Consider the following 72,089-nt stretch of genomic DNA (forward strand, 5'->3'; position numbering starts at 1 on the left):
GACAGACAGATCATAGAATCATAGAATCATAGAATCATAGAATCATAGAATCATAGAATCATAGAGTTGGAAGAGACCACAAGGGCCATCGAGTCCAACCCCCTGCCAAGCAGGAAACACCATCAGAGCACTCCTGACATATGGTTGTCAAGCCTCTGCTTAAAGACCTCCAAAGAAGGAGACTCCACCACACTCCTTGGCAGCAAATTCCACTGTCGAACAGCTCTTACTGTCAGGAAGTTCTTCCTAATGTTTAGGTGGAATCTTCTTTCTTGTAGTTTGGATCCATTGCTCCGTGTCCGCTTCTCTGGAGCAGCAGAAAACAACCTTTCTCCCTCCTCTATGTGACATCCTTTTATATATTTGAACATGGCTATCATATCACCCCTTAACCTCCTCTTCTCCAGGCTAAACATGCCCAGCTCCCTTAGCCGTTCCTCATAAGGCATCGTTTCCAGGCCTTTGACCATTTTGGTTGCCCTCCTCTGGACACGTTCCAGTTTGTCAGTGTCCTTCTTGAACTGTGGTGCCCAGAACTGGACACAGTACTCCAGGTGAGGTCTGACCAGAGTAGAATACAGTGGCACTATTACTTCCCTTGATCTAGATGCTATACTCCTATTGATGCAGCCCAGAATTGCATTGGCTTTTTTAGCTGCCGTGTCACACTGTTGGCTCATGTCAAGTTTGTGGTCAACCAAGACTCCTAGATCCTTTTCACATGTACTGCTCTCAAGCCAGGTGTCACCCATCTTGTATTTGTGCCTCTCACTTTTTTTGCCCAAGTGCAATACTTTACATTTCTCCCTGTTAAAATTCATCTTGTTTGTTTTGGCCCAGTTCTCTAATCTGTCAAGGTCGTTTTGAAGTGTGATCCTGTCCTCTGGGGTGTTAGCCACCCCTCCCAGTTTGGTGTCATCTGCAAATTTGATCAGGATGCCCTTGAGTCCATCATCCAAGTCGTTGATAAAGATGTTGAATAAGACCGGGCCCAAGACAGAACCCTGTGGCACCCCACTTTTCACTCTTCTCCAGGATGAAGAGGAACCATTGATGAGCACCCTTTGGGTTCGGTCAGTCAGCCAGTTACAAATCCACTGACTGGTAGCATAGTCAAGACCACATTTTACCAGCTTCTTTACAAGAATATCATGGGGCACCTTGTCAAATGCCTTGCTGAAATCAAGGTAGGCTACATCCACTGCGTTCCCTTCATCTACCAGGCTTGTAATTCTGTCAAAAAACGAGATCAGGTTAGTCTGACATGACTTATTTTTCAGAAATCCATGCTGACTATTGGTGATCACAGCATTCCTTTCTAGGTGCTCACAGACTGTTTGCTTAATGATCTGCTCCAGAATCTTCCCTGGTATAGATGTCAGACTGACTGGGCAGTAATTATTTGGGTCCTCTCTTTTCTCCTTTTTGAAAATAGGGACAACATTTGCCCTCCTCCAGTCTGCCGGGACTTCGCCTGTTCTCCAGGAATTCTCAAAGATGACTGCCAGTGGTTCTGAGATCACATCTGCCAGTTCTTTTAATACTCTTGGATGCAGTTCATCTGGCCCTGGAGACTTGAATACATCTAAACTAGCCAAGTATTCTTGTACTATCTCCTTAGTTATTCTGGGCTGTGTTTCCTTTGCTGAATCATTTGCTCCAAATTCTTCAGGTCGGGCATTGTTTTCTTTATCGGAGAAGACTGAGGCAAAGAAGGCATTGAGGAGTTCAGCCCTTTCTGTGTCCCCTGTTTGCATTTCACCATCTTCTCCTCTGAGTGACTCCACTGTTTCTTTGTTCTTCCTTTTGCTACGAACATACCCATAAAAGCCTTTTTTGTTGCTTTTAACCTCTCTTATTCATTCTGAGTTCATTCTGTGCTTTAGCTTTTCTGACTTTGTGTCTACACGTGCTGGCTATTTGTTTGAATTCCTCTTTGGTGGTTTCCCCCCTTTTCCATTTTTTGTACACATCCTTTTTTAATCTTAACTCAGTTAAAAGTTCTTTAGATAGCCACCCTGGCTTCTTTAGGCACCTTCCATGTTTCCGTCTCATTGGTATTGCCTGACGTTGTGCTTTTACTATCTCCCTCTTAACAAACTCCCAGCCATCATGAACTCCCTTTCCTTTTAGTATTACTGTCCATGGGATCTCACCCAGCACTTCCCTAAGTTTTATGAAGTCGGCTTTCTTAAAGTCAAGAAATTGAGTCCTAGTATGCTTGGCTGCTCCTTTCCGCTGTATAGTAAACTTCAGAAGAGCATGATCACTCGCGCCTAATGATCCTTCCACTTCTACCCCACTAACCAGGTCATCAACATTGGTTAGGACCAGATCTAAAATGGCTGTTCCTCTTGTTGTTTCTCCCACTTTCTGGACAATGAAGTTGTCTGCAAGGCCAGTGAGGAATCTGTTTGACCTTATGCTCTTGGCTGAGTTTGACATCCAACAAATATCCGGGTAATTGAAGTCCCCCATTACTACTATCTCCCTTCTTTTTGCATGCTTGGCCATCTATTCCAGGAAGGCATCATCTATGTCCTCCGTTTGGTTTGGGGATCTATAGTAAACTCCCACAATGAGGTCACTCTTATTCTTCTCTCCCTTAATTTTGACCCAAATGCTCTCACTTTGGCTTTGAGGTTCTAAATCTTGGATCTCTTCACAGGTATACACATCTCTGACATATAACGCCACTCCTCCTCCTTTCTTGTCTGGTCTGTTTCTCTGAAATAGATTGCATCCCCCCATTATTACATTCCAATCGTGGGACTTATCCCACCAGGTTTCAGTGATGCCTATTATGTCATATTTAGTTTGCTGTACCAAGAGCTCAAGCTCATCTTGTTTATTTCCCATGCTTTGCGCATTAGTGTACAGACATTGAAGTCCATTAATCATTCCCCCGTGTCTCTTATTTAAGGATTTTTTCCTCCCACCACTAGGTCTGCGTGTGAGAATGAGGAGAGATGGGTCAGAGCAGTCCCGGCCCCATGGCCACAGAGGAAGTCATTGGTGAAGTGAGAAAGGTGGCGAAAAGCAAACTTTTTTGAGATTCTGGTCCATGGACTCTTCCAGCTTTGGTGGTGCTTAATGGAGGCAGTGAGAGATTTTACTTTCTTGGGCTCCATGATCACTGCAGATGGTGACAGCAGTCACGAAATTAAAAGACGCCTGCTCCTTGGGAGAAAGGCGATGGCAAACCTAGACAGCATCTTAAAAAGCAGAGACATCACCTTGCCAACAAAGGTCCGTATAGTTAAAGCCATGGTTTTCCCAGTAGCGATGTATACAAGTGAGAGCTGGACCATAAAGAAGGCTGATCGCCGAAGAATTGATGTTTTGAATTATGGTGCTGGAGGAGACTCTTGAGAGTCTTATGGACTGCAAGAAGTTCAAACCTATCCATTCTTAAGGAAATCAGCCCTGAGTGCTCACTGGAAGGACAGATTGTGAAGCTGAGGCTCCAATACTTTGGCCACCTCATGAGAAGAGAAGACTCCCTGGAAAAGACCCTGATGTTGGGAAAGATTGAGGGCACAAGAAGAAGGGGACGACAGAGGACGAGATGGTTGGACAGTGTTCTCGAAGCTACAAACATGAGTTTGACCAAAGTGCGGGAGGCAGTGGAAGACAGGAGTGCCTGGCGTGCTCTGGTCCATGGGGTCACAAAGAGTCGGACACGACTAAACGACTAAACAACAACAACAACATACCTTGCCAGGGATGCAAAGGATGAGACAGGGCCACTGATCTATCTCCTTGCCAAGGGCGCAAGGGAGCCTTGGTATGCCTCTGGTCCTGCTTGTGGGTTTTCCACAGGCATCTGATTGGTTCCTGTGAGAACAAGATGCTGGACCAGATGGGCTGCTGGCCTGATCCAGGAGGCTCTTCTTGTGTTCTTATGTTACTGGACTACAGTGCCCATCACCCCTGGCCTTTGACCATGCTAGCTGGCACTGAGGAGTGCTGTAGTCCAAAACCATCTGGAGGGCACCAAACTGGCTTTCCTTGCTATCAAAAGGTTTCTTAATGTATTTTGGAACATCTCCAAACACACACACACTCCCATGGCACTGAATTTGATTAAATACTACACATTCCTGCTCTTTGCCTACATCAAACATAGAATGTAAGCATTTGCTTGACCCTTTGTATTACAAGCATGATGATGATGAAGAAGAAATTGGCAGAGCTCACCTTTCCCTTACAACCCTTACCAACTATCTCAGGAGAGCTTAGTCCTCTAGTTTTACATACAATAAAGAAAAGAGACATCTGGTGGCTAAGCTGCGTAATAGCAAATAACTAACCATCCAGCCATCCCAATTGTTGGCATCTCTCTGGCAGGGTCAACAGAAGCAGAGATGAAGAATCAATGAGATGATATTATCTTCCCTCTGAAAATAAAAAAAAGAAGTAGCTCAGACTTAAAATAAAACAAGGAAACTTTCAGTAAGAAGAAGCGATTCACTCAAATAAAAATGATGGAAAATTCCACAGAGAATAGGACTGGGAGGGGGGCTGTTGTGGTGGTGTGTATTTGGCCATTTCTTCTTCCTATCATCTACCGTTGCAAAGCTTGCTGTGCTGGCCCAAAATCTAGTCAGCTTTACAAGTAGATTAATGCCTTTCCTCCATTGTGTTGCATAGGCATCCTTCCAGCTCTACAGTGTGAGAACCAGAAAGACGTCAACACTTTTGGCCATGGAGAAACCTAATTAAGCAGTTATTCCTGCTCTTTGTCTAAACCAAACTGAGCATGTAAGTGCTTTCACTCCACCTTTTGTACTATGAACACTGGGTTTTTTGTCTGAAGAAGCAGTCTATGGAGCCTGAAAGCTCACATAATGTCCTTAAACTACTGGTTGGTCCAAGCATCCCGTTGATTCTATGCCTGGCTTGTTTGTCTTTGGCAGGAGGCAAATTGCTACTTACACAAAGTGTCCTTATTATTTACATAGCACCATCAATGTCCATGATACTTCACAGAGTACAAAAAGACACACTATCCTGTTTTTGGAGTTTAGGGCATTTTTATTTTATTTTTACACTATTGTCCAAGGAGAGGCAAGGACATAAGAAAGAGTTATGCCCTCTTCTTCATTCTTGGAAGAAGAAAATAGCCACCCTTGAATCTGTTTTATTAGCAGGCAATTTTTATAAATCATCCAAAGTGTTACAACAATGTTTGGGAGGTTTGCAACAGTAAATTTTGTATTTATTATGCCATATAAAAGCAAAATGACAAAAATGTCATGGGTTTGGCACATGACATATTCATTTTTCTTTTAAAAACTCCTTTTCACAATCGAGTTTCGGGTGTCTATGCTGTCAAAGAACGTGATTTTTTCCAAATTTTAAATTGTATTTTCATTGCTTCTTTTGTTTTATTGTATTTTATTGCATTATAACTTGAATTTTATGGAATGCAAATTGTAATGCAATACAATACAATAAAAGAAATAAAGGAAACAATTAAAATACAATTAAAAACCATATAGCAGCTTACAATTCCCACAATGGGCAAAAAATATATATCATCAAGTGGTCTGCCAAGACTGTCAGCAATTTTCAAGGGATCAGGGAGGGGGGAGAGTTTGGGAACCACTGATTTAGAGAAATATTCATTAAAATGCTGAAGAATTTTCATGAGGACTTTAAAATAAGTAAATAAAACATGCTGATGTGGAATGGAAATGTGATGATCTGAACCTAACAATGGGAAAATGAGGGAATCTGAAATTGACAGGTTCACACATTCCTGATTAATTTCCCCTTTTGCCAAAACACCCAAGCACAATCTTGTCAAAGTCAAGGACTTCTATTAGCACTTGCCCTTTGAAATCAGTGAGAATTAACTCCAGCTTATTGAACCTTTTAATGCTACATTAAGGAACTTCCTCTTGGCTGCACTTTCATGGCATCTGAATCTGCGTCTGGAGATGGCTGCCTTGTTCTTCCCAATGACCAGGCTGACCCTGCCTTTGTGACCTAAGCACAAATATTGGATGTTGTTAACTTGCTTCCCCAAGCTGAAAATAGATGCCAGGGAGACATTCAGTAACGTCTGAGCAAAGAAGCACTTCTCATTTTGCAGACACCTTCTTATTTTTACATGTTGCGCGATAGGTTTCTGAGAAGGCGCACAGACTTGTGAGCTGTGCACTCTGCGTCCTTTAAGGAGGGCCAAGTGAGCTGGCCAGTTAAACGTGAAGTGATGACTGCCGTCTTGACTTTGCAAAGTCCCCTTTGGTCTGTTTTTAGAAGGCCATTAAAGATAAGATATTAGCGAGCTGATTTCAAAAGATGCTGGGTTCGGGGGGATAATGCAACCGTGAAAGGGCAAGAAGGGAGATGTGGCTCTAGAGAAACATCTTCCTCAGATAGACAATCTTCTTCATAGCTGTTGTAGCCCAAGCTATGAGCTCAGCACTTCCAGCAGCATTAAAGTCATGCAGGAATGCATTTGTCTGCTCAGACTTATAAAACAATCATAAGAGGCATTGATGATGTTGGTGGCCTACCAGGGATGTTCTAATTACTGGCAATTCTATGCAACATTAATGGACAACCATCATTTGCATGGGCCAAGCTAAGACATTGCAGACATTCCCCGAAAGCTTCATTACAAGTCTGTTTGGCTTAGCCGGCATTGCTGCAACAGCTGCTTGTGGTTGATGGCAGCAGTGTATCCTCCACCCTCACTCCTCGTTGTGTTCATGACCTCTAGGAACCTGCGAGTTTACAGCAAATCATTCACAACTCCCCCCACCCCGAAAAATAATTTGATCAAGTCAGGCACAAGCTAGCATCGTGAAGAGAGCTTGTCTGCAGACACCTTTGGGGGCTGCCTCTTCTACTTCCTGAGCATTAGAATCCTTCATTTCAGATTCCAAGCATGTTGCTGTCTCTGGGTGACTGCCATGACCTCATTTACAAATGTGTGCAGTTACATTGATTCATCTCCAGGAAACGTGGACTCATTTGCTGGGTCCATCTAGCGATATAAGAGCAGGGGTTGGCTCTGAAATATGAAAAAAACAAAACACCTAATCAGATATGTTCAGCCTCAGCAAAGGTTTGTTTTTCTTTTCAAATATTCTAAGCAGCACCTTTTCTTGTTGTTAATGCTACTACATAATAATGTATGGAGTATAACGTTGTTGTTGTAATTATGGCTGCTGATAATTCTATTTCTTTGTTCTGTTGACTTTGAGGGAATACAGTGATTAAAAAAAACACATGGCTTGAGCTCAATTGTGTTGTGGATTGTGTGAATTACGGCCAAATTCTTCGGCAGCTATTACAAGATTATAAATATACAGATGGGACATAAGAATGCAAATAAGATGATAAATTGCTGGCAAAAAGTTACAACGATGAAAGTGGGAGCGGGAGATGTGAGGAAGTCTAAAGAAAATGTGAAATTATGTTAAGACATATGTTATATTGTTTATTATATCTATTTCTATTCTAAACCCTAATAAATATTTTTTTTAAAAAAAACAAATTCTTCGGCAGCTAACTGTCAACTTTTGTGGGAAAGTAACATATAGACACCTGCAGGGCTGGCCAATGATATTTTTGCTGCCTGGAAATATGGAGCTTGCTTGCATTCTGTGCACAAGACAAGGCCCAACAGGACTCTGAGGTAACTCTTACTTCAGCATCCTACATTGCACCCAAGGAAAGTACACGAGCTGATGCTAAGGCAGGTCTCAGAGCACACAGAGCTCTGTCCAACAACTTTCCGCCAGTCCTCACCTCCTGGCATCTGCCACTTGGTGGGTTGCCTTGGGAAGGGCTATGAAACAATTTGTTCCTGTTTTCTTTCCAAGTTGTGATTTGGACACAGAGCACTTTGCAGCTATTTATGACAAAGCATACTTCCCTTTTTATCAGAAAAGCCATTCTTGAGCTTCCTAATGATCCAGCAATTTTTTTTAAAAAATTTTTTGCTGGTCATTCATCCCACCCTTGTGTTGGCTATTCACATCAACCTCATCTTGAGTTTGCAATCAACTTTTGATACAATAAGTGAATGGTAGACCTTGGATAAATTCTGCTGCAACAGCCGTAGATTCACCCACAAGGTAAATTTGGATACTGTAGAGCACACCAAATATGGAAATGGTTAATGGCAAAGTTGTTGTGACTTGATTTCATTTATAGCTTGCAATTTGCGTTCTGTTACATTCTAACATATCCCCACCCTTTCTCTTCCTTTGTTTATCTATGTGTAACATTCCTTTAGGGGTTGAATTTGGATAGAAAAACATCCACTTGGGATGGATGCCTAATTTATCATGTTTCTTTTCTTCTGTGTTTTATGAGACACTTGAAACATAGCTGGCTTTGGGTGGTGGTGGCAGTGGTAGCAGCAGCAGCAAAATGCACCATACCCTCTTTACGCTGGGTAATTTCAGGGCATTGACACTCTGTGATGGGTGTGTACAAAGCAAACTGAGAACACCACGAAAATGGAAAAGATGTTCCTGGCATCTGCTTTCTAAACAGAGCTCAGATTTATTTGAACTGCCTTTGATGTTTTAATTACAATATTGATTCATTCTCAAAGCAGTAGGTCTAGTTTATCTTGCTCATAATTCATGTACAATGTTTTTCCTGTTCTTTGGCACCTCCAATCTAGACTATACTTAGGTAAATTTCCTTTTTGGACAAAATCAAGCAAGGTGAACAGGGCATGATACTTCCTTGAAGCAGAAGGCATAGCATATTAATTGAAGGGGTCTGTGTGACTGGGGATGCCTCCAGACATCTCCCCAAACAGAATATGTACCAAATTCTGGGGTTCCAGTTGGAGAGGATTTGCTCCCCGGATCTGAACATGCACTTAGATCTTGTGGGTGGGTAAATAATGCAGTCCCAGTTCAGAGGCTCCACTGGGCCTTGCGACAAATGTGTGAGTACAGGGAAGGCACTGTATTCGTGTAGTGCTGTGATATCACCATGTCCCTCTGGAGCAGGGATGCAAAAAGAATGCAACGAGGTCATAAACAGAAAATCTGGAAGTCTATTGATTTGCCCATTGCAGCATGGAATACACATTTCCTACTTATCAATAAGATGTCTGCAAATGTAACATGAAGGCTGGCAACATTAACCTTGCCATGTGGGAAACCTTGCAGATGAACACAGTGCCTGGAGACAGACAACAGGTCATGTATCCACAGCAGTGACCAATACCACCTCCCTTGTTCTCTTACAATAGAAATAGCGCCTGCCTGAGAGGTGCCAGAACTGAGTTCCAGCGAATTGCAGCATGAAAAATGTCCTGATGGTGCACCTGTAGCAGCAAAACCAGATGCCTTCACCTGCCCCACCTGTAATAAAACACGTCTCTCCCATATTGGTCTCTACAGCTGCAGCAGGCGCTGTAACTCTCCAGTGGTTTGACTTCACTCCCAGTGGCGAATTCTTCCATTCTCTCTCAAGACAGATGAGTGCCAACATATGGCATTTTACAATTTTTGAATCAATAATCTGGGTTTGAACTGGAGCTAAATCTCATTTAGAAAGTGCCAGATTTTGTCAGTTTTAGTAACACACATTACTTTTCACCTGGAGTTTTCATTATTAAGAAGCATTCATAGTATATCAATGTGATTATTTCAAAATCCTAAAAAGTAACATCAGTTGATTTCTGACTTATCCCTTTGGGACACCATTCATACTGGTTATTCACACTTAAATGTGTTCCACAATGTTCTGCAGATTTCAGTGTTCTCTCTCTCTATAGATGTGCTTGACAATATACAATATTATGTGCATTTCTGTATTAAAGCACTTTTTACTTTTTTCTAAAACCAAACAAGAGAAGGAAAGTGGAATGCCACATCTGTGTACTTTTTCCTATAACACTTTATGGCTTACATTTTTGATTTTTTTTTGTTTTCTTTCTTTTTGTTTTGTTTGCAACTTTTTTTGTTAACAAATAAAAAAAATTATTTTGACTAAAGGCAATTAAAAAAGAAGGAAAGATTGATCATAGCATGGTCATGCTCATCATATCAGTCCATTCTCATTCCCATTTCTTGGAATAGCCCACTTGGATTACCATTGTTAAATTTAAGATTATTTCGTGCTCTCAGTTAGTTGCACATGCCTCATCAAGAATGGCAGCTTTAAATTCTGGGTGGGTGAGCTTGTCACCTTTTGACTTCGAAGTGATCTGAGTGGTTCCCCCCCAAAAACTGCAAATAATTGTTTTCTAAACCCATATGATCTTAACAAAGCACCTACCTCTGCTCACTTCCCTCTCAAAACAATTAACCCATCTGGGAATACCAGCGGTGTCATTTTTTATACCTTAACAAGAGTAGGAATAGGGTGTGTGGGGGGGGTGTATTTATTTCCCATGTAAAGGTAAATTTTCGTATTTTCACTTTCCAAAACATCTCAAGAACCAAAACAAAGCTATCTTTCAAAATCCACACTAATCTGAATTTTGTAGTTCTCTAGCCATGTAGTGTGTACAAAAAAACAAAAACCCAAACAAATGCATATACTAGTGAAAATGCATACATATTAGAACAAATTCACACTTACAATGCTGGTGAATTTTCACAAGGACTTCTTAAAAAATCAGCAAACTTCTGTGAAAATGTGGACAACTAAAATGAAGATAGAAACAATGAGAAACTGAAACTGACAGATCCACCTATCTCTAAGCAACCAGGAACAAGGACAATATCATCTCTCCTTCTTCCCCTTCCCTCACCTCTCGGATGTGTTTCTTACAAGTGCCAGGAGGAAAAGTCCTGCTTCACCCTTGGGAGATGTATTCGCAGCCACTGTACATTTGCACATGTGGGCTTAGTTTGTATTTCAGTCTTTGGTATTATGTCACTGCACTTCTCACTTTCTCTGAAAGCCAACAAGTACATTTGAAGACGCTGCTGCTCTTAGTTACAAGTTACAACATCATACTCCAGAAATATGCTAAGGCTGTATTCACTCAAATAAAGTATCAACAAACAGGAGAATTCGTTAAATGAGGCCAGCTTCCCAGCTTCCCATTATTTAAAAGCATTTCACCTTAAAAAACCTCAGAGAACTGACACACAAAGCAAACACACCCAGATATTTTAACATCTGGAACTCTTGAGTAATTTTTTCCAAGACTTATTCTTTAGACAAGGTTTTGGCATAATCCTTTATGATTCACACAGATAGTGACCTGGAGGCCCTTGTGGTATTGTCCTCATTCTGCCAAGTCTGTTAAGGGGATACAGAGACAACTCGCGGCATTATGGAATTGAATTACACGGCCGTCGTTTTTGTAGGATCCAATGGATCGCTTGCTCTCGGGCTGCTTTCCCAACGTACTGTGAAAGCATGACTTTCCAAAACAAAAGCCGTTCCCATCCTGCCGCCTTCACTGTTGGACGGGGAGGGAAGGCCTGAGCCAACACAGTAGTGTTTGTTTCGAGGCGAAACAGGATGTTAAAGCAGAGCTAAGCCAAATACTGTGTTCAGAAGAGAAGGTAGATATGCTTAAACTGTAGAAATTTCCCTGGCAAAATTCATTCTCAGATGGGCAAAGGCAGCTTATTTATTCAAGGAAGCAGATTTTGGACTCCAAAGCCACAGCTTTTATTATTATTGTTATTATCATGACCTCAGGGACATTGTTCGACTCCATTACCATCAAGCTTATCTGGAGACACTCTTTTCTCCCAGGAGATCTATTGAGGAGGGGAAAGAATGCATCCAGGGGAATTGTTGCAAATATCGCCTGGGAGATTATCAAATAACCTTGCTGAATAACCTTCCTTTGGTACCTCAGAGCATTGGAGGCGGCTGTGGAAATGTTCGCTGTGAAGATGAATTGACGAAGAAACATCTACAAAGCCTGAGACTGAATACTTGGAGCCAGTTTTCCTATCCAGGCAAGTTTAGGAAGAAGGAGCTGCAAGCAATTCCTGGATATCTTTCTGAGGAGAAAATAAGGAAGCGTGTGGAGATTTTTCTTCCTCCTTTGCAGGTAACCTGTTCATTTCCACCTTAATGCCAAATGTTGTTGTTATTGTTGTTATTATTATTATTACAGCTCTATCCTACCTTTCCTCCAAGGAGCTCAACGTACCATACATGGTTTTCTGTCTCCTGATTTTATCCTCACAGTTCAGTGAGGTTTGCTAGGCTGAGGGGAAAGTTCTGGCTGAAGGTCACCCACTGAGTGTCATAGCTGAGTGGAGATTAGAACCCTGGTCTCCCAGGTCCTAGTCTAACACTCTAAGCACTACACTGAACAGGCTCTTATTCTATGTCCAGCAGAAATTGGCCACTTTGAGTCAGTCCACTGGTCTGTTGGTCTTAGTATATAGGTGCTCTGACTGACAAGGCATCAGGAAGTCATAGCTGCTAGTCTTACTACCCGAGACTCTTTTAAACTGAAAATTAAAATTAAACCCAGGACCTTCTGCATGCAACACATTTGTTCCTCCACTGAGCTATAGCCCCTCCCCTTACTCCCAACCATCAGCTCCCCCTTATCACAGCAGAAGGATTTGAGCCGATGCCCTCAAGGGCACATCACGCAAGCATGAGTCTGAAAACACCAAACCACAATATCTTGCCATTTATTAAACATGCGGGAGGGAGAAACAGTTTTGGAACAAATGAGCACATCCATATTTCATCCCCAAAGATTCTTACGCTTTCAAAATTAGGATTTGTTTTAAAAACGTCCTCCAGATGATTCTCCTCCACCAAGAACATTGTAAAAATAAACTTTTTAGATATATAAATTGTTGCCACATTTCAGGGAAGCGGGTGACTCCGTTTCACACACACACCCAGCCGGGTGTTTTGACCTTTTTTCATTTGAACAGCAGCAGCTCGCTCCCCCAAGCCCCCACCCCACAGCCCCATGGATAGCAAAGCCCTTTGAAAAATATTAGGAGTGTTTTTTTTAAAAAAAGCAGTATGAAATATGGAATAGCGGAGGTCAAACGCAACTTAAGGGTTATTTTTATTAGACATTTGGAGCCCTCTGTACTGCAAAGAGGGTTACATTTATCTGAATAAAATAAAATAGAAAAGAGCAGATGTCGTATTTGGTATGTGCAGCCCTTTGGATCTGCTCAAAGAATGTGTCTGGATTGCAACCCTTCTCAATTACTTCAAGTTTGCCTCATTCGCAGCAGGCGCTGGTAAGCTGCTCATTGATCCCCAGGGCCTGTCGTTTCAAAGCTGCTGATGAAGGGACAGCAGGTAGCTGCCTGGCTTTTGCCGTTTTCTAGGGGCGTCAGGAGGGCAGAGTCATCGCTGACTACTTGATGAACAACCAGCCCCCCTGAGGCTGCTGAAGAGCAGCAAAGCAGACCAGGTTAATTAATGTAAGAGCAACAGGCACACTTTGCTAAGTCGCTTTGAGGAGCTTAGTTAGGCAGAAGGCAAGGAATGCATGTATTAAAACACCTACCTAGCTGATTGAATAGGTGCTTCCTTGCTTTGCTGCATGCACTATAAAAGTATATGAAATATAAGTTATTTGGTTTAATAAAAAAAGCACATCAAGGTAGGCACCGTCTACGAAGCAGCTCTGTGACTTGTAAAGTTAATAATAATACTTAACATGTGTATAGTGCTTTCAAGTGTCCAAAGGGCTTCCCATGCATTATTTAACTGTAATCTTTACAATAACATACCCCAGGATGTCCCCCCTAAAACGAGGCATCCCATTTTTTCCCATGAAAGCATGGAAGCCATTTTGGTTGCTGTGATATTCCATACCCTCCAACATTTCTCTAATGAAAATAGGGTCGTTGCATTCCACAAAGCGAAATTAAAGCCATTTTTTTGCAATAAAATAACAGTAGCATATGGCAATCAGTGATGCACTTAGATAAATAGGGCCACTCCTGCTAGACCCTGGAGCCCTGTGAAAATAAATAGTATTAAGCAGATGCCAAAGACATATAATATGGAGTACATCCAGATCTGTTGCATAAACATGGTGCCACCACTGAGAAATCCCTGCCTTCTGAACCACTGCACTTTATTTCCAGATCTCAGTTTCACCACTACTCGTGCTTTTGAACTGGATTCATCCAAAGCTGCTGCCTCAGTTTAATGTTAAATGAACTGATTGACCAGGTTTGGAGCTGGGCTGACTAGATTGGCATAGAAGCTAACATATCATAACAGTTCTGCGTGACTTTGCCAAAAATTGCATTTTGTATTATGCCAGTGTAATTCTAAAATGAAAATGCAGAGTTGGATTGAATTGGATTGGATACAGACTAGGTGGAATTCAGCATAGCACTATGGCAAGTTTTTTCCACTTGCCAGATGGCGCTCTCCCCCCCCCCAGCACACTGTTCTGGGGGTTCTCTCATGCACCCCTCCCCAAGGAAATTTCAAATCCCACAAGCAAAAGAGGTGAGGAAAACCCTTTTGCACTAGCAGAAGTCCATGTGCAGAAGTCCACTAGAGAGACTCCTGCCCTAAGACTGCAATCCTATACCTGGGGAAATAGACACCTCACTGAAGTCAATGCAACTTATTCTGTGCTCTAAGTCAGTTGCTCATGAATCCCATTGACATCAGTGGGAAAAGTCAGTCATCACTTAAGCCCCATGGATTTCAATGAGAACTAGATGCAAGTAGACCCAACTCATAGCCTTAGGTCCTAACTTTCCTTCTGCAAATGGAATCAAATTCAAGGATGTAGCATGGGGGCTTCTGCCTCCCCTTTCCCCTAGCAGCCCATTGCAACCATCAAAAACCTGGTCCTGGGGGTTGGGCAATCCTTGGGAATGGTGTGGAGAGTTGGGAAAAATTATGCCCCCTCCTTTTCTGACCAGAGGATCAACTTATGAACCAGGCCCAGATCACCCTAAAGGTAGCTATTACTACTGAAATGTTTAACAAAATGCCATTGAAGTCTCTGCAGTTAGGGAGACATGATGCTTTCATGTTTTTTTTTATTGTGAACGGTAAAAATAATTAAGCAATAATAAGCATCAAGATACCTAGTAAAAGAGAGAGAGAGAGAGAGAGAAGAAAAGTTTCTGGGGGGAAAGAAACAAATATTAATGTTTGCGGTCAATTCCTCTTCAAAGTGAACCAATTGCATTTTTAACTGAAATATATGACAGATAGCTGCGGCACTAATGTTTTTCACTGTTAATAAGGTCGATATGGAACAGAGCTCCTTTAGAATATATATGGCAAAATGGAAATGCATGCTTTGATGACTGCTATAAAGCAGGCCAAAGATATGTCATGTCCAATTAATGTCAATAAGGAACATCTGTATTTAGGCACCCAAGTTACTTAATGCAAACATTTCATAATTATATACTATAGCACACATGGAGCATTATGAGATGTGGTGTCCCAGTGTGAAAAATATTCACATTTTTCAGATCAGTCAGCAGTCTTGGTCTGGCTTTGGCTCAGCTTGCCGTCTCCCCATAAGAGTATTTCTTTATAATATTGAATTAAGTACAATCCACATTTTTTCTCTTATCTGTGAAATCTTGTGGTTGCAGCTTGACTATTTTCATAAAATGAAAGGTCCATGTGCACAGAACGTTGGGAAGGTTTTCCACCCCACCCCACCCCTTTCTTTTTAGTGAGACACATCTGTTTCTCTCCCCACCCCCACCCCTACCCCAAGCTAGGAAGCAACGGCTGAAGCATGAAGAATGCAATCGGCAAGACTCAAAACTTGCACTGTTGTGGTTTTGTTTTTTTTTACTCTATGGAACAATGTGATTGTACACAGAAGAACATTGTGTGCCCAGTCCAGTCCCTCCCCTGTATATGCCACTCTTGTGATTGTAGCTATTTGCGCACAAAAGGGTTGTAGGTGGCGAGAGGAGGTTGGTGGTAAAAATAGATCTTTGTGCATGATGGCAGCATCAATGCATGTATATAAGCTGTATATATATGAAGGGTCCATCAGAGATTTAACACAGCAGACAGAACTTTCATGCCATGGCAGGTGCAAAGATTTTCAGTGGGGCCAAATCACACGTTCTGCTACCATCAGGAGTAAAGTATAGAACAATCAAGGGTATACATGCATGTGTGAACTAGTTCTCAAAGGTATCCTGTCCTATCCATCGTCATTTGCTCTATTCTTATTGCTCAGGCTGTTAGCGCTAATGTAATCAAAATGGTGCCATGATGTAGCCATCATGGCACGATAATGTAGTCAAAACGGCACCTTAAGAAGTATCAGCAGGCTTGGGGAAAACCTAATTTTTGCCCAGACATGACACATGAGGTGGGGTACTGCTGAGGCACCACTCCTCCAGCTGTGGTGGTGCTGCTGCTTGCTCAGACCAGGATGGGGTAGGCAGGGCTGCGGTGAGGGAAGGCTCTGGATTTGCTGCAGAAATAATAATTAAAAAACCCCTCAATGGCGGGGGGGCCTCCAAAACATCCCAAAGGGTTCTAACCACACTTGGTGCCTGTGGAATGCTGACTGTAGGGCTGAGAGTGATTGGAATCCTGAATAACACTTGAAGCTGCAACATTTTGTTGCAGGTGCCACATATTTTGTTCTGTACCTAGAAGAAAATAAGATGGGACATAATAAGAGCAAATGAAACCACAAGTTACAAACAGTTTGGTGAGGCAAGGATACAACCAACAAGAGATTTTTCGATGTGGAGAGATGAATGCCATTCCTTTTGCAGTGGAATCAACATAAACATAAATGAAGCTGTAACTATGGATGTACTAATCCTGGTATGATTAATTGTCTATATTTTAAGCATGATATAATTAATTGTAAATCTTTGAATTTACATGTGTGTGGGATGTGAAAACTGACATCAAAGAAATAAATAAATAGAGAATAGCCTTGCGCTGCACAATTTAGAACCCTCCTATCTCACTCCTTGGCTGCGTTTAACTTAAGACGAGTGATTGTTCTCTACAGGAGAACACTTAGCTAGAAGAACATAAGGTTAGTCTTCTTTAGGAGGACTTCGTTTCAATCCCTATTTGGGCTGCATGTGAAGAAGGGCCAAAATTTAATAATGTTCACCTCCTTTCAAATGGTTGGCGCCGCTTGGGAGGAGACAATCGGCCCCAGTATGCGTGGCACATTTCTCCCACCGCCGCTTTTGCCAGCAGCCAGTTTGAGCAGGCACTCTGCAGCAACATGCAGATTGGAAAGCTCCCCATCTATTGAAGGTTGTCAAGAGAAGGGGTGTATTGCATTGTAGCAAGCCGCTTTGAAGGGGGCATTCACAATTTGAGGCACAACATGACCCCTCCCTTAACAAGCACTGTGGCAATATGTGCTGGCAGCCAGAGGCGGCAGGGGGAACAGATTGCAATCTCACAGTGAAAGGTGTTGGACTCTCCCCACCAAAGGGAGCACTATTCTTTTTTGGGGGGGCAACATAACCCTACTCTTATTTGCTTTGAACAACAGCCCTTTTTTTTTAAAAGAATTCTCTGTTCAATGACAGATCCTTGAGGGGCAGAGGTTTACTTTAATTACTAACCTTCCTTTTGTCTGGGATCTCACTTGTTTGATGACTTTGAGGTGTGTTTGTCAAATGTTTAATGAACTTCTTGTGGGGCGCAATCACCCTCCACTTATCTATGATGGTTGATTCAGTGCTTTGAAGTAATATCCAAGAGATCCTGTTGGAATTTGTCTTATATAGGAAATGGGTTTTGACACCTACATTGTTAACTGCATTTTAGCTCCTAAGAAATTTTATTCTATTTCCCACCTGGCCATTGGAATCGGGTCAGAATTGGCACATGAAGCCATACATTTTAAGGTCATCTACCATTCCCAAGCATCAAAGACTATGGTGAGGAATAGCTAAATGAAGCTGGAGGAGGAAGTTCTTGTCTTTTGGCGGTCTCTGCTGAGGCAGACATTTGGTTTCAAGATGTTGACTTGGGGATTCACAGGTCAGAGATGATTTTTGGTATGGATCTTGAAGCTACCCGTAACTTTTTCTAACAGATAACTGTTGAAATAATGAATTGATCTGCACATTTTTAGTTGTTCTCCATTCTGAAATGCCATGTAAATATGTGTGTGGATTTCAAAAATTAAGAAATGTTTTTTCTCTGAAATACTGCATGCTAGAAGAGTGCTCTTTAAATGGATGTTAGTTTGCCCCACATCTCCAAGTTTTCATGTACATCATCCAGATGTGCTTTATTTCAGGTCTGGCTTCTTCCTTGGTTAAATCGAAAGTGATAGCAACTCCACTGGAAGTTGAAAGCGATTGTGAGAAACTCTTCATACTAGTTTTGGAGTTGACTTTGTAACCCATCACATCCACTTGCTGAATCTGAACAGGAGGGTATACATTGCCAATACTGTTACCCCAGTTTATTACAGACCTTGCCCATTTACACTTGACCAGTGCCAAGTTTATGTATAAGCTAAACAAGCTATAGCTTAGGGCCCCACTCTCTTGGGGGCCCCAAAAAATTTAAAGGAAAAAAACCTGAATGTATATTTCCAAAATATAAGATAAAACACAAATTACTTGGATAAAATACATATTTTGTTATGTGCAAATGGCTTTAGATACCTATTAGGTCCATAAATTACCATATAGCAAAAATTCAGCATGAAAAACAGCGACAATTTGTTGTTGACAAAGGACAGCTGGACGTATAAAGGGCCTCATTACCTTCAGTAGCTTAGGGCCTCATCAAACCTAAATCCAGCCCTGCACTTGACAACATCATCTGAACACAGAAATGTTGTGAATGAGGCCCATCACATGGATCTTTCCCAACTAGTTGTCACTTGTGCGGAAAGAAACTTTGGAACATTAGCTGTTTAGATCAAGAGCTTTCAAGCTACAGCAGAAAGGATACGGCAAGCAAAACAGAGCACATTTAAACTTTGAAAATGCTTCTGGAGTCTGAGTTGTTGAAGAGGGAGGGAAGAAGGGAAGAAAACCACAGGCAATTTATCTCTCTAATTATATTTATATCCAGAAAGAATAAAGTATCAAGACAAGATCAGAGAAAAATCAGATAATTATGCATTTTTACTTTTATAATGAAGTATCACACTTTAACAGCCTTTTTGGCTTCAACATCATCTCTAAATAGAAGAGGCAGTAATTTTAATTGTTAATTTTGTATCAGCCGTATTTCCTTGTTTGCTGAGCAGAAATCGTGGTGCAATGCAATGAATGAACCACACGTACATTGCCTTGACTTCCTTGAAAGAGAACTATAAGTGTGTACACACACACACTAATAATAATAATAATAATAATAATAATAATAATAATAACAGCACCAACAGTGTGATTACGGCTGTTTCATTCTGAAACGGTCGGTAGGAAGCATGAGGTCAGACAGCTGAGCTGAGTAGCCAGTTGAAGTTTTGTGCACACTTTCTTGAAAATAAGCTCCATTGAATTCAACAGGATTTCCTTATGAGTAAACAAACACAGGGTTGCATTGCATATCAGTCAAATAAATTAAATGTCTTATTGCCAATAAACAAGGGAGAAGAAAAGGATGAGAAGGATAGATGTTCTTAAAGAGGCAAAACTGGAATCCAGACTTTGAACAATTTCATAAAATTTATGTGTATGTGTTAAATTTGTACCCCACATATCCATCAAATGTTGTCCAAGGTCCACTGCAAAATAAGAACCAAAGCTTAAAAACAAGGCAGGCAGAACAAATAAATAAAACCAACAAATGCAACAACCATTTAAGTGACAGCAACATAGTTACAATAGTTAAAATAAGACCAAAGTTCTGTCTAAATAAAAAATAAATTTGCTTTCTGGCAGAAGATCATTGGAAATATGGAAAGCCAGACCTCTCTCAGAAAAGAGTTCCAGAGACGTAGGTCAGTCACTGAGCAGGACCTCACTTAAGTACTTACTAAATGTGATAGTGAGACAGAAAGAAGGGTCTCGATCATGACCATTTTTTATTAAAACAGGACCTCTGTTTCTATAGCAAAGAAAGTCAATATTGGGCTAGAATAGGTACTCTAATAATCTGACTTGTTATCAAACTGATTCATATACAGTGGTACCTCGGGTTACATACGCTTCAGGTTACAGACTCCGCTAACCCAGAAATAGTGCTTCAGGTTAAGAACTTTGCTTCAGGATGAGAACAGAAATCGTGCTCCAGCAGCATGGCAGGAGCAGGAGGCCCCATTAGCTAAAGTGGTGCTTCAGGTTAAGAACAGTTTCAGGTTAAGTACTGACCTCCGGAACGAATTAAGTACTTAACCCGAGGTACCACTGTATTCTAAAATCTCAGTGGAGGAATCTTGTGTCTGAGGCAGGTTTAGAGTAGCGCCACCAGTTTGCCTGCATTGGGTGCACAGGTGAGGAAGGCACCTTCTAAAAACCCAATAAGCACTTGCCCACTTATTATACCCTGTTGTTCTTCCATCATGGAGCCCAGGGCAACATCCATGGGGTTTCTGAAGCTGTCTTCCATCTAGCACCAACTAGGCCCAGACCTGCTTAACTTCAGCAGGGTGGCTGAATCATGTCATATGTCCTCAGACCAAGCTTACCCCAAACAATGTAATAGTGAATGTGGAAGAGAAGAGAAGAGAAGAGAAGAGAGAAGAGAAGAGAAGAGAAGAGAAGAAGCCCTCAGAATGTCTGTGCATTTGAGTCATGAGCAAGGGGAAAATGCATAAGTAATACCTAATAAATCTGCTCTCGAGTCTTATTAACGACTAATGGGTTTTCTGTCTCTTCTACAACCACCTCCCATGAAATGCTTTGAACATGAAAAACTACAGAATTTGTTTGATTCCCACCCACCCACTGTTCCTTCCACCACTCCAATAAAACTCTGGAAATTAAACTTCAGTATATGTGTAAGTTCTAATTATAACATGACAGAAGAACATTGCACATTAAGCCTGGCTTGCTTCCAGGGAATAGAGTTGTATTTTTCAAACGATAAAAAGTCCCTTATTGTACAGTCATTTCCACCCCCACCCGACATGTTTGAGTGCCAGCATGATTTCATAAATATTGCAAGCGGGGGATTTCTACGAGGAAATGATAGATAAGTAGATCTGGGCTGATGTCAAGAAAAGTTGTGTTGTCAAGAGACACATTTTGAAAAATGCAGCTACTGATAAAGATCATTAACACACCAACCCTGCGCACACTTACATGGGAACAAGTCATATTGAACTTAATGGGAAGTAACTTCGAGTAGACATAGAAAGGCAGTAGAGGTTACTGGTTACTTCAAACCATAAAGGGAGTTATTAAACAAACAAACAAAAATAGCAACCGTTCCCTTGATATATAAAATTAGTACATTAAAATAATCCCAGCTGATACAAGGAAAAAAGGTTGCATGATATAATAGTACTGAAAAATAAATGAAATGAATTAAACCCAACCAACTTTGGGTTGGGTTTAACCCAAATATTTTCAGATTAGAATGCACTTGACACACCTGACTGCCTTGGGTAAAATTTAATGTTCAGTTGAGAGAATAGTTCTGAGGAAAATATTGTTAAATAATAATAAACATATTCTTTCTAAAACCTACACATTGCTTTTAGAACATGGCTCCAAAATGGAGCAAGTAAACTGTAAAAGGGTTTGATGGGCTCAAGGCATAGTAGATAACATTCGCATGCCAGCTGGGAGAGTTTGTGCGACAATGGATTGCATCCAACTTTGTTTTACTCAAAGTAGACCCACTGAAATGAATAAGCCTTAATTAATAATGTTTATTAAGGTCAATAGGTCTAATCTGAGTAGGACTAGCATTGGCTACAACCCAATGTACACAACTTTTCTTTGAATATGATTGTTATACTACATTTTCCCCTTCTCATATTGTGGGATTGTCCACGGTCTAAAACGGTTTGGGGAGAAATTAGAAGAGTATTAGTGAAGATCTTGAGGTCTTATATTCATTCCACTACAGCTACTATTCTTCTTTCTGACATATAAATGATAAAAGCCAACAAAATGACAGAATGTCTTTATAGGAAGCAATTGACTGGTTCAGATCCATACTGGTGTCGTAAAAGCACCTTTTTGAAGCACACGATGCTGGCATGTTCCGTGGTGTCATCTTTCAGGCAATAAATTATTGTTCATATTAACTTGGTTTAGACAAATCCTTGATATGTGCTGATGTTCATGCACTCTTAAATTATATTCCTGTGGTGTGGGGACTAATCGATGGACAGCAAAAATGGTCTTTGCGAGCTCTTGTGATGGGTAAGAGACTTCTATTACAAGGCTGGAAGGACAAACACCCACCAACTACTACTCTGGTTTGAAGATCTCATTGTCATTTCTGTTTATAGTAGTCAATCTCAAATAGAGACCTATTTGGATATATGGTCTGCATATATTAATCTATATATATTTAAATTAGGACTGATGAAATATTCTTATTTCCCATGTCTCCTGGCAAAAGTTTTTCCCTTTCTTTTTCGTTATATTTACAAATAATTCTTTTTAAGAATTTAACATCCTGTATGGTCACAGATACTAGGGTTCTTCATGTAAAATACTGGAGGCTTCCATAATACCACCTGGAAGGGAATGACTAGGAAAAAATGTGGAATCATGGCACACTCATAGCAAAATCGGTAAAACATATATGAAAAGATGGGAGGAAGAGAAAAAATGGAATATGTTTTGAAGGTACTGGACACCTTTGATTACCTTCTGAGAGATCGTTTCCTTGCAAATGTATGATTTTTTTTGTCAATGCTGTAATCAATCCTATCTTACATTTTTGTACTGATTATTTTTTTTAACAAATCTTAATTGTTTCAATCTATTTTGTACAATCACTGTTGCGGGTTTCTTCTTCCTTTTAATCTTTTCTTTTAACCCAGCCACAGCTCCTTATTTTTAATAGATGGTAGATCGATCGATCGATCGATAGACAGACAGACATTGGAGATGTGTTTTCTCCCCCCCCCCCCAGTTTTCTATGTTGAGAAAGTGTTTTGTAATGTGGGGAAACATTTTAAAAATGACCTTTCTCAACTTCTGATTGAAACGGTCAACTCCCAGAAGGAGCCTTTGACATGATTTTGCTGAACATGTAGAACAGAAAACACTGTATGTAGTGGAACAGAAAGCAAAGATGCTTGTGGAAAGAGAAAGGAGGGGAACAAAGAGAGAACGAGACAGAATCTTCTGCCAAGACAAGGGAGATAATGCATGCAGTGCTATCATCAAGAGTCAGCAGGAGGGGGCCTCTGTTGAGGGCCCCAACCTCAAAAAGGGCCCCAATGGCAAGACTCCCCTGCCGCTGTTGGATCATAAAGGGTCTGAAGATAAAAATAATTTTGGAGGTGGGGGCGAACGGTACAGGAATAAAAACTTCTGGGACTTCCTCGCTACATGGAGTTGGAGAACCCCAGATACCGAACCCCTACTAGGAGAGGCTTCTCAGCAGAAGAACAATAGTTGTTGTTCTATGTCCTTGTGAGACTGATTTAATGACACATACTAGCTCCTAAGGGGGTGTTGCTAATCAGAATTAATTAAAATGTCCTGGGGAAATTCTTACAAGCATGAAAGCTGGAACTGGGGAAAAAATAAAGGGATCTTCCAAATGTGTCAAAGCTTTCCCATCAACATGTAAGCTGCTGACATATTAATTCACTTCTACAAGCACCCGTTTTAAGATTTCTTGCCAGTACTGTTGCTTTTTTAAAAAGTCAAAACACCAGATGCTTTTAAACGTATCTCTCTGGAGATCTACCCTCCCTTCAGATTCATTCATCAGATTCTATAAAAAGGAGACAAATGCTTGTTTTATGTTTCCAAGATGACACAACATCAAAGGACTTGCATATTAAAAACCTTAATTACAGATGATTGGTTGATTTTTTATATATTATATCAAAAAAATCCCTTCTGAATTTGATTAAACAGGAATTGCTACTATATTCCTTGGGATACAGTCTGTAGCAATCAGTGCAGCCCTGAATATCAAATTATTACTTTTGGCATTCAAGGCTAACACTTTTCTCACTTATATAATTACAATGTACAACTTCAAATTGCTAGTTTCAAGACCAGTAGCCCCATAACTGCTCTGAAATTATGCCTCACGTCAATAACTTTAGCACCAACTCTTGCTTTTATTTCAGCAGTTGTAGTGGTTTCAACATACATTTTGGAATAATAATAATAATAATAATAATAATAATAATAATAATACCTTTATGGAGGATACAGCTATCATTGGCTGCTAGTGAGGATGGCTATAGGGTCAGAAGCACTGCCAGGCATCCTACTTCTGAGCACAAGTTGCTGGAGAACAGGGCTATTGGGCTCATGTCCTGTTTGTGGGTTTCCTGAAGGTACCGTATCTGGTTAACCACTGTGGGAAGAAGAATGATGACCCAGATAGACCTTTGGTGCCTTTCAGCAGGGTTCTTCTTATGTTCTCATGTTTTTAATACTACGCTCCATAGATTGCAACCTACTTGGCATTCTGCGGAATCAATGGAGCTATCCTCAAGGATATGAATAGACAGGCATTGGCTTGGACCTAGATGCTGTACTGGTTGGTCAATCAAAACCCTATATCATATGGAAACAAGTAGGGTGAACAGGATCATACAATCTTAGATTTAGCTTATGTTGTCCTTCAAGGAGAACTTTACTGGCTTATCAAGAACACCTGATCCACCTACTGGGGAAAGAGAACATGAAAGAGAACAACTGTGGAGTAGTTATTGGTGTCCATTTCCTAGTTGTGGCATGGCCAGATAAAAGAGGGGAAAGAAAATAAGATTTAACAGAAAAAGAAAAGGGAAGGAAGGCAGCAAACAACAGAAAGGGGGGAAGTCAGGACAATGAAAGAACAAGAAAAAAGAGGCGACTTGGGGGAACGAAGGAGGACTAGGGGGATGCCCCCAATTATTTGGGGGACTAAATTATCTTTCTTCCTTCACCTATAGTGGGGTACTGAAGACTCCCTTTCCCCACAAAGCCCTTACAACTTCAAAACAAATATCAACATGTTCAGCATACTGTGAGAGGACTATGGCACAGCTGTGTAATCTTTTGTTTGTTTTGTAGTGGCGTGTAATGGCTGCATACCTACACAAACTGTTTAATTGGAGTTCAATATGAGTCAATAAAGGCCTTTGGCTAGTCAGGTAGTCTCATAATGTACTATTAGTATGTGTTATGAATATTTGAAAGGAACCAGTACTCAACTTCAGTTTCTATTTATTTTGATCTTTCCTCATGCATTTCTTGTTCTTTTTGTTGTATTATTTGATTGTTTGATTATTTGATTGTTGTTAGCCGCCCTGAGCCCGGCTTCGGCTAGGGAGGGTGGGATATAAATAAAATGTATTATTATTATTCTTTTTAAGGAACTACCTAACTCCTTCTTATATCCCATGTGTCTAATTGCATAAAAACTTCTCACACTACACAGTCTTTTGACACTGTGTAAAATGTGTGCACTGTGCATGTTACAATAAATTTTAATGAGGGATCTCCTGCAGTGGTCTTTCATATCACCTGCTACCTAATGCTTTAACTGGAGAGGCAAGGGATGGAACATGCCATCTTCTGCAATCCAGAGCATGTGGTCTACCACTGAGTTATGGCTTCTTCTCAACCTTTCTCTTTGTTTGAGGAATCCAGACTATAAGTAGGGTTCTGTTGGCCAGAGTGGTTGTCCTGTGCTCCTCTTATGCAACACCACAGACTGTCATTATGGTCTTGTACACATTATAATAGAATGAGTTGTGCATCTCATTCTGGGCTATTGGCACACAAGTATGAAACATGTCACTGTATCATATGAATGAAGAAACGTTTTGAGGCTCGGAAAAATCCACCTAATTCTTCCCATCTTGATTTTGGCTGAAACCATAGGCAGAAAAGCCATCCTATTAAATGTCAAGATCTTCTTGTGATGTTTCCAACCATAGATGGAACAAGAAAATTGTTGACTATTCCACAAAAGAGTCTGTTCTCAGCCTGATAAATGTTTGGTAAAGCATTTCAAATGGGAAAAAAGAACCTTTTGATGTTGATCCATTACAGCCTCATATCAAATGTTAAAGCTGTCCTGGAGCTTCACTCTGTTTCCTGATTCTTCCTTCTGAACCTTAGTAGCAGAAGTAGCCCAGCCAGAAAACAATTATGAAAAATAACTTGCTTTGAACTTGCCAGTGATGAGGTCTGACTAATTTTAACCACATATGATGATAATTATTACCTAGAGCATTTAGCACTGAACTCAGAAATTACTGATGTTTATACAAAGAAGACAAGTTCAGAGTACCAATTTGATTTGGGGGCTTAACATGAAAGTGTAATTAGTAGCTAGCTGTTCAATACATGATTTCTGCTCCCTTTCAATCCTGAACAATGTTTGGGAGGATAATTAATCTGCAGGATCCAGTCCTCGGATACAGCAGCAGTTTGGGGTTCAGTGCTTTGCTACAATGTATGTAGGATGGATGATGATTGTGCAAGAAATCAGATGACTCTGGTAACTTAGAGCACAATCTAATGCATGTTTACTTTGCATTTTAGGTGCTGGAATGCAATTTCATCTTTGAGCCACTTGGAATAACACTGCTCGTTCCTCCAACACTGCCACTGACAGTGGCAAAGGAGGAGGAGGAGGAAGGAGCAGCCTGAAAGGGGCCCTCACTCAAGAATAAGCCAAGGGGGGCTTTTTCAGCATAAAAAATGTGCTGAAAAAGTCGGCTTATACATGAGTATATACGGTATGTGACTATTGCTTCCATACAACTGAATAGCAGACTGTGTTTAAATTGAACAGAGGTGGCCCACATGGCACCTTCCACTTGTTGCTGGACTATAATTCCCATCAGCCACCATAGCCAGTGGTCAAGGATGATAGAAGTTGTAGACTTCTAGCAGCAATTGGAGGGCACCATGCTGGCTGCTCCTGAAATTTGCCTTTAAAACTCTCATTCAGAGGCCCTTCAGTTATCTAAGCAAGCATTCTGCTTTGGAGGAACCTCTAGAACATGGGTAGGCAAACTAAGCCCAATCACCTTCTAAATCCAGCCCGTGAATTGTCCAGGAATCAGAGTGTTTTTACATGAGTAGAATGTGTGCTTTTATTTAAAATGCATCTCCGGGTTATTTGTGGGGCATAGGAATTCATTCTTTTTTCTTTTTCAAAATATAGTCCTGCCCCCCACTTAGTCTGAGGGACAGTGGACCGGCCCCCTGCTGAAAAAGTTTGCTGACCCCTGCTCTAGAATAATAACGGCATCCTATGACATATATTGAAATGCATTCATGCACCATTTCCCCTCATCTTGCTTGGAAATCCCTCCCAAGTCATGCTCCAAATGTATAAGAACATTCTGACCATAAATTAAGCAGTATTATTATTTATTACATTTTGTAATATTATTTTTTTAACTATACACAACATAGCTGCAATGTGACAGGTAGATGTAAATAAATAGACTTTCTTGCCTGCTCCAAGTTGTTTTATGTATTTATCACATTTTCAACACACCAAGGAGGTCCAGGAGACAAATAGCATATCCCCCTATGTGGCTGAGAGAGTGACCAGCGCACCGAGCTTCATTGCTGAATATCCAGGTTTGAACCCGAGTCTTCCTTATCCAGTAGTGGTGCATGTCCAGAGCTGCCCTCCTGACATTGGTGTCACTGATTCTTACCTGAGTGGGGATGGGGCAGGGTGGGTGGGTGGGAGGGAGATCAGGCCTATAGGTGTGCACTGATGAGACCAATCCTATTCTCCTATTGGTGCACAAATGGTCCTCCTCCTACCCCAGCAACCTGAATGGGCACATTGACTCATTATTGCAGATCTGCTACAATCCTGCTCAATTTCTCTCTCTCTCTTATTTTCAAAAAGCTTTGTTTATCAAAGTAGAAAATGACAAACAAGAGGTGTAATTACCACATTTTTCCGTCTATAACATGCCCACATGTATTTTGGGGGGCTCAAAATTTAGAAAATGGGGGGAGATTGCCTCTGTGTATAAGACTAACCCCCCTTGTTGAAATTATTTTTTAGTAAAAAAACCAAACCCTAGTCTTATACACGGAAAAGTACGGTAAATTAAAACAAACAAAGCAAAATGTCAGTGTGTGGCTATAGACGTGAAAGTAAGCACTTCGTGCAGTGTAGCAGATGCAATAAAATGCTCTCCAGGCAATCACCAGTGTTGTTTTGGAGTTTTCGTTGGGCTCAATATTTAATTTGGGGGATGCTTACTTTTTGCTGTGCTCAGTATTAATTTTTTGTATCTTTATAGTTAGACCTTAATATGGGGATTGTTGAAATATTTTCCTTGAAAACATTTACAAATAGCTGATAGACAAGGAATCAGAAGTTCTTTATTTTGCTTTCTTCTTTTTCTCCCATTATTCCTTCTCTTTTTCTTCTTCTTTCTCTTTTTCTCTTTTTCTCTCTTTCTCCTCTTTTCTCTATTTTCCTTTTTTCCTTTTCTGTTGTGGTTTGTGCTTTTATCTAGATTGACCTTTTAGTTTTGACAAAAAATGGTATTTGATAATAATGTCTGTTTTCCTTTTTCTAAATTCCAGAATATATATATTTATTTAAAAGAGATGCTTCCAGGTCTGAAGTCTTCCACTTTTGCACAATGGCCAGCTGTGCTGCAGTGATCAAGTACACCTGCAGGCCTTTAGATTTAACGCTTACACTATTACATTCAAACAGGAGCAGTTGAGGAGTACAGTCCACTCAACATGTCAAAATTGTTGACATTTCCCTTGTCACTTTAGACCTGTGTCCCCTTACTCTCACAATTTAGCCAGCAGTTCTGGAATCTTCCTGCAACCATGTGAGACAGCTGTACTGTGATTCTGAACTACTAATGTATAGTTTTTCCAGAGGTATGCTGAAGTTGACTTCTGTGGCATGGAATCCCAGATTTCACCCCACTTATGTTCACCTAAAACGATCCCCCACTGCATTCAAAAACATCCAGTGTCCCTGCAAAACATTGATTATCTTGCTGTATACATTGCACACCATATCCCCATGGTTGCATTCAAAATTTAGGATTAATTGTTCCCAAACTGTCAAAGGATGAGCGGTCTGATGCTAAGGGTTGTTAAAGCACATTACATGAAACAATTGCTGCTCTTGCAACCATGCTCCAATTCTGGCAATACCCTTAGCTTTTATGACAGTTTACATATAAACATTTCATAAATATTTGTGCATATTAACACAGAGACCAAACCGTTCCATTAACCAGAGCATCTTTGAAATTTATAAATTATAATTGCTATTATACAGTGGAATGTAAACTATGATTGGGAGCTCCCCAGAGAGAAGTAGTAGTAGTAGTAGTAGTAGTAGTAGTAGTAGTTGTCGTTGTTATTTTACAAAAGACATTTTACAGAAGACATTTTCACACTCTTGATGAAGGCCAGCTAGTTGCTTATCACTGTCAAACCACTGGTAATGATAATCCATACACTGAAAATCCTGGTGCATCTTAATTACATATTTTATTTTTTTTGGTAGTTTTGGCTTCTACATTATGTATCATTTATTTCCCATGTTCTATTAGATGTGTACATTGTTTAATGTTTACCGTACATTTATGTAGATAAGGTTCTGATATGGTTTACCTTGCCTCATTGATGGTTGTGCATCAAGTTCAACTAATACAATTTATATCTTGTTGATTGCTTTCTGAGCATGTGCCTCTTTTGCCTGTTGCACACATAATATCATAGATCATTCCAAAATCATAATCACAGTATTTTGGCTACTCAGGGCCATTAAAATACATGTAGTACTGCTCATTAGCAATATATGGTTACTGGGCATTATATTTCTGCATTTATAGTATAGTGTGTAGTATAATAACATAAACCGTGGGGTTTAATCCAGAGAAAATTAGGTGTGCTTAAGTCTCATTGAAATAACTGGAATTAAACTGCATAGTTAAAATGCTTTCGTGCCGTTGATTTCAACAGAATTTCAGCATGGCTAACTTTCATTAGATTGCAGCCACAGTCTTTGCCTTGAGGCACAAATGATCTAATTTCCAGAAATGACACAATAAATAAAGGCATGCTTCATGCATTGGAGATGCAGGGAGACCTAGAAAAAAGTCGAGAGCAGCCTGATCACAACAGCAACCTTTCTATGTAAGAAACATTCAAATGAAGTTGCTTCTTGGCTGTTGCTGGCAACATTGAACGATCTTATTGCAATGCAATCCACCTGGCTGTGCTGTTGGCTTGGAAGCCTCAACTTGCTTGCTTCTCTGGCAAACAAGAAGTGACTAATGCTTTTGCAATCTCCTGTGATTCAGCACATTCACAACATCCTGGCAATTACTGTGACACCCCCCCCTGCTTTAAGTAGCAAAAATGGAAGTTGTGAATTGAGAGGGGATGAACAGATTATGGCCATATTCTCCTGCTGATCATAACAGTAGAAGTTGAGGACACTGAGCAAGAAGTATAGGCAGGTGTTCCCTAAATCTGTGCTGCCTATCCCACCCCCACCCCCAGAAAGAGCAGCACATCATAGCAGATCTCCCCACACCACATTGCTCATATCAAGGAAGGCGCCTTAGCAGTAGTTGCTTGCTTAACTGTATGTTTATGTTTGACAAACAATCAATTACAGCTAAGCTGCAATTCAACATTTCCCCTGACATTCACTATGTATGAGTAAAAGAAAAGCCGTGCTGGATCAGACCAAAGGTTCATCCGTGCAGGACTGAGGATTTGGAGAGGTCCAGACTATGGTGAGCCCGGAAAAATTAATAATTACAATTTGGATTACAATTTGGTCTTTTTTATTTTTGTTTTTAATTAGATTATGATGTGGACATGTTGATTGGCTGTCTTCATTGGAAAGTCAATAAAAATGACTTTAAAACAACAAAGGTTCATCCGTGCAGGGTCCTGTTTCCCACAGTGACCAAGCAGATGCCACTGAGATGCCTGCAAGCAGGGCACAAAGTCTCCAGCCATTGGTTCTGGTCGCTCTCCAGCAAATCGTATTCACATACAAGCTGCCTCTAAATCTGAAGGTTTCATGCAGCCATCATGACATGAGGTTCAATCCACTGGATAGATTCCAATCCTTATTTTATTTTGTTTGAAGGGTGGCAACATGGGAGGGGGGACATTTGGGGCACTTTTTCAGAGAGGTTTGGAATTCAAGGGATGGGCATGATATTTGCTACAGAAAAGTACCTTAGGAACAGTATTATGTGATGGTGAAGATGTTTCACTTTGTTGAGATAGATTTCAGCAGGGAAGTGGCAGCCCCCTTATGAATGATACAACACCAACGGTGGGGAACCTGTGCCCAGCCAGATGTAGTTGGTCTTCAACTCCCATCAGTTCCAACCAGCTTGGCTGACAGTCAGCAATGATGGAAACTGCATTTCAACAATATCTGGAGCACCACAGATTTCCCATCCTTGTGCTAAGTCATCACATAGCATCAAAACTTGGGTTTGGGAAGGGAAGGGAATGGCTGCCTCATTTAGGAAAAATTCACACAAATGCTGGTGAATTTTCATGAGGACTTTAAAAAAATGCAAACTGATGAGGAAATCTGAAGAATAGGAATTAAACACTGCCCTATCCACAAATGAATCATCACAGTCCTGAATCAATTGATTAGACCAAGTATTTCCTGATTTTGGGGGTTGTGGTAGTGAGACAGCTCCACTGAATCCAAATCAATGCAATTGAAGCCTATGGGCATTTTACCCTTATTTCCTTTCTTCACCTATTCATTTTTAAGCTGTGTAGGCCGTCACACCTCATGACCTCACATTCAGGTTTTTCACAATGTGCCCATGTGATACACCCATGCTGGTGAGCTCTGTTCACACAATCCTTTCTGACATAACAAAATGTACTGTGCCCACAATGTGTGTTGAATTAGCAATGAGTCATTCACCTGGCCATGTCATCACGAGGAGAGCTTGTGAATCGCCACCCCACAGTGAGAATGCTGAAAGTGCTTCAGAGTGAGGGCATGCTGACCCACAATCTACATTTGCATCAGACCTGGCTCCTGCTGAGTTTGCAAGATTTACTGTAGCACAAAGGAGCAAGGAGTAGGTGTTCAAAACAAGGTAAAGCACTTTACATTTAAAAACAAACACACCTTTCTGAAAAGGACTGGACTCCATGGTTTGGTTGAACACCTTTCTGAAAAGTGATGCTGCTGTTTAAGCTTAAAGATAATAATTGTTGGGGGAGATTAAAAAAAATTGTTTGCATTGCACTATGAGTGGGGGTTGTTGATGTTTTCTTACTAAGTCTATTTTATACTTCAGCAGAGCAGCTTGTACAATTCTGAAGACTGAAAAAAAATGCTGTGGACCATACAAATGAATTCTGAATTGAACTGAAATGGAATTAGTTCCTTTGGGTGGCAGAAATCTGGAACTGGAACCAATTCCAATTTTGGAGGGTGTGAACCGGAACGAATTACTTTTTTAAAAAATAACTTTCCAAGCACTACTTAGGACACATGTGTATGTACATCAACTGATATTTCATAATGGCTCACAACCAAACCAAGGAGTCCAGTCCTTGAAAGTCACAGCTAGATTGGGAGCAAGTACCAGCTGACAAGGACTCATATGACCAGCTTGTCCTCATGGCTGTGAGCCTCGAAATGGTACAAAAATACTGTGAAATGAACCAACGTAAAAGAAGCTCGCAGTCTGTTCTTATAATGTGCAAAGCAGGGATGGGGGATCTGTGGCTCTCCATATTGCTTTGGACTCCCAACACCCATTGGCCTCAGCCAGCATAGCCAATGGTCAGAGATTATGGGAGCTGTAGTGTGACGTTTGGAGGGCCACAGGATCCCCATCCCTGGTATGCATAGGGAGCCACCATGGGAGAAATTTAAGACAAGCACATGGGCGTATGATTGTGTCAGTCCTCTCAGCCAAACTCAGAACATTTTAATACATGAAGCTTAAATCACTTCTGAGCATCTTCAGAATGTGGACGCCTAATTCACATTACTGAGGAAAAGTGGATATTTGTATGCTAATAGGCACCCTGGCCAATGGTTGCAAACCACTTGAGGCAACAGCAACTTTAAGCATCTATGGATTCTGAAATCCTTTTGCAGATCTTCAATATTCAAGACTCTGAGGTTATCGCCAACAATGTGAAAAGTGCCACAGGAACGTTAATGACTCTGTTGGGCCAGGAGCCCTGTTTTACATCTCATTTGGAAAATTGCATTCTAAAATTCCAAGGGATAAACAAATATATGTGGTAAAAGTAAATGAGATGTTTACATCCCTCCCCCTTGGTTTTTATGGTTTCTAGATCATTGTGGTTACACAGCTGAGAATTTATTTATCCATGTGATTTGTTACCTTGAAAATGTTTAATCTCAAACTTCATACTTGCTGTTAAAAAAAGTCAGGGGGAGAGAATACTTTTTTCCCACGACGAGTATGAAGTTAGCAACCATAATATGAGGGGGGAGGGAACTCAAGGGGGCCAAAGGGGTTCTTGCTAAGAATCTTGTAGCACTTTATGACAGCTATGACTAGAACATTGAAGTAGGGCTTAGGGGAGTCTGGTGGGCTGACTCTACACATATGATTTTAGTAGCTATGCAATAACTGCTTCCATCCCCCAGCAGGCTACAGAGCAGCTATGAGAAATCACGGGATCACTGTGGGCAACACAGTCTCCACACAGAAGGAAAAACAAGAAATATGATACCCTGTTTCCGCTCTTGGAAAAGTTTGGAGGACGACTCCTTTTTCCATTTGGTTGTCTGCAGACATACGCCCATCCCCTTTCTGGAATCAGAGGAATGTGCCTTAAACCAGTCCAGGCTATTTGTCTATCTAGTATTGTCTGTTTGACTGGTCTTGGCTCTTTGGGATCCCAGGAAGACATCTCTTATAACATTTGCTACCTGATCCTGTTAACTGAAGATGTCAGGGATTGAACTTGAGAGCTCCTACATACAAATGTGTGCTCTACCATTGAACCTCCCCTTTTCTGGGGACTCCATGCCTTGGAGGATACCTTGCAGGAAGTCATCACTGTGGGCTTCCACAGCTTCTGGAGGGATCATTAATGTTATATGCCACATATTGGTAGACATCTCCTGCATCAAAAAGGCTTAGGAACATAACCAGACCATTGGTCCACCTAACTCAAAACTGTTTGCCATGACTGGCAGCAATTCATCAGGATTTCAGACTGGGGAAATTCCTAGCCAGACTTCCAGAGATGATGGAGACTGAGCCTGGGACCTTCTGTAGCAAAGCAAATGCTCTACCATTGACCTATAGACTTGCCCCCAAAGGACAAGATGACAGGATGAAATAGTAGAATACTGCATGTGTGATGTAGCCTATAATGTCAGAGAAGCCTTTCAAACATTAAGTTAAGTCTGGTGTTTCAGTAAGTCTGGGGTTTAGTCTGGTTTTATTCCTCTATGGTTGGAGTCCCAAATCTCCTACTAATATTGCTTTAAGTGGAATTAAATGGCATCCTTAATTAGAACTAAGGGCAGAAGAAGAGATTAGCATTTCCAATTATGTATTTTCCTCAGATGACAAATGTGGAGGTAAGAAAAGCATTTGCAAGAAAGAATCAATGGGTGGAAGATAAATGATGAAGCTATTGATTCTCTGCAAATATTACCCTCTCAGTCATTTTTACTGGAAGTAAGCAAAGCTGAGTGGGAAATACGGAGCAACCAAAATTCTCCCCTTTAGCTTCAGGTTCCTATTCCATCTGCAGTGCTGTGTCACTGAGGGACTAATGCCAAATACTGAGCAAAGGTTTATTTGGGGCATCACGACTAGTTTCACTGCACTGGGTGCTGAGCCTAGGAGGCACAGGAGGGCATAGCAACTAGAAGCAGTGAACTGAGCAGAGCAGAAAGTAAGAGGCGGGGGCACCAAATTTTGGCCTCACACAAGGTGTCGCTGACATTCGAAAGACCAAAGTCTGCCTCTACACTGAGGGAGGAAACATCCTTCCCATCTCACTTCTTCCAGATCAAGAACAGAAGCCAAATACGTGGGTGGGAATGAGAGAAGGAAAGAAGGTTTGGTTTTGGAGGGTGACTGGAGGTTGAGACAATGGAAGATTTAAACATATCTCTGTTCTGTGTTAAAATCTAAGCTGGGGAAGAATTGGAAGGGGTCATAATGCTCACTCTGTATTTGAGGGCAACACTACAAGTGTCCAAAATATGTCTCTCCAAGCTATGAAATATGAGTCTCCATGACATCTGCAATGAAAGACTTTAGAAACAGAAATGGCAGCCCAGAAACAACAAAATATTAGTACTTAGAAAAATACTCCAGAAAGGAATGCTATGCTTGAAAATGCTTGGCAACATTTTTCTTTGAAGTGTTGTGAGGTATTTGCTGTTGTTGTTTTCAATATGCAAACTATATGTAGTGATACATAATAGATTACTTCCTTCTCTCTGCCACAATTCACATTGTGTTTCCTTTGCATTGAAATGAATGGTGTGGAATATCATAATGATTTGCTTTACTTACTTACTTATTTACTTACTTACTTAAATGTTATACCTCCCTTTATCCAATGATCACAGAGCAGATTACTGTATAAAAACACAAAATAAATAACTTAATAATAAACAAAACAATAATTCCCCAGAGCAGATAACTGAGACAACTAATGTAGTTTTTCTTGGAAGCTGAACTGCAGTGGAAATGAAATATCACTGCATGCATTGGATATAGGGTGGAACAATAATCAATGCATTTTTACATCCCTAGCCATAGCATTCAGTTTGTAGCTTGGGAAACATGGTGAAAGAAGTAATGCAGAACTGAAAAGAAGATGCTTGATCTGGCTTGAGTATCTGGCATAGAGGACTGCATTGTAGCAGAATATTACATTATTTGTGAGGGTCTTCTGCAGGAATGGTAGACCTTTGCTGATAGGGTTGCCCTCATCATATCATTATCATTAGAGATTCCATGTTAGGTCTCAGTTGTGATGTGAAGATGCTTGTTTATTCATATTTGTTCTTTAACAATGTATTCCTTCTGCCTATCTCCCCATTTTAAAAGCATCTACCGTAAGTGCATATATTTCAGATTGTAGAGTTCACAGCAATTGCTAGCTTCCATTTGCAATTGTGTCACTAATTCTTATGTGATCTTTGATTAGAGACTCTCTCATTTTGTACCTCAGTCTATCCACTCTGTGAAATGGAGATGTAAGCTTCTGGGGCCCCCCTTCTTCCTCCCACCAATCATTTTTATGAGAGACTCAACGTATGATTTAATACATGGCAATAGCAAAGTATTTATAGTGATAATCAAGTCACGCCTAGAATTCGCTAGAGCCAGAAACACAACATCACATGGTGTTTGCACAGTATTTCATCTGTTTAACTAATTACCTGGGGAAGACACCATAGAATCAACTGATCTCTTCAATGACCAATGTGTAAAAGGAGTGCATGTAAGTGCACAATTCATCTTAGACTCCTAATCATATATTGTTATCAGTTTGTGGGGAGGGGGGTAGGCTGTATACTGAGACCCTTCTAATTCTTGGAATAGCCAGCCTATCTTCCTGGTGAGATAATGGGTCGTTAAGGAAACAAAGGAAGTAGCTTTGTGCTAGAAGACAAAGGGGTCCCTCCCTCAGTTGTCTGGTAGTTAAAAAGACAAAAGTGAGAGTTGAGATAGCTGGAAGCTGGAAGCAAAGCTGCAGGCTGGGTAGCCAGAGGGAGTGCCATGCCTTATTTCTATTTAACTCCAAGGCTGCTGTTATGGGGGAAGCAAAACTCTCTTGGGGTGTTAATGGTGCAAGCCCCTCCGTCGAAGGTTCAGGTTGTATATATGTGTAAATAAACCATAAAGACGCCATAGTCTCCACTGTCCCTCATTCCAAAGGAAACTCAAACCCTAGGCAAGCGCCTGGAAACCCAGGAATCCTTCACCACTCAGAGACTGGGGTGGCATGCGACAATATAATACATGCTCGCACTCTGAGATACAATACATGATGCCTGCATTCTTCCTAGAAATACAAGGAATTATTTGTGCAAGCTAACTAGATTCCTCGAAAAATGCCAGATACATAGTTTCCCACCATTCTTCTGCTCTGGTTCTCCCCCCCCCCCCTTTGTCCCTTATTAATTTGTGCAGCAGCTAATTATGATCCCTGCAGGCTAAATAACTGTGCAGTTAAAGATATACTAGATGAGTGGGTACGGTACTGCAATAAGAGAGGTTTTTTTCTGTTTGCTTATTACATGTATTGTTTTAGGTAATTAACATCCACTTTGTAGTGGCAACAGAGACGCCTTGCTGTCTGTACAGCTTCTTGGCTCGCAGCCTTTAAAATGCTGCTGGTACACTCCTTGCAAAACCATGTTATATAATTCCCCAGGTTGAAAGGAATTGTGCCCATCCAGGTTCAACTGGAGTGTGTGCGCGCTGGCATATTTACATGTGTGTGTATATGTACACACTCATAGACCCACACATTTTAAAATATTTTTTAAAGTTTACATCATGTTCCTAGAGTCCTGCAGGCCGCATGGTGTTCAAGCACATTCCCTGCTACCACACCTACCTGCAGAGCAAATGTTATGAATCCCAGGCAGGTGCCACAGACCACACACAAAACGAGGGCAATGCTGTCGTTAAGAAGCCCTGCTTCATGTCAAAGAACTTTAGAAGCACAGGATCCCAGTAGATCTTTTAGTTCAACTCCCCGTATCTGAATGTGGGATATATTATATTTACCATATCCTAGTACCTTTGCTGAAGTTCATGACATTGGTAAGGGAATGGTCCTTCGTGAGTTGTGAGGCGTGCCTTAACTGTGAACAACCCCTGAGCTCTTCTCCAGCTTAAATTTTAATGAAACCCTATGGTTTCTAGGAGAGACGGAGGTCTTCCTCTCCCCACTTTCTCCTTCTTTTTCTTATCTCAGATTCCCAACAGCACCTGGAATATTATGATGGTAGCATTCTGGGTTCCAGTAGCTCATGGTTCCTGACATTGGTGTGGACATCAAAGGCAAGAGAAAAATACATTTGCTGGAACTCCTGGATTCTGGGATGTTACAATAACAGTAATTCAAACAAGAGAAAGAGAAGCCATGATATCCCAGTGTCAAGCATGGAGTTTCCTCTCCTTCCCCCATAGCCTCAGAGGCAAGAAGAATGAACAGTTTGTATTATATGGCTTTTTATTCAGTTATCTGGTTGCAAGACAAAAAAATCCATGTCTCCATGCATAGGAGACGTTGGCTACTCTGAATCCCTCCTCTTCTGTTGCCCACAACATCCTGGAAACCCTACGGGAGGTCACAGGAGTCACATTCCCTCCGCATACTCTGTTCTTGAATGCAGAGAGACCAATGAGCCCTTGGACTAGGAGGGTCTCCCAGGTCTCTGCTGTCTGCTCTCTAACTTCTCCCTCCTCCTCCTCTTCCACTAACTCGTAACTAGGCATTTCCTCATTCACCTGTAGATCATCCCTGTCTCCCTCTCCTCCTGAAACTGCTTAAGGTTGGGGAGGGGGGACTTCCCACGCCTCCTCTCTTCTTAGAGGAGCTGATCAGACTGAGGGCACATTTCCTATTCCTCCTGTTCAGTCCAGTCCCTGACACACAGTGGCCTCAGCAGATGGCAGATGCATGGAGAAAGAAGGGTAGAGAGATCCCTCTTCCACCACTGTCAGCAGTGTCCAGTATGGAGGGTGGGGATCATAGGAGGGCAGAAAGTGTGGGTGAATTTAGAACACTTCCCCAGCCTCCTTTACTTTCTTTTTCAATTGCCCGTCTCTTTCCAAATGAGGGAAGTCCACAAAGCACTACTAAGGATGTCCCCACTAGTTGCCACCACACTGGATACTGGTCAGCCATTTCCCAGTACTTGTTGGGTAAGGTTCTCAAGTGTGTAGTGTGGCCTCAGTGGCCTCAGCAGATGGCAGATGCATGGAGAAAGAAGGGTAGAGAGATCCCTCTTCCACCACTGTCAGCAGTGTCCAGTATGGAGGGTGGGGATCATAGGAGGGCAGAAAGTTCAACTGGAGTGTGTGCGCGCTGGCATATTTACATGTGTGTGTATATGTACACACTCATAGACCCACACATTTTAAAATATTTTTTAAAGTTTACATCATGTTCCTAGAGTCCTGCAGGCCGCATGGTGTTCAAGCACATTCCCTGCTACCACACCTACCTGCAGAGCAAATGTTATGAATCCCAGGCAGGTGCCACAGACCACACACAAAACGAGGGCAATGCTGTCGTTAAGAAGCCCTGCTTCTTAACTTAACTTCTAAAAGAACTTTAGAAGCACAGGATCCCAGTAGATCTTTTAGTTCAACTCCCCGTATCTGAATGTGGGATATATTATATTTACCATATCCTAGTACCTTTGCTGAAGTTCATGACATTGGTAAGGGAATGGTCCTTCGTGAGTTGTGAGGCGTGCCTTAACTGTGAACAACCCCTGAGCTCTTCTCCAGCTTAAATTTTAATGAAACCCTATGGTTTCTAGGAGAGACGGAGGTCTTCCTCTCCCCACTTTCTCCTTCTTTTTCTTATCTCAGATTCCCAACAGCACCTGGAATATTATGATGGTAGCATTCTGGGTTCCAGTAGCTCATGGTTCCTGACATTGGTGTGGACATCAAAGGCAAGAGAAAAATACATTTGCTGGAACTCCTGGATTCTGGGATGTTACAATAACAGTAATTCAAACAAGAGAAAGAGAAGCCATGATATCCCAGTGTCAAGCATGGAGTTTCCTCTCCTTCCCCCATAGCCTCAGAGGCAAGAAGAATGAACAGTTTGTATTATATGGCTTTTTATTCAGTCATCTGGTTGCAAGACAAAAAAATCCATGTCTCCATGCATAGGAGACGTTGGCTACTCTGAATCCCTCCTCTTCTGTTGCCCACAACATCCTGGAAACCCTACGGGAGGTCACAGGAGTCACATTCCCTCCGCATACTCTGTTCTTGAATGCAGAGAGACCAATGAGCCCTTGGACTAGGAGGGTCTCCCAGGTCTCTGCTGTCTGCTCTCTAACTTCTCCCTCCTCCTCCTCTTCCACTAACTCGTAACTAGGCATTTCCTCATTCACCTGTAGATCATCCCTGTCTCCCTCTCCTCCTGAAACTGCTGAAGATGGGGGAGGGGGGACTTCCCACGCCTCCTCTCTTCTTAGAGGAGCTGATCAGACTGAGGACACATTTCCTATTCCTCCTGTTCAGTCCAGTCCCTGACACACAGTGGCCTCAGCAGATGGCAGATGCATGGAGAAAGAAGGGTAGAGAGATCCCTCTTCCACCACTGTCAGCAGTGTCCAGTATGGAGGGTGGGGATCATAGGAGGGCAGAAAGTGTGGGTGAATTTAGAACACTTCCCCAGCCTCCTTTACTTTCTTTTTCAATTGCCCGTCTCTTTCCAAATGAGGGAAGTCCACAAAGCACTACTAAGGATGTCCCCACTAGTTGCCACCACACTGGATACTGGTCAGCCATTTCCCAGTACTTGTTGGGTAAGGTTCTCAAGTGTGTAGTGTTAGAATTCCTGTTCCATGATTGCCGTCATGGGATTTTTGTCTATCACATGATGGTATATGTTTTGACTCCACAGAGTGGGAAGTGACGGAGACAGGATGTTTGTGTTATTGTGTTCCGTGAAGTGTGACTATTGTCCTTTGTTCTTTTTCTCTGTCTGATGCTAGAGAGAGAGGGAGCCATGTTGCAGTGCTCCGTGTGTGTTTATATGTAAATAAAGTAGATTAGCCAAAATGCTGAGTTGCTGAGGTCTGTTACACAAGCTGAGAAGACTCTGCGGATCCCTAAGTATGCCGATGTCTGTTGGCATCGGTCTCTGTGATGTTCGGGCAGAAGAAAACTTTTGAAGCTCCCGAACAATAGACCAGGAGGGAGAGAACATGCCAGTCGGGCATGTGTCTCTGTCAGCGTCCTACTTGAGTGTAGGATGGGCTCCTGACATCTGTAGGATACACACAGAGCCCATGCATGACAATTTCACGTCTTCTTTCTTTAATGACTACTTCCTATACTTCTAGTTTGTCACCAATATAGATAGAGATGTGTATGAAAAAGATTGCTAATTAAGCCACAAGAACACAGAGGTTTCCTTCTTTTAGCCCAACTTTGTTCAGATAACTTACTAAAGCAGGAATTAGGAGCATAGGAAACTTGCCATGTGGATGAGAGATCAAAAAAATTGGAGCATGTTGAACTGGGTGCAAATTAGAACATTTGGCACCAGTTTCCACTTTAGTTTGGCCTTGAGAAATAAGTTCATGCCTAGCTCTTGACACTGCATTTCTATAACTCTTCCTTTAATTGGACCCATCAGTTTCCCAGCTCAGCCTACATGAGAAATGTAGGAGGAAATGAATGTCCCCTTCGCTACTATTATTAGATCAGGAACTCGTCTGCTATCTGAGAGTAAATATATATCTGCAGTTGTAAATCATCTTGCCATGTCTTTGGTTTGCTGCAGCATAAATCTAAACATAAGAAAATTGAGCAAAAGTAATCAAGTATGATAAAAACATAAAGCAGGGAATACAGTGCCACAGAACTGCACATTATCAGAGACATGGTGCCTATTTCCAAATTCTCCGATGACTCCATATAGAAAAACTGGGACACCTTCTTCTTAGGCTGCGCTTCTGCACACGTCATATGACCCACACAAGATCGTGGGCATCTTTTGCCCTTTCAAAGCTAAGATTATTGTGTTTGGAGCCTCATTTTGGTCAATTTCATTCCTGTCCATGATTTCAATGTCTCTTATCACCTTGGTCAAAGCTTTGCATCTTGGATGAATAGCCACATCAAGTTTGATTCGGGATTTTTTAAAATGCCCACCACCAGGGCTGCATTTAAGTTTGATGAGGCCCTAAGCTACTGAAGGTAATGGGGCCCTTTGTATGTCCAGCTGTCCTTTGTCAACAACAAATTGTCGCTCTTTTTTGTGCTGAATATATGCTATATGCGGGGCCCATTACTTACATCAAAGGAGCCTGCACAACACAAAACACTGTTGCTGTATGTAGGTTTTATTTTATTTTATTTTATTTTATCTGTTTTTTATCTTCTGTTTTGGAAATGTACATCCAGGGTTTTTTTTCCTTTAATTTTTTGGGCGGGGCCCCAAGAGAGTGGGGCCCAAAGCTATAGCTTGTTTAGCTTATACATAAATCTGCCACTACCACAACACACTGGTCAATCCTGTGTAAGCTGGCAGTTAGGAATAATGTCCCCATTGTCTCTTTTTCTAACCAGTGCTGGTGCTACCATTTGTCAGACTATCTCAGGCAGCAGATTGCAGGGGGTTGGACTAGATGACCCTCATGGTCCCAACACTACAATTATATTATCCCATGGTTCCTCTACACTCCCAGTACTATTAAAAGGCAGAAAGTTGCCAATTATTTGGAGCATCATTATATTTGATTTTATGTCACCATGGGGAATGCCATTTCACGTTTGGGCACCCAAACGTCTCGGTCTGTCTCCGAATTTAACAGAGATGTTCCCTATTTTCAGCAAATATTTCCTGCATCAGCATACCACAGCTAAATGGATGGAGCATCTCTTTCATTCCTGCTCCCTGTGCCACTCCACAGAACTTCATAAAACACAAATATATATTCATTGCCCCTTGTTTCTGAAATGGAATGTTGGCAGTCTTCACAAAGGCTGAGTAATTTGACTGCGAGGTTTTTAAAACTGGAAATGGCAGATCAGAGGGTGAACAGCAGTACAGAAGGGTCACATCAGCACAGCGTTGCTCTGACAAAACCATAGCAAAAAGCTTTGTACTGAAGATGGGGTGTAGTAATTGCTCCAGAAAGTGTGGCAGAAACTTGTTGCACATTCTAGGAATGGCACTAGCCAAGGAAAGCCACAAAATGATACAGGTTTTTCAGCTTTTAAGAACTATGAGAAGATTAAAGAACCTGACAACTTTACAGAACAAAAAGTTGTCTTGGATTTGGAACGTGGTCATTTTAAAAAATGCTGAATAGTCTGAATGGCAACTTTTTGGCCTACACAGAGCATGCTTGAGAGAATGTCTGCATAGTGGTTATAAACGGATCAGACATGTTTTCAGTGGGTTGGTGGACCCTTGTAATCTATTGCTGTTGTAGAAACAGCAAAATCATCATAGACCATGCAATATGCACACTTGCAAATCAGGCATCATCATCATCATCATCATAATTTATTTATATCCCACCCATCTGGCTGGGTTTCCCCAGCCACTCTGGGCGGCTCCCAATCGAATATTAAAAACACAATACAGCATTAAAAATTAAAAACTTCCCTAAACAGGGCTGCCTTCCGATGTCTTTTAAAAGTTCCTTCCTTGACATCTGATGGGAACGCATTCCACAGGGTAGGCGTCACTACCGAGAAGGCCCTCTGCCTGGTTCCCTGTAACCTCACTTCTCTCAGTGAGGGAGCTGCCAGAAGGCCCTCGTTGCTGGATCTCAGTGTCCGGCCTGAAGGATGGGGGTGAAGACACTCAGATATACAGGATCGAGGCCATTTTTGTTTTCCTTCCTTCCTTCTGCCTGCTTCATCTCCCTAACAACACATCTGATAAAGTACGGAAAGTGTTCGGATGACAGCACATGAAGCTGTCATGTGGACATATCCAAAAACCAGGACAACACAGAACAGAAAGGTGAAAGATTAGTAGCAGAGAGGATATCTGGGCCTCAGATTTTTGGGGCCAGGTTTACTCAACTTGTGACCCATCAAACTGAGCAGCCCCCACCCTCACTCACTAGGCATGTAAGGTAAAGGGGACGCAGGTGGCATTGTGGGCTTGCTGATTGGAAGGTCATTCATTTGAATCCATGTGGCAGGATGAGCTCTCCTTGCTCTGTCCCAGCTCCTACCAACCTATCTTGAAAGCACACCAGTGCAAGTAGATAAATAGGTACTGCTGTGGCGGGAATGTAAACACTGTTTCCATGCGCTCTGGCACTCATCATGGTGTCCCATTGCACCAGAAGTGGTTTAATCGTGCAGACCACATGACCCAGAAAGCTGTCTTTGGACAAATGCTGTCTCCCTCGGCTGCAACCCCATAGTTGCCTTTGACTGGACTGAATGGTCCAGGGGTCATTTACCTTTACCTTAATGGCTGCATTTGCACTGTAAACCATGGTTTAGCACTATGTGCATGAGCAGGAGGGAGCTGCCACAAACTTTGGACTCAGGCACTCCCTTCCCCTCTCCTCTTCTCCTTCTCTGCAGCCAACGATACTTCAGCAGAATGAAGTTTTGCTTTCTAAAACTGGCTTGTTATTCCATACTGTCAGGGGTTCAGGAGCAGAGGCAAGGGCAAGGGAGGAAACAGAGAGCGAGGGAGAGGAGGCAGAAGAAAAGATGAGTGATGACGACGACCCGAGATCTCCGAGTCTTTCCAGTGAATCAGAAGATTCACAGAAAGGAGCACCAGTGGCCAGGGCAAGGGGGGAGCCTAGGGGGACACCCCAGGAAGATAGAGCCAGAGGGGACTCAGAGGGGAGCAGTTGGAAATCAGGACCAGCGTCACCGCCAGAGAGCAGGGAAGAGGAAGGGCGCCAGGGATCAAGCGCTGGCAGCTCACAACAGGGGGGAGGGCACGAGTCAGGAGTGGCCACACCTCCATCGGGGAGCGAAGGAACGGTCAGACGGAAGGTGGAAGGTTGGGCGCGCGTGCCAAGTTCAAATGCACAGGAAGGTGGCGCAGTAGGCAGCCCGGAAAGGGAGCCAGGTCCTAAAGCCCGCCGAAAGAAGGGAGAAGAGTCAGGGGGGTCAGCGTCAGCGTCAGAGGAATCCCGGAAGGAAGAGACCCCGGGGGGCAGAGGGACCCAGAGAAGAACAGTCAGGCGGAAAAGGTGGAGCAAGGCTAGGATATTAAGTTGGTGTACAAGGGGCGGAGACTCAGATGGAGCTTCGCCGATCTAACCATTAGACGTAGGGTTGCACGCAGCAGCTTGAGAATGGAAACTGTAACTCAATAAAGACTTTTATTTAATGATCGCAGGCTAGCGTGATCCTCTGTGAGCTAGGATCTGGAAGCAGCTCTGACAGTAAGCTCCATCCCTAGATTGTGGGCATCTACGTCCTCGCGGAGAGGAGAGAAAGCGGGTGCCTACTAGCGAGCTCACGAACGGCAGACAACATGACGGCCGAACAACAGATAGTGGAACTCAGAGAAGCAGTGACACGACTGAATGCCGAGGCTCTTGCATCCAGGAAGAGAGAGGAGGACGCAGCTGCCGCCTACAGGGATCTCCAGGTCAGGTTGGAAGTGCTTACGAAGCAAGGGCAACTGACACCCAAACCGGAGGGGATTGGGTTGGGGAGACGAACAGGCGGTCTGGTCTCTCACTTCGATGGGAATTTGCAACAGTACCCCAACTTTAGAGCAGATGTAATGTGTGCACTGCAACTGCTGAACAAAGACTTTAGAGATGAGCAAGAGAAGGTGGGATTCATCATGTCCCATTTGCATGGAGATGCTAAAGCATGGCTGCGCAATTTGTGGAGAGATAAGGATCCGGCGCTCCAAAATGCGGATGCCTTTATTAAAGCGATGGATGGGTGCTTTTTATCAAGCATTGACGTGGATCTTGCTCGGCAGGAGATACATGGACTGAAGCAAGGGAGGGCCAGCGTAAGGCAGTACCATGCCCGCTTTTTCGCTTTGGTCAGTGCCCTGGAATGGGACAGAGATTCGGCTCCTGTAAGAGACCTGTTTTGGGAGGGATTGCACGGCTCGGTTAAAGATGAAATTGCGAGGGGGGAGAGACCCCGGACCACGCAGGAGATCGTTCAGAGGGCGCTGGCGGTGGGGGTGCGGCTGGAAGGACGTCCGTGGAGCAGGGACGAAGGGCGTGGAGGGCGCGAACCAGCCAGGGGCTCCTCCTTCCTTCCCAGAGAAGCAGCGCGTGCGCAATCCACGCCTCCGCCAGGAGGAGGAGCGGAACCTATGGAGGTTGGAGGTGCAAGGGCTCAGTCAGCAGCCAGAGCCCTAGCACCGGCAGCAGTGAAAGCGAAGCCTCCTAGAGGGAACAGGAAGTGTTACATCTGCGATGATCCACAGCATATGGCGAAAGAGTGTCCCCAGAGGCTCCACAAGCACACTGCAGCCTCAGCAATGGTAACTGCAGCAACGCAGCAAGGACAACCACAGCAGGGAAACGACGGAGTCTGGTTGGAAGAGGCACTGGGGCCCAGCCAGACGTGTCAGTGAAGCAGTCCCCAGAGATTTTACAGCCCATGGACCCCCTCCCGCCCAAACCGGTAGTGAAGCTCACCGCGTCGCTCCAGCTGCCCAATGGAATCACCATGGACGTGCCAATCACCATTGACTCCGGAAGCAATGCGGACTTTATAGGGCAGGACTTTGTCGACCGGCACGCTATACAGTTGCTGCCTGCCACGCTGCCCCTGCAGGTTGTCACGGTGGATGGCAGGGAGCTGCTAGGGGGGCAAGTGGTGAAGCAGACGCCACCAATGGTGATGCGACTTGGGAATCACAGGGAAATCATCAGCTTCAATGTCACTCAACTATCGGACACGCCCATTGTATTGGGCATGAGTTGGCTGGACAAGCACAGCCCGACGCTGGCTTGGTACCAGAGGCAGCTGACCTTCGGCTCTTCCTTTTGCGCTGAACACTGCATCGTGCCCAGGCAGGAAGGAGGGGAAGAGGAGTCACAGCTGCAGCTAGGCACGCTGCAAGCGGTTCCCCACAAGTACGCAGAATTTTTGGAGGTTTTCTGCGAGAAAGAGGCAGACAGGCTACCCCCCCACAGACCATATGACTGCAAAATTGACCTGCTGCCGGGGGCGGCGCTGCCCAAAGGGAAGCTGTATTCCATGTCTGAGGACGAACTGCAGGAACTCAAAGAGTTCATAGATCATAATTTGGAGCGCGGTTTCATCCGAGAGTCCAAGGCAGCGGGGGGCAGTCCGGTATTCTTTGTTAAGAAGCGGGACACGCCCCAAAAAAGACTTGTAGTGGACTTTCGCATCTTGAACAGTGTGACCAAGCCATCGGACTTCCCCATGCCCCGAATCGACGACCTCCTCGCAAAGGTACGGAAGGGCAGAGTGTTCACCAAGTTGGACCTGCGAGGGGCATACAACCTCATTCGCATGCGGGAGGGAGATGAGTGGAAGACAGCCATGTTCACGCCCCTGGGCACCTACGAATATAGAGTTATGCCTTTTGGATTGCAAAATGGCTCCCACGTTTTTCAAGCTTTCATGCATCACGTGTTGGCGGGGCTCCTCTACAAGACGTGCGTCTGTTTCTTGGATGACATCCTGATCTTTTCGGAATCGCAGCAGGAGCATGACAGACACGTCAAGGAAGTGCTGAGCAGGCTACAGCAACATAGGCTTTACGCCAAGCTGGAGAAGTGCCAATTCGACGTGACCGAGGTGGATTTCCTGGGCTACAAGTTGTCTGATAAAGGGCTCGCCATGGACAGCGCCAAGGTCCGAGCAGTGTTGGATTGGAAAAGCCCACGCAACCGGAAGGAGGTCCAACGGTTTGTCGGCTTCGCGAACTTCTATCGCAAGTTTATCAAAGGCTTTGCGATGCAGACAGCGGCCATCACGGACACGCTCAGCTCCAAGAAAAAGAAGTTCATCTGGACAGAGCAGGCGGAGCAGTCCTTTCAGGCACTCAAGCGTCTCTTCGCGTCGGAAGAGCAGCTGCTTCATGTCAACCCCAGCAGGCCGATGAGGGTGGAGACAGACGCTTCGGACAGAGCCGTGGGAGCAGTCCTGCTGCAGAAAGACCCGCAGGGGGTTTGGAGGCCGGGAGCGTTTTACTCAAGGAAGCTCAGCAAGTCCGAACAGAACTACACCATCTGGGACAGGGAGTTGCTGGCCATTCATGCAGCGTTCAAAGCGTGGAGGCACTTCCTGATCGGCGCCAAGCACACGGTGCAGGTCTGCACGGACCACAAGAATCTAGAGCACTGGCGCACGGCACAGTTCCTGAACCAGAGGCAGATACGTTGGGCTGAGTTCTTTGCGAATTTCGACTTCCGAATAGAGTATGTCCCGGGGGACACCAACATCATGGCGGATGCTCTCTCCCGTAAGCCACAGTATCTGGAGGAGGCAACGCCAGCGGCCGCCATGCACATCTTCGCACCGACAGTGTGGGCGTGCGCGGCGGCAACAGTTGACCTGGATGCGGTGCGACGAGCGTTGCAGGATGACTCCTTCGCGCAAGCAAAGATGGCAGAGGTGCACAGGGGCACGGCAGCGACCGACGAGTTCCAGCTGCGAGATGGTTTGCTCATCCGTAAAGGGGCCATCTACGTGCCGGGAGACGAACTTCGCGCCAAGGTACTGCAGCAGCTGCACGACGCGCCCACTGCCGGGCACTTTGGCAAGGAGAAGACGGTGGAATTAGTAGCCAGAGACTTCTGGTGGCCCGGAATGAGAGGGGAAGTCGCGGACTACGTGGCGAGGTGTGACACCTGCCAGAGGGCCAAACCAGTGCACAGACCGCCGGCCGGACTGCTGGAACCGCTGCAAACTCCGTTCGAGCCATGGGAGAGAGTGGCCCTGGACTTTGTCACGGATCTGCCCAGCTCGAGGGGCAAGACGGCTGTGCTGGTGGTGGTGGATTTGTTCTCCAAGATGGCACATTTCATTCCGTGTGCGAGGGTGGCCACGGCGGAACAAACCGCCAAACTGTTCATAGACCACGTGTTCAAGGTTCACGGTCTGCCGCGGTCTATTCTGTCCGACCGAGGGCGACAGTTCATCTCAAACTTCTGGCAGAGGCTGATGGGCTTCCTGAACGTCAAGATCAACCTGGCGTCGGCTAGACACCCGCAGACCAACGGGCAAGCGGAGCGGGTCAATGCCATCATGCAGCAGTACCTGAGATGTTATGCGAATCAACAGCCTGCGACGTGGGTGGATTACCTGCCTCTCGCCGAGTTCGCCTACAACAACACGAAGCACGTGTCCACGGGGGTCACGCCGTTCTTCGCCAACAACGGGAGGCACCCTAGAACCTTCCCGGGACTGGAAAGAATGGGGGAGGGGGAGCCGCAGACAGCAGATGCGTTCGCGTCGGAGTTGCAGGAGGTCCACGATCAGCTGCGGCGGCACCTGGAGCTGGCTAAACACGCATACAAGGTACAAGCGGACAAACACAGAAGGGTTGGCGAAGAGATCCATGTGGGAGACTGGGTCTGGTTAGCAGCCCACGCAGTGCCGGCCAGGTCGTTGGCGAAGAAGAAACTAGGGCATAAACAACTGGGGCCCTACCAAGTCGACGAACAGGTCAACCCGGTGGCTTTCAGGCTGGCTCTTCCGGAGGGTTCCAGAATGCATCCGGTGTTCCACAGATCGGTGCTCACTCCCTACAAGGCACCTCACAGGTTTCAGGAACCAGGAACGGCACCGGGTCTGCTCCGAGAGAGAACCGGGCAAGGGGGAGTGGCACAGGAGGAGCGCATCAACGAAGTCACGGAGATTTTGGACTCCAGATGGGGGGAAGAGGGGGTAGAATACCTTCTCGCCAAGGAGGGCACCCCGGCCAGTGCCAACAGCTGGGTGCCGGGCTACGCTTTAGACGAACCTCTGCTCAAAGAAGAGTTTCATGCCCTCTTCCCACATAGGCCAATGCCAGCAGACTTTTTCGACGACTGGCTTTTCACGCCCACGCTTTCAGCCAGCACGTTCCGGGGGTTCGACTCGGACGAGGAACCGACACGAGACGCCCGTTCCCCAGAGGGGTCACCCTCGGGATCTGCTTCAGAACCCTCGTATTGGTGGGATGATCGACCAGAGGAGCAGTTCCGCAGAAGGTGGCTGGAGGGTCCAGGACGAGCAACGTCTCCAGAAGGCAACGAGGGAGAGACGGACATGGACGTTTTCGGGGACGACCCGGGTCTCGAGCACGGCGGCACAGAGATGGAAGCGGAGGTGACCGTCGTCAACGAGAGCAGGGAGGAAGAACCGGAAGACTTCAGATGGCGGCCCGCCACGGGAAGCGAACTGTATCCGACATTCGTCCCCCTGACACGGCAGCACCCAGATCCCGCACCGGAAGGAGGGGAGGGGGGAAGAGGGGGCTTCGAGGGGGGGATGGATGTCAGGGGTTCAGGAGCAGAGGCAAGGGCAAGGGAGGAAACAGAGAGCGAGGGAGAGGAGGCAGAAGAAAAGATGAGTGATGACGACGACCCGAGATCTCCGAGTCTTTCCAGTGAATCAGAAGATTCACAGAAAGGAGCACCAGTGGCCAGGGCAAGGGGGGAGCCTAGGGGGACACCCCAGGAAGATAGAGCCAGAGGGGACTCAGAGGGGAGCAGTTGGAAATCAGGACCAGCGTCACCGCCAGAGAGCAGGGAAGAGGAAGGGCGCCAGGGATCAAGCGCTGGCAGCTCACAACAGGGGGGAGGGCACGAGTCAGGAGTGGCCACACCTCCATCGGGGAGCGAAGGAACGGTCAGACGGAAGGTAGAAGGTTGGGCGCGCGTGCCAAGTTCAAATGCACAGGAAGGTGGCGCAGTAGGCAGCCCGGAAAGGGAGCCAGGTCCTAAAGCCCGCCGAAAGGAGGGAGAAGAGTCAGGGGGGTCAGCGTCAGCGTCAGAGGAATCCCGGAAGGAAGAGACCCCGGGGGGCAGAGGGACCCAGAGAAGAACAGTCAGGCGGAAAAGGTGGAGCAAGGCTAGGATATTAAGTTGGTGTACAAGGGGCGGAGACTCAGATGGAGCTTCGCCGATCTAACCATTAGACGTAGGGTTGCACGCAGCAGCTTGAGAATGGAAACTGTAACTCAATAAAGACTTTTATTTAATGATCGCAGGCTAGCGTGATCCTCTGTGAGCTAGGATCTGGAAGCAGCTCTGACACATACCAACCAGAGACATAAAGTAATGGTTAATTTCTGAACAGGCCATCTTCAAACCATAAGTTGTGACGCTGGCTTATCTAAACTAACCAGAATTTGTTTTAAATGACACACTCTGGTTCATATGCAAAACTGGAAGCCAGATCTAAACTCTGCCAAGGTCCTTTTCTAAGTGGTAGGGGAGGAATAGGGGAAAGCTGGAAAACCTTTCCTTGGGCTCACTCCATCTTGTGCATGTGGTGCTAATTCACGAATTAGCATTACATGTGGCCCATAGGAACCCACAGGGATATAATAAATCTCCTGCTTTTTCTGTCAACCTGGAACTATTTAAATAAGGGGGCTGACATGCACCAGGCAGGGCAGAAACATGGTTGTAAGTTGCTTTGGGTTGCCTTGGCAAGATAAAGTGACTAACAAATTTAACCAATCAGTTAATTAATTATTAAAATAATAATTAATGAGCTGCTGTTGGCTTCCTAGATCACAACCTGAGGATGCCTGAGATGGGCAGTGAATATATTTGGCAAGTTAGACTGGGCTGTGACACCAAATGGCTTTAAAACGGGGTGTTGTAAGCTCCGAAGTGGGATATTGATTCAGTATAGACTTTTATTTGTGGGCAAGGTAACCTTTAAAAAATCATTTATTTATTAAGCATGCCCCTTTCTGTCCTTTAAGAACTCAGAGCATGATCTCCCACCCAGACAATGTAATTCTATGTACCTCTACTCAGACATAGGGATGGAAGCATCTGTACATTTCAGTTTCTATCAGTTTCTCATTTTCCCCATCGGAATTTCGGTTTGCCACATTTCTGAATCAGTTTTTTAAAATAAAAAAATCCTCATGGAAAATCATCATATTATATTAATATATCCCCTAATAAAACACATTTTAAAATAGATTGTTTTCATTAAAATATACAATTTTATACATGGGCTGGAGATTATTATTTTGGGCAGTGTGAATTAGGTAAGGTGCATTAAAACTGAACGTTTTCTCCCTCTATCCATTCTGAGAAGGCATTCCCATTTACTTACTCTCAGATAGTAGGACTGCAGCCAAAAAATACCCAGCATGGCTCTTTACTTCGTGCCTGATTGGCCAATGCTTTTATGATTTCCTCACATTTACAAGCCTCAAATTGATGAACAAATTATAGTAAAAATCATCCTCATCTGTTTTCATGCTTTTAGGCCAAAATAACAATGTAAAGCATTCAGTAAAATGGAAAAAAGACTTTCATTTACTTTCACTAGCTTTCAACTTTCAATTCGTTTCATGTGTTTCCATTTCTTTTCTTCTTCTTTTTAATCCTACAGAGTATTTATTTTCAGGACTACAATGGATAGACTAAATTTATTTCCTTGATGAAAATTATTGTCGGGATTTAGAAAACCTTTCACTCCGTTTATGAACCTCCTCGTGGCTTTGGCCCGTTTCCTGGAAGCACTGCAATGAGAACCATGCACCACCTAGGAGAGGGTGGTGGGTATGATTTAAAACATCTTTCCAGGGAAAAAAAGAGGAACAGAACGAGGAACAGGAACCTTTGGCCAGTCACATTGCTGCTGCTGCTGCTTCTGCTTACAGGGATGTAGAGGCGGTGGGGAGATGGGCATGGTGCAAATACACCCCCAGGAGTACTAGATTGGTTCTGTCAGCGTGTTTGCACTGTGCTGACCTACCACTTTATCCCTCCACCACTGCAAGCAGCAGTGAGGCAAAGGGGTGGTCACCCGCTACTATCACATGCATCAAAAGATGGAAAAGCAGAGCATAACTGTGCTTCTTCCTCTTCTTCTGACTAGTGACAGGAGTACACGACTTCCAAACCAGGGGTGGGAATGTGCTGGACACAGAGTAAATGGAAGCATGGACACAACTAAAGCTAAAGTGGAGTCCAGAGAAGTAAAACTAAAGTGTTTGTTTTCCAATATTCCAAAAAGCACCTCCTTTTCCTTTTCACTGATGGGGTCTCTTAATTTTGCCCTTGCTCACAACTAAACCTTCTTCTTTATTGGTCAATGAGAGGTCACAGCATAAACACCCACAGGAACAGGTTTTCCATTGTCTTAGGGAGTGACGTGATTCCAAATCTTATCAGGGCACAGGGAGTCTCATGAAGGTCACTCGGAGCCGCTAACAAGTCTTGTATCTTCTTCACCCTGGTACATGATCTCAGCTTGACTAAAGTCTTGCCAAGCTTTCTGTTTCTTACGTTCCAGCAGGTTCTGGACAGACAGAGATGTTTCTACGCTTAAAGCATCAGGGAATGGCTCTTCCTTTTCCTTCTCAGTGGTAGCTGGCACTTGTAGCAAGTGTTCTCTCCTGTTCTACCTCACCAGACCCCTCAGGTGTAATAAATTAAAGTTGAGGTGGCTTCAGCTTAGCAGTCACTTCCACAGACTTATGGAATGGCAGGTTTCATATTAAAAGGTATAGAAAAGCATCATAAAGGTGGAGCCAAAAGCAGTTTGCTGGGTCGGGTGGAGCCACTGAAACAGGGGTCAACAAACTTTTTCCCTCAGACCTTGGGGGGGGGACATATATTTTTTTGGGGGAAATGAATGAATTCCTATGCCCCACAAATAACCCAGAGAAGCATTTTAAATAAAAGGACACAGTCTATGCATGTAAAAACACCAGGCAGGCCCCACAAATAACCCAAAGATGCATTTTAAATAAAAGGACACATTCTACTCATGCAAAAACATGCTGATTCCCAGACCATCCGTGGGCCAGATTTAGAAGGTGATTGTGCTGGATCCGGCCCCCAGGCCTTAGTTTGCCTACCCATGAAGAAGAAGAAGAAGAAGAAGAAGAAGAAGAAGAAGAAGAAGAATAGTAGTAGTAGTAGTAGTAGTAGTTTGGATTTGATATCCTGCTTTATCACTACCCAAAGGAGTCTCAAAGCGGCTAACATTTTCCTTTCCCTTCCTCCCCCACAACAAACACTGTCAGGTGAGTGGGGCTGAGAGACTGCAGAGAAGTGTGACTAGCCCAAGGTCACCCAGCAGCTGCATGTGGTAGAGTGGAGACGCAAACCTGGTTCACCCAATTACGAGTCCACCGCTCTTAACCACTACACCACGCTGGCTCATCAATGCTGGTTGATGTGCAATTGCACTGGGCAGGATTCACCTAGTGAGTCCTGTCAGTAGAAGCCTTGTGGAAGGACTTCCATTTTTAAAGCAGAACTTCCCCCTCTCCTCCCTCTATGCACCCTCAAGGTACTCCAAAACTGGCTCCAAGTGGGTGGGTGAGGAAACTCCCCAGAAGAGGATGCAAGGGGGAGGAGAGAAGGGATCGTAACGGCTGAAATGCTTGCACTGACAGAAAGATTGCCTTTGTGTGACTTTGAATTCCTCCCAGTGACTGAGGATCCTTCCTGCTGGTGTGTCTGCACCGTTCTGACCTCCCCGATGCCTCCACCCTTCTAATAAGAAACAGTGATCCACCTGCCAGAAAGCTAGCATAGCAGCTTTGCCCCACCTGGCGAGTATCTTCTGGTTGAAGCCCAAACAGGGTTTGCTTTTCGTGAACAATTTTGCCCCCTGCAGACATCAGTCACCTTTGGACAATGCCTTAGATTGGTGAGGTGTAATGAATATTAAACCTCTGACACATCCAGCAGAAAGGCAATGTAATGAAGGGTGCTCTGTTTCCTCGTATTGGTTATGTGGCACTGGCATCTTTTGAATCTTCTATCAAACTCCCATAAACTTTCTGGCTTGGAATAGTTGTAATCCAGGAAAAATCCCCGCAATTTAAGATTTAGCTCTGGCAGAACCTAATTTTAGATAAAGGGGTTGGGGGTGGGGACCCTGATAAAACACTGTATGGATGGCAAGCATTCAACACCCTTCTGAAAGCATCTTACAACACGGTCTATTAAGAACAGAAAGAGTCTGCTGAACAAGAATACCTTTTATCTCCCCTTTGTGGGCCAAAGACAGCTGCCAAACACAAATTAATGTGTAATTATTTTTCTTCCCTGAATCATTTTCTTTCATGTGCCATAACATGCAGGCTAAATAGCACCACACCTTTGACTTTAATTGTGGTAATCTGATCTGTCAACCACAAGAAAGCATTTTCTAATGCTTTCTTTAAAATGGACTTTCAAGTCAAAGCAACAACAGGGACTGCGATTGTTCCCACCTTTTCTTTTTTGTCCAGGTTGGAATGAGAATGTTGAAAACACAACCAAATCTTGGCCCACACAGCAAACAGCAGTGCCTTAAAAGATACAAATGGCTATGTGTTTGACAGGTGACTTAAGGTGATGATAGGAATCCTTTTTTCCTGTGTTTGGTGACTAATTATTTGCCTGGTAAATGTAAGGCTACCTGGCTTTGCGTTAATACTATAATGGGAAACAGACTGTATTATTTATCTACTTCAATTGTTTAAACATTTGGAAGAAAATGCATAAAGAGAAGCAGGTGGCTTGATCACTTAGGATCTTTTGTATGATAGAGATTGTCAAAACAAATAGGATTGCTCTTGATGGGGCTTTGCTGGTGATTATCTTAGAGATTGAGAGTTTATTTACTAATGCGAATGTGATCAAAAGGCTAGGTTCAAGATACATATTGATTTTATGAAATGCATTTTAATTAAATATTAAAATCGCCCTTGTTCAGTCAGGAATGAAGATTTATTGCTATGATAAATCAATTTCATGGGAAAGGCAGGATCTCTCTTGGCAGGATCCATCAGGAATTTCATCTGCATAATCCATTAGTAAAACTCAGGCTGCATTCTCTGACAGCACTTTATTCTGTCTTCTCAACATTTCCTTACCTCTTAATTGTTGTGCTTGACGTCATCTTCCACATGATGCAGATGTCACTTCTGGAAATTTAGTGGAATCTAGCAGAAATTTAGCATTTGTTTCGGTGCAATTTTTATTTTATTTTATTTTATTTAGTTATTTTTAGTTATTTTCAACCCCAGTAACTTTTGTATAGCAATTTCTCCCGTTTTCATGATCATGTCACCACTGCTCATCTGACACATCTGGGGCAGTATCCTGGCAAACAGTTCTTTTCTGCTGTTTAAAATTTAGTGCAGTATCAGTCAAAAAGCCACAGTTCCATAAGGCAACAGGCACTGCAGTGTAAAAGGAACAGTTGAAATCAGTTCAGAAGCACTAGCATCATAACCAGCAAAATTAAAGCAATAAACCCTCCATTTGAATGCAGCCTTTAACACTTTTCCATTTCTCATTTAGGTGGGTGTAGACATAGGAGATGCCCCTTTAAATGTATAGAACAGAAGAGAAGAGGCCCTAGCTAGTTTGTTAGGATTGTCATTTATTGGAACATAATACTAAGGGTGTAATCCAAATGTTTACCAGGTGGCAGGGCTTATGTTTGGGGCTTACCTACCTTCTGTTTCCTTCCAGTAAATGTTTCTACTGAATTTTGTAGACTCCCTGACTACTCATGCGTCCTCATCAGAAAGAAAAAAAACCCCGTTGGAGGAGTTTGTTTCAGTATTTTATTTATTTATTTACAAATAAAAGTATTTATATAACACCCTCTCATTTATTTACAAATAAAAGTATTTATATAACACCCTCTCATAAAATATCAGGGTGGTGTACAGCAGTGTAAAAACATTTCTTAAAAAAATTAAAAGCAGTACAGAACAATCATTAAAATGACCGGCTACTGAAGAAAAAATTAAACCACCACTTACACCTGTCAGTGCAAAAAGAAGAATATATATATAAGAGAGAGAGAGAGAGAGAGAGAGAGAGAGAGAGAGAGAGAGAGAGATATGCATGGAAGTCAAAAGCGGGGTTGCCTGATGAATCTTTGCTGAAAGAGTGCTCCACCGCATGAGACTGGCAGTGCTAAATGTCTGCCTTTCTGAAACACATGAATCTCTATAACTTGGGGGAAGGTGATGTCTTACTCTGGGCTTCAGTTGAAGAGTTGGCATCCTGGAAGACTGCAGAGTGAAAAGCACTGAGGAGATGATTTGCAGAATGAAAGGATGGGCCCTCTTACAAATAGTCTTATCCCCTGCACCTACTCATGAGAACTTATCTGAATTTTCCTTTCCTTTCACACCTTTCGAACGCAGTTTCTTGCCTTGTGAACTGATGCAGAGTGGGACTGGTGGTGTTAGACTTTTCGGCACAGCACTCTGCCCAGGTTTAGCTCGTAAACTCCTCCACCACCCTGCTTGGCGCTACAGGCACGAATTCAATTTTAGTCATCTACGATAATTAATTGTTAATGAATCCATTGACATATGTAGATCACTTGCATCATTTGCCCCCAGCGCTTCTTTACATAGTTCCTAGAAATATTGCATTGCTGACTCTAATCAGCCGAATGAACCAGACTGCATTATTGCAATGCATTAGATCCGGCTTCCTCAAACTCGGACCTCCAGATGTTTTTGGCCCACAACTCCCATGATCCCTAGATAGCAGGACCAGTGGTCAGGGATGATGGGAATTGCAGTCTCCAAACATCTGGAGGGTCGAGTTTGAGGAAATTGCAGTCCAGGCTGCTAAATGGGAGAGGCTCCTGGGAATGCATTGCTCCAGTGTTGAAACAGCATCATTGGCTGCCACTTCACTTTGAAGTGCTGGTATCTGCAGCCCTAAAGAGATTGTCTTTCCCCACATGTGCTTACTTATGCACTGCAGTCTTTATCACAGGCCTTTCTCTAGGTGTCCTCACTTTCTGAGGACTGGGAGAGGAAGTTTTCTCTCTTTGAAACACCCTCCCAGGGATGCACCCTTGTCTTGTCTTTGGGGCACCAGAAAAAGCACTGCTCAGGCTGCAGTCACATGCCCTTACCTGCAAGTAAGCACCAATGAGTTCGATGGGTCCTCTGAGTCATGCGTAGGATTGTGCTGTTAATTTCCCAGGCCTTAAAAAAAGAAAAAGCACTCCACAAAATTGGGTTTTATTCTCTTCCTGGATGGATGTTTTTGCTTCTGTTGTTTTGATTAGGTCATTGTTTTCACAATAGTGTCATTTTATTGTTTTAATTGTTTTCTATCTTTCATCAATCACCCAGCAAACACCCTGCCAAAGGGAGCGGTGAAAACAATGCATTATGAAATCCACTCAGGTCAGACAGTTGTATCGAAATAAATCCTACTCAGAGTAGACCCACTGAAATGAAGAGACCTAAGTTATTCACACCCATAAATTTTAATTGGCTGAGTATGACGAATGCTGGATACAACCCAGAGATTTCACCATCTATCTTGACAGTATTACGATTTTGTTGATAGTGGTATATGAGCTTCTGTAGTCAATAAACACTCCTCTAAGAGGGAATGGGCACAGCTCAGTGGTAGAATATACGTTTTGTGTGCAGAAAGAATCAAGCTCAAGTCCTGACATCTCCAGGTAGGACTGGGAATGTCCCCTGCCTGAAAACCTGGAGAGCTACTGTCAGTCATGGACCAATGATATAAAGGCAGCTTCCTATGCACTTTGACAAAAAAAACCACCCTGCCCATCATTATATACCGTAATTTTCGTTCTATAAGATGCAGCAGACCACAAGACGCACCTAGTTTTTGGAGGAGGAAAACAAGAAAAAAAATATTCTGAATCTCAGAAGCCAGAACAGCAAGAGGGATCGCTGCGCAGTGAAAGCAGCAATCCCTCTTGCTGTTCTGGCTTCTGTGATAGCTTCGCAGCCTGCATTCGCTCCATAAGACGCACACACATTTCCCCTTACTTTTTAGGAGGGAAAAAGTGAGTCTTATAGAGCAAAAAATATGGTATATCAGAGAAATGTTCCTCTCTCCTTTAGACATTACCTCTAGAGACTCGTCATAATCAGATTTCTGGTGTTTAAACTTTGCTTTAAAGTCTTATTTTTCAATTAGGTTTTCAGGCCAATTCTCAGCCCGCTTACTGCTTCTGTTTTTAATTATAATCTGATATAGACATTTTGCTCTAGGAGCACTCTAGCAAATCAGATTTTGAATATATAGCTCACTAAAGGTCAAAGGATGTCAATCCAACCAGTTCCTGGTTCAAAGGGGAAAGAGGCATTACAGTTTCTGTCAATAGTGATGCTCTGGTTGTAGTCATTTATTAAACTGACAAACCAGATGAAATACACTATCATAATCAACCTCTGTCCATGTGAACTTTATTTGTGCCTTGATCTGGCTCATATGGTTTTGAAGACTTATACCCCCCCCCCCGTTTTTCCATTGAATAAAACTGGAGGTTTCTTTCGGGGGGGGGGGAGTATCAGGAATAAGTATGGTGTAGTAATACAGCACATATGAATGATCAGGCTATATCAGTCCATTTAGTCCAACATTCAATGCTGTTGGTCCCCACCCCACCCCAGCATTTCAGAGGTACACTTGCTTCTGGAAATTCAGATTCCATTTAGCTTTCATGATTAATAGCTACTGATAGACCCAGCCTCCAAAAAATTGTAGAATTTTCATCTAAAGCCAGTTACCCATCAGATGACCATCAGCACATCTCATGGCAATGAGGATCCCATAAGTTCATTAGATAACTAGGTGAAGTTATTAGGACTGGGCAGTGTATGGGTGAGCCTGCCATTCTTTGAATAAAGACTTTGCTGTTCCCACTGCCTGGACCATGCTAGAAACATCATTAATAAAAGCAGCCTTGGTATTTTAATATTTTTTACACTTATCCAGGTCACATTTCTAAATGTGTTGCAAGCGAAGACATTGGAGAGTTTTACAGTGGTACCTTGAATTACAAATGCCTCAGGTTACAAACGCTTCAGGTTACAAACTCCGCTAACCTGTAAGAGTTACCTTGAGTTGGGAACTTTGCCTCAGGATGAGAACGGAAATCGTGTGCCGGCGGCACAGTGGCAGCAAGAGGCCCCATTAGCGAAACCACGCCTCTAGTTAAGAACAGTTTCAGGTTAAGAATGGACCTCCGCAATGAATTAAGTTCGTAACTAGAGGTACCACTGTATATCACCACATTTGAAGGCAAAAAATCAGGTGTTGTTGGACTCCCAGTCAAGGGATGAAGGGACTTTAATGTTCAGCAACAGCTGGAGGGCCACAGCTTCACCACCTCTGGTTTAGCACAATCTATTTTCAGACAGAGATCCCTTTCTAAAAATGTTTACAAGGTGCAGATTGTTAGGATTCTTGCTCCGTGTTTGCAGTTATCTGCTCCATCCTTTCCACACTGCCCTGGGCAAGCTGCCCCCAACCTCTAGCATTGCCTGATAGCAGTGGCGCCACAACAGGGGGTGGGGGTGGTATACCCCAGGTTCCAGGTCTGCGGGGGTGACAAGAAGTCACCCCAGGGGCTCGTGGCAGCACGAGCAGCCATCGCTGACCTTTAAAGCCCCAAAAGGCCTCAGTCCTGTATACCTGAAGGAGCATCTCCATCCCCATCGTTCAGCCCAGACACTGAGATCCAGCTCCGAGGGCCTTCTGGCGGTTCCCTCGTTGCACGAAGTGAGGTTACAGGGAACCAGACAGAGGGCCTTTTCAGTAGTGGCGCCCACCCTGTGGAACACTCTCCCTTCAGATGTGAAGGAAATAAGCAGCTATCCTATCTTTAAAAGACATCTGAAGGCAGCCCTGTTCAGGGAAGTTTTTAATATTTAATGCTGTACTGTTTTTAACACTTGATTGGAAGCTGCCCAGAGTGGCTGGGGAAACTCAGCCAGATGGGTGGGGTATAAATAATAAATTATTATTATTATTATTATTATTGCACTGCCGCAGCTGTATATGGAGGATCCTCTGTTCGTGGCTGCGGCCGTGAGCAGAGGATCCCAGCGCCGGCAGCAAACCACTATGTACAGCGCATGTGCAGCATCGCACACATGCACTGTATGTAGCGACGCTGCACATGCGCTGTATAGCTGTTTGCTCCAGTGCTGTATGGATGGTGCCGGGATCCTCTGCTTGCGGCTGCAGCCACGAATGGAGGATCCTCTGTTCGCGGCTGTAGCAGCAATGGAGGGATCCCGGCACAGTCCGCACAGCGCTGAAGCGGTGGCACCAGCAAACCGCTATACAGCGCATGTGCGGCGGCGCTATGTACAGCGCATGCGTCATACGTAGCGACGCCGCACATGCACCCTACGTAGCAACGCCCGCCCCAGGTGTCACACCACCTTCCTTCGCCCCTGCCTGCTAGATCCCTCCTCAGCACTGCTCTTAATTCATCACTGAGCTTGATCTGCAGCTTGCCCCTCTGCAGCTTCACTCAGCCCATAAAAAGTCCCACAGGCTTTGACCAGGCAAGACGAGCTGTTTGGTATGCTATGGCACATCCCAGTACATGGAAATTCTTTCTTACTTATTTAGTTATGAAAGTGTTTATATACTGCCATGTCATAAAACATGAGGGTGGTGCGCAATGATAAAACATGAAACACCATTAAGAACAGTACAAAACAATAATTAAAGTGACTGGTTCATCCAGAATGTTTGATACAGCTTCATAGGCCTGTCACCATAAAAGGTCTTCGAGAGACACCTGAAAGTCAAAAGTGAAGGTGCCTGCCATATCTTTGTCCCACAGAAAGGGACCAGTGACACTAAATGCCCAACTTCTTGTTGAGGCTAGTCAGGCCTCTGTGATGTGGGGGCAACTAACTGAGATCATCTGGATGATCTCTGTAGATCCTGCTAACCTCGTTTTAAGTAGGAAACCTCAGTGAGGATACCACTTTGGTGGAAACATTTTAAATGATGTGAAACTAAGCAGCACACAGCAGAGTTTGAGGGGGAAATAATCGAGAAACAGATCAGGCTTACCTACAAACAAAAGAGAATTGACAGGTCCAGGCAGTAGCAAATGTCTTCATCCTGTTCCACTCCCCAAAACATTCCAAGGATGATGTCACACAATCATGTTTTTCTTTTCACATGGAGATTGCAAGTGTGATACGATAGCCCAAAGGCAACAATGCTTTTTGAGAAAGATCTGGAAGTTAAACTGATTTGCAAATTGAACATAAGACAACAGTGTGACGCTGTATGTACCACACATAACAAACATCATTTATTTTAGACTACCTGATGTGGAGTGTGGTTTCCATGACTCTGAAAGCAATGGCGCCACTCTGCTGAGCACTGCAAAGACCCCATCTGTAGCCTACCTCCATCTGGCCTCCACAATTGAATCTAGATGGCAAAACCAGTGAGATGGTGCAAAGCACATGGGTGTACTTAGCTCAGAGAAAAGATTAAGATAAACTACTTGTATTAGCTTTGCAGAGTCATTCTGAGAAAATGTATGTGTGTATGCTGTGGTGCTCAAAAACTGCTCCTTCAGATTGGGGGCAAAAAGATGATCATGTAGATAAAACAAGGCATGCCATAGTTGCATTGAAATGATCTAGTGATCTAGTCATTTTGATGTAGCCCACCCCTTGTTCAACCAATAGGAATAGAGATCACGTTGATGATGGCAGCCCACCCCTTGTCCAAATGTGTGATAGATGTTTCAACCAACAGAGGCAGATGGAGGGGGTCTTTCTCCTGATTAGCGAGTGAACCAATGAGCTCCTTGGATGAGGAGCAGAGGTTTATGAGGGCATTCCTAGGGCACTTATCTCAAGCTGCTGACCATGGTATCTCAGAGCAACAAAACTCTGAGGCCTACACAAAGCACCCAGCTCCCTTGTGTGCTGAGGTATAAGCCTATGAAAAGGTGTTTGGGCAGCAGGTTGGAAGATGAGGCTGCACCTCCTGTGAAAAGCAACTCTTTGCAAAACAAGACCATGATAGTGCTGGAAACAACAGCTATCCTCTAACAAAGGCGTGTATTGTTTTTCTTGTGGTGAGGCAATCATAATCGTACCATGCAACTTGGTGGTTTGCATTTATTTTTCAGAGAAATACTCCACACACAGCACAAAGATGAATGCATGAAGAGATGAATGTGATTGTCAGAATGATCATACTGGCAGCCATGGAATACACCTACAGCACATTTCTATTCAATAAATGTGAGGGATGTATTATTGACACGGGGGGGGGGGCAGGGTTTGCATTCCTATGTGCATTGTGTGATGAATAAATAGGTAAACGTAAAGGGACCCCTGACCATTAGGTCCAGTCGTGACCGACTCTGGGGTTGTGGCGCTCATCTCGCTTTATTGGCCGAGGGAGCCGGCGTACAGCTTCCGGGTCATGTGGCCAGCATGACTAAGCCGCTTCTGGCGAACCAGAGCAGCGCACAGAAACGCCGTTTACCTTCCCGCCAGAGCGGTACCTATTTATCTACTTGCACTTTGACGTGCTTTCCAATTGCTAGGTTGGCAGGACCAGGGACCGAGCAACGGGAGCTCACCCCATAGTGGGGATTCGAACCGCCGACCTTCTTATCAGCAAGTCCTAGGCTCAGTGGTTTAACCCACAGTGCCACCCGCGTCCCTTGTGATGAATAAATACTTATGCCAAAAATCTGATTACGTTAACTTTTTCAGAACTATTGTGAAGGATGTACGTAATAATAAACCAGTCCGATCTGTAACTCACACCCTTCTGTATTTTTGGGGAGTGTAGATAAGGAGACTTCACAAGCGAAATCCATCAGAATAACATATGATGGAGTAAGAGACAGTTGAAATAAAAACGGATACCCATCGGCAGCACACTTTCTTGGTTAATTCTCACAGGTCCGAGCAGCTGCAGGAAAAGCTGCTTTCTTCTTATTATTTTAAGTACTGTGCCATGCAGTTTATGTGAGATATAGGGTAGTGCCAATAAGCATGTTTCAAAACCAGCTCAGAAAGTTGTTTGAGGCTGTGCACAACTCGTTGAAGTTGCATAATCTGGGGACCATCATGGAAATGGCCTTATCTCTCATGCCCATGAAAAGAATCAGCCTTCCAGGAGGGTCTACAGGCAAGTCCTCTGAAGCAGATATTAATGCCAGGGGAAGGTTCGGGTGCATGTACGCAGACCTTCAGATAACCTGATCCCAACTTGTTTAAGGCTCTGAATGTCCAGTCCAGAACTGGGTCTGGATATGCACTGTGAACCAGTGCGGACCTGATGTCACGTGTTCTGACCCCAGGCAACATCTGGGCGGCCACATTCTGCACCAGTTAAAGCTTCTAATCTTCAAAGGCAAGCCAATATATAGTGCATTATATCAGCAGGGCTGGGTGGAATAATTAAGATCCTCCTCCCATGCACTGATTGGAACGTAGCTATAGGGCTGTGTTGAATATTCTTCTTTTTCAATTTTCTGTCCCACACTGGCAATTTTGGTGGAGTAGGAATTGCTCCTGGAAAATATTTAGACATTGAATACCAAATGTTCACCTTTCCCAAATCCTGTTCAGTGCCCCCCCCCCCAAACTACTCCTTCTATGACATCATTCTCTCCTGGACTACAATTTATGATGATGGATTATGATTCCCCCTCCCATCCAGTTTAGGCACATGAGCAATCTATGAAGCTAGATATTATTTGTTCTAGAGTTCTTAGCTAACCAGGCTGGCTTGAACTTACCTAAACACTAAACTTCCCTTGATCCTGTCCTCAAATAACCTATTAGATTGCATGTAATATGTCACTTTATGAAGGAGGATTTCTGTTTAATGCAGATGTCAGGTATATATCTTTTTATAAGAGACTTATAATAAAGTTTTCTAATAGCTTTGGGTCTTTTGAGGGTGTTGACTGAGAACAGACTGGGGGCAGGGTAGGTGGTTAAAGGAAGATTCACAGTCCATCACAGTATTCCATCACACATTCCCACCTAGTCAAAGATCCTAAAGTGAATTTGAGGGCACCATGACACAGCAAATCAAATTTGGCCTGTGTTACCAAGGGGAAGGGGAAGCAATTGACAGTGAGGGGCTGTGAAGTAATTTAAACAAACAATTTTTTGAACAATGGCACCTGGTCTGTACTGTTGCAAATACTGATGAAAAACTGTCTTCATTTGAGCCCCCTCAATTAATATATCTCTGCTATGTTGACTACTAATAGGGATATGAACACGTATTTCATGAGTGATTCAATTATGAGAATGAGTGCTCTGAATTAATGGATCTTAGATGGGGGCTTTCCTATGAATTCCTTTCAGAAACAATACATAGTCCAAATCCAAAGCCCCTGGGGTGTAAAATCCCACTCCTGCCTAGAAAAGGAATTGTGTAACACATCTAAGGTTTGTTTGATCCCATATAGTTTCAGAGTTCCAGATTTGGCTTTTTCCCACCTGTACTTTTTAGATCTCTTTGTCAACACTGGTTTGTGCCACTATTGTGGAGCAGGCATTAAATTGTGTTTAAAATTAGGCATAAATCTTTCCGATTCTTGTCATTACTCCCATAAAGAAACACAAGAATTAGCATACCAGTGCATAGTGTGGCTGTGGCTGTGTGTGTGTGTGTGTGTGTGTGTGTGTTAGGTACATTCTCTCTCACTCTCCCTCCTCTATTTTATAGGAGAGAGAGAATTACATTTTGCCTTGGGCCAGACTGATTGGTAAGACTTTCAGACACTTTAAGTAGGCGCCACAAATTGTGTAAGCTCTGACCTGCTGGCTCACAGCCTAGTTCACATGACAGAGCTATCTTATGGCTTTGCCAAGTTAAAGCAATGTAAAAAGGTGCCAAGGAACTGAAGGGAATGTAGAAGATATCCTAGAGATTTTTAAAAGAGGCAAATATGTCCTGGGATCATCTTTTTTTCATCATTTTCTCCCCCCCCCTCATGTTTTTGATGAGGTTCATTGGTCCAAGACTGGGCTTAGCACAAACCAATACGATAGGGACAAGCCAAGAGATGAGAGAGCAAAGGTGGAAGAGATGGCAAAGAGACACATGCTCAGTGCCGGATTTATGTATAGGCTAAGTAGGCTGAAGCCTAGGGTCTCTAAATCTAGGGGGCCTCGTCAGCATGCCCGCTCCCCAGCAGGCAACCTCCCCTCTCCCAGACTTGCAAACCCAAGACTTCATGCGAGGGCAGGGCAACTTGGGCCTCTAAGTCTAGGGGGCCTTGCCAGCTTGCCATCTCCCCAGTGCCGCAGTCTCCCCTCTCCCAAAATTGTAAACCCAAGACTTCATGCAAGGGCAGGGCAACTCAGGCCCAGCAACTATGAGACACAGGGCTAGCCAGTGAGGCTCAATTTGAAGTAGTGGGGCCCAACTTGATTTTTTTTTTTTTTTTGGCCAAATTGCTCCAGTTGCCTTAAGGTCAGCCCTGATGAGACTGTGCAGGGGTTGGACTGACAAGCCCTGCACCTTCTGGGTCCCTGGTGTCACTATTCAGAGTACAGACTCAAGGACTTGTAATGGAAATAAAGGGGGGGGCACTTATTGGAAATCGGTTTTGTCACCTCCCCCCACCCCCAACCCCAGGACAATGAGCCCAGCCACCTTTTATTCACAGTCGCATAAGCACTACACTACGACATGGCCATAAATTTGTACGTTCAGCTGCTGAAATATACACCCAATATGTAGCAATGTAGATTTATGTTACTGCTTTATGAATAAACAATGTGTTTTATGAATGGACTCTGTATTTTGTGAGTTACCTAAGAGCCATCAATAGGGAGCTCTAGAATCTGACAGCTAACCAATTGGGTACTACCAAACAGCGACTCCTATTGCTGAAAGCAGGTAACCAGCAGGGAATGTTTCAGCTCAGCCTTTGCACTGCTGACTGAACACCCCCTATTGTGCAGATAATGGAGAAAGCTCATAAATTGTATCCCTTCTGGCATCCTGGCCAACTCTATTACACTGGTGTAAACCCTGGTGCACCAGAAGCCCAGAATAGCAGCAAATAAAATCCGCTCATATGTCAGCGACTGATAAGACTTGTCAACCAGTTCTTCCAAAGTCTTCCTAAATTATAAAGCTCCAAAACAGAGGCCAAAAGAGAACAGGCCTGGGAAGAGCGAGGCATACATTGGGCACCACCAGTGAAAAGGCCCTGCTCCGTGTAGCTCCTGCTCTGTCATTTGATAGGGTGCCCACTTGCCCTCCTTCTTGACATGGAATGCTCTCTATTGGAGTCTTCAGGTCCAGTACAAAGACCATAAGAAGGGAGAGCAGGGACCTTGAAGTTCCCAACAGCTGTTAATCAAGCAAGCAAGCAAGCACATGGCTCACCTTTGTCACAGTCAGAATGCCTATGTCCTGGCCAGGCCTGCACCCAATCTTGTTTTTGTACAATCTTGTTTGTAAGGAAAAGTTCCAGGGTGGCAACAGAAAGCAAACTAAAAATGCTTTTGCAGTTCATCAAAACTATCCAGCGATATCAAGTTATAGGAAAACTAGTGCTATTAACAGTAATCCTTCTAGTTGGTTAATTGGTTCGGCAACTTCCATGCACATGACATGTGATGCTAATTATTTCCCCAAAGAGTTAAATGATAACTAATCAGAGGCAGCTACAGTTGCAAATGGCAACAAAATATCGGTGAAAGGAAGAGGAGCAGGTTTGTTAAAGTGTGTTGCAGGTAGAAATACTGTTTGTAATGGGAGCAGTAGTTTACATGCGCCAATTAACAAATAAGAAAGTTTTGAGAATTTAAATTCTAGATTAAAATTGATTACTTAATTGAGAAGGGGATTGTAAGAAAAACACTGAGGCCTAATTTGAATAGTAGAGTGCCTGGTATCTGGTGGGCAATCTCCTCCTTTATTTCCACACTGTGGCTGCAGACCAAATCACCTGTCAGGAGAGTTATGAGATTCAAGTGAGGGTCAGATGCCTTGTCAATCCCAGTAGATATATAAGAGGGAGACCGCCCTGGCCAGGCCACCTTTCACAGTTTTTTAAAAAAGAATAACATTACAACTTCATTTTCCTAAAAAAATAATGCTTATTCCATAAAAGGTTTACAAAGTTCAGTTATTGCAAAAGTTTTTCAGTGTTAATTTTATGCATTTTTAAAAATCACTATGGTATTTAACAATAATATCTTATGTCCTTTAGAGGAGAAATTGTGAATTGCAGAATTTTAAATACCCGTCATCATCCTTGGCTTCACTCACTTTTGTTTATACCACTCTTCCATTTTCTTCTAGTTGTGAGGGTGGGGGATGGGGAGGGGCCTCACAAGTGGAGTAGCCTAGGGCCTCTCTTCGTCTAAATCTGGCCCTGCACCCGCTAGTTGTTTAGAAGTTTGCCACTTGTTGGCATGGACATCTATAGCTTCTGATCATGCAGGTTCTTGCCTTCTTAGAGATTATGCAGTTTAAACCCACCATGCATTCAATAAACACATACCGTACTTTTCCTTGTATAAGGCACCCCCATGTATAAGATTTTGGGGGACTCAAATTTAAGAAAATGGGGGGAGATGGCTCAGAGTTGTTGAGTTTTTTTTGCGAAGGATTGCCCGTTGTTGTTGAGTTTTTTTGAGGGGGGGAGGTATCGCACAGGGTTGTGAGCTTTTTTGAGGGGGAGATTGCTGAAAATCGCTCACACCAGCCCTTGACACAGCAACCAATAACACGCCAAATAGCCACTGACAGCCAAGGCAACAACCAAACATCCACCCTATGCACTATCCATGTATAAGACAACCCCCACTTTTTAGCATAATTTTTAAAGAAAAAAACCTAGTCTTATACACGGAAAAGTGTGGTAAGTGGGGAATAGAAATCATACCTACTAGATTTACCCCCCAGCAACAATGTATTCACCTCTCCTGCACATTCAGCTTCAGTGTGAGTGGGGCATATGCACAGCATTATGCACAAAAGGCTCTTTCACATTCTCAGAAACCCTGATAGTCCAGACTTCCTGCAGGTGTCAGTGACACAGCCAGTATGCACATCAGTATCAGGGGCATGTTTAGCAGGTATGATCTCCCTTCCCCTTCATGTATTCATCGAATGTTTGTGGGTGGGATGGGTAATCTGCCCCAGACTTTAACGAGATCCCATCAAAAATTGCTTAGCCAAATAGAATCAAGTGCAGTGGGGGACATGAGCAGCTGGTACATTAGAGCTGCCCTCCTGACAGTGGTGCTTCTACCACTTGCCCCAGTCCCAACCTCACCACCACCCTGTCCCTCCGTCAAACCATTCTGGTAAACGGCAGTGACATTATGAGATCGCTGCACCACACTGGCCATTCCTAGTAGGTGAGGTAGGCCGGTAAAGTACATAAGCCAATAATCACTTGAGTGACGGAAATATTTCACTGTTTTTCTTAGGTACAGACTTTTCAAAACTTAGAGTTCCTCAGAAACTTATCATGGGTTCATCAATAAGATATCTAATAGTAAACAAATGTCCTTTAAGCCTTAAATTAGGGCCGGAGAACCTGCTGCCTTCCAGAGGTTGCTGGACTACAACTCGTGTTATTCCTGACCGTTGGCCCTACTGCCAGAAGCTGCCAGGAGCTGGGGTCCACAGGTTCTCCATCCCTGCCTTAATTTTAATGAAAATTTGTCCTCCACTACTGGATGTTCTCCACAATGTGAAGCTGCAGTGGAGTGTTTGGGGGAATGTGGTCCCAGTATGGTAATGTTGAGACCTAACACGCCACAGTACTCCTTGTGAACTGAGTGTTCCTCCTAGTATAGATGCTCCAGAATCATGCTCAATATGCAGGGATTCTATGTAGACGTGCAGATAAGTCCATGTGGAAAGTGTTCCCTCAAGGTGGAAGGTTTCAGAACTACTGATATGGGAACCAAAATGCCAATAACAGGTTCTGAGCAGCTGTTGTCTAATCAAAGTGTGTGTGTGTGTGTGTGTGTGTGTGTGTGTGTATTCCCTTGACTCAGGGCAAAGACATATTTTCAGAGACACTTGGGTCTCTATTGTGATAATACATGTGTTTTGGTGTTGTCTGCCTTCTCCCTGTGTGTGGAGTGAGGTGAGTGAAGCAAACTTGAAAGGCCACAAAGGCAAGTTGTGTCCTTTGTTACATCAATTTGTTGGCCAGTAGAATGTCACCAGTGATGAATTAGGCTCCATTTCTTGCTGCTGTTGACCTAGCAGTCCACAACTGCAGAAATGCAAACATTTAACTTTTCAAAAGCCCAGGTTTGATATATCACTTTGTATGAAAACTAGATTAGAGTCTTCAAGCATGACTTCAGGCACTGTTGAATTTTGATTCTATACAAGGGATCAAAGGTGTCTTTTTGGCCTGGGCCATTCTGGTTTTGCAAAGTGAAAGCAATTTGCTCTTTTGGTGTTCTGCATCCTGCAGGCCACCATCTATTTCTGTTTTTGTTTTCCTGTTTGTTTATTGCTGAAGCAGCATTCAGAGCTGGAAAATGCTGGGAGGCTTGAACCTTCCTCTCTCCACCTGCTTTTCTACTTCAGCTTAATAGCTGGAACAGAAATGACAACGATCTCCATAGGTCACATTTGCACCACCCAATCATGGCACATTTAAAGCACTTGGTTTGTGCCAAAATATCTTGGGAACTGTAGCTGGTTAAGGGGGCTGGGAACTGTAGCTCTATGAGGGGTTAACAATAGTTCCCAAGATTCTTCAGGGCAAGTTGTGTGCTTTATGGTGTGGAAGCGACCACTGTTTGAGCCTACACCTTCATTTGCCCACTTTCCACCTACATTTTCTCTCACATTTTAGAAAGCCTCTCCTCCTTACAGAGGGGAGGAGTTGTGAGCAGGAGCCATTTCCCGCGTTGGCAGGGGGCATTCCAGCCCCCTGCCCAGCTGGCCTGGCTGCCGCACCATGCCCCCAGGTAGCCAACCAACCAGGTGGAGGCTTGGGGGCAGGGTTTTGCCGCTCAAACGTGGCCGCAGCAGCACTTCCCTTTCATTCCACTGCTGGTTTTCGTCGGATCACCCACCCACCCTCCCTTTAGTTCACTGCTTGGTTCTTGACATTGCTATGGACCTGTGGTTGGTTGCCTTGGTTGTCCAAAGGGCCTGGTAGGAATTTTTATCCAACTGGCAAATTGGCACCGGCAACTTGGTTTTTTGCCTACCTCGTAGCAAATCGTCACAACTTTTAGGTATTGGTGGTTAGGCATTGGAATATGTTTGTGTATTGGAGGGCAGGGTGTGGCCATCGCCTACCCCTCCACTTTATGGGTATTCCAGTAAAGGAATCTGGCAGTCGTGGATCCTGTCCGACGCCCTTGCTGGTGGCTAGGGCCATGGCACAACTCCTGGTGACATCAGGGAGAGCTTTCAGTTGTATTTTGCACTGGTGGTTAACCCTTGTTAGACTCACCCCTCCCTGAGGGGGTGGAGTCACGCTCTGTTGTTTTATCCAGTGCCTAAGCCAATACCTCTCACATGCTGTAATCAATAAAGTTGTGGCCTTTTTTAGCCCATTAACCTAATATACTGTGTCCATGTGTCTTTCTTATCCCCAAGCGGGTGGCGGATCCTTGAATCACAAAATGCATAGGCAGGGATCACAGCATTTTCAAGTCTGTACCTTGGTCCATTTTGACTGAGCAGGCCTACCTCAATCCTCCCAGTGCTCTTCAAGTCATCCTCCTTCACCTACATTCTCCATCCTCCTCTTGTTTTCTTGTTTCTCTGGGACTTTCCATTCCTCGCAGTCTCATTCCCTGGGTGGTTCTGCTCTTTGCTAGGTAACTTGTCAAGCAATCAGCTTAGCATTCAGTTGCCACAAGAATATAAAAGGCAGCAACGCTATTAAGGATCAGGGTACCAGGGAGGCAGCAGATTTATTTGCTGAGTGATTTATTAATGAATAATTTTATACTAATGTTCTGACATAGACTGAGGTCATACTATTCACAAGTGGTTCAGACTCAACTTGAAAAGGAGCTTTGCCCTAATTACATTTGTATAGACACACACACACACTACAATTTATGTGTACTGGGATCTCTGCCATACATTTCACTTGACCTTTTCAACCACAAGCGCCTGGTTTCTTTGCTGTCTTTGCAAGTTTATATTAATTTAACTTCTTTCTGAGCTCAGATGAAAATCTCTCTGGGTACAATACAAAATCCTTCTTAAAAGCACATGCATGCACAGCAACAATCCTCTTACAGAACTTCCAATGTGGTCACGTCTGGAGCTCTTAACTGAGATGAGAGAAATCTCATTTGTGACAGTATTATGCAGCTTCCGCTGCCAGGGTTGGATCAATCCTGAGGTGAAGGATGTCATGGCACTTTCCCAATTTCATGTATGGAAGCCCAGTGAAATGGCAGTTGAATTGAACTTCAAGGCTAGCGACCAGATTCTGT

At 43.6% G+C, this 72,089-nt stretch overlaps 2 long non-coding RNA genes across 3 annotated transcripts; one reads left to right on the top strand and one right to left on the bottom strand.

The window, feature by feature from the left end:
* Positions 1-5,595: 5,595 nt before the first annotated feature.
* LOC308472425 lies at positions 5,596-11,055 on the bottom strand. Its single transcript, XR_013983502.1, has 3 exons — positions 10,745-11,055; positions 10,573-10,637; positions 5,596-7,027 (listed from the first exon to the last, which is right to left on the bottom strand). It is a non-coding gene; the product is annotated as an uncharacterized lncRNA (long non-coding RNA).
* A 50-nt stretch (positions 11,056-11,105) lies between these two features.
* LOC308472420 lies at positions 11,106-27,013 on the top strand. Of its 2 annotated transcripts, XR_013983490.1 has the most exons (3): positions 11,106-12,010; positions 16,531-16,734; positions 26,535-27,013. It is a non-coding gene; the product is annotated as an uncharacterized lncRNA (long non-coding RNA). The 2 variants fall into 2 exon arrangements; XR_013983491.1 differs by lacking the exon at positions 26,535-27,013 and having other exon boundaries at positions 16,531-18,090.
* The last annotated feature ends 45,076 nt before the right edge of the window (positions 27,014-72,089 follow it).

Source organism: Podarcis pityusensis, assembly GCF_964106645.2.
Source record: "Podarcis pityusensis genome assembly, chromosome: 2".
Lineage (NCBI taxonomy): Eukaryota > Metazoa > Chordata > Lepidosauria > Squamata > Lacertidae > Podarcis > Podarcis pityusensis.